General features: G+C 42.7%; 1 protein-coding gene and 1 long non-coding RNA gene across 2 annotated transcripts; both read left to right on the plus strand.

Moving 5' to 3' along the window:
• Positions 1-13,095: 13,095 nt before the first annotated feature.
• LOC306801193 lies at positions 13,096-17,969 on the plus strand. Its single transcript, XR_013774009.1, has 3 exons — positions 13,096-13,233; positions 13,718-13,786; positions 17,576-17,969. It is a non-coding gene; the product is annotated as an uncharacterized lncRNA (long non-coding RNA).
• A 22,876-nt stretch (positions 17,970-40,845) lies between these two features.
• On the plus strand, positions 40,846-48,914 carry PRSS23 (serine protease 23). Its single transcript, XM_079310144.1, has 2 exons — positions 40,846-40,996; positions 45,750-48,914. Exon 2 carries the CDS (start codon positions 45,763-45,765, stop codon positions 46,879-46,881), a length of 1,119 nt encoding a protein of 372 aa, XP_079166270.1. The 5' UTR covers positions 40,846-40,996; positions 45,750-45,762; the 3' UTR covers positions 46,882-48,914.
• The last annotated feature ends 23,175 nt before the right edge of the window (positions 48,915-72,089 follow it).

A 72,089-nucleotide genomic window follows, 5' to 3' on the forward strand; every position in this document is an offset into this window, starting at 1 on the left:
GAACCACCAGAATAATGAAGAGGAAATGGACTCCATCTTTTTCTCACAGGACAAACTATCACTCGCCCAAATTGCCAATGCAGTGTAATAAAAAACTGTATAACACAACAAAATGAATGAAGGACCTTTGAAACCCAAAATGATACAAAATGCTCCTGAGACATTAGATGTTGTTTAACTGCTGTAAACAGGAGGGGTAGTATAAGATAGATGAGCAGAGTCTAATCTCAAGCAAACAGAAAGATATCACCAGGGGCTGCTTTCTCCCATCCTAAGATAAGCACCTAAGAGGCTGGGAATCACCAGCTGGGAAGTGCCTGACTCCTCTCATCCTAAAGAATGGAGGTGTATCTTCAAGCTGCTGTCTAATATTTAAAAAGGTAAAACAAACTAGGATTGACCATTAGAATCCACCTGTAATGAGCTCAGTTTGTATGCCTTGTTCACTGCAGTTAAGAAATTATTCATAAACAGTTTACAAACAATTATTTTCCTCTCACTGAAGCTGGCTGCCTCCCTTACTGTGAGTTCACATCAGTATACCCTGGGAAAAGCTAAACTTTTCCTGCAGTGAGAGAAGGGTCTCTACTGACAGCTAACCTGTTCGATGCTGTATCTGTAGCAGAGACATCTTGATAACTGAAGGATTAAATCTGGGAAAGGAGGTCTACATGTGTGCTGGAAGGAGGGTGGAAGAGAAGATGAAATACAGAAACAAAATTGCTTTGGGGTACTGAATGTGCTGCAGCTTCTGGTATGACAGTCCGTGTAGCAACAGCCATGCCTAAAGTGCAGACGTATCCTTGCAGCCTGCCAGGCTTCTCCCCGTCCCAGCACAGGCAGATACATTCCCCTTCCCACTCACATTCTCTAAAACCTGGATGCTTGTTGACACTTGGCTGTATTTCAGAGCCTGTGTGAGTCACTGAGCAAGGGTTTATTACTCATGGCTGAGCAATGGCTCAGGAATGAGGAGCTCCGGGGTTCATGTGTCGGTGGTCACTGTGTATGTGATATTAAATAGGGCAGGTTTGCCTGGGAACCCTCCGAGTCATCCCTGGGAACCCTCCGAGTCATCCCTCTTTTCCTTTCATTTATTTATTTATTTTAGTTTTCAACAGGGTTCAGGGACAGGGTGTTCCTGCTTTCTGGGTTATTTTGTTACCCGAGGGTGAGGAAGAAGACAAACTGTGCAAGAAAATGGATTTTATTCATTGTGGGAAAGTCAGTGTATACGGGGGGGAAAAATGTGTTCCACATTCTCTCCACATGATGAATTTAAGACTCATGTGGAGATAGACCAAAAATACCCATGAAGCAGCTTTGGTTTTTGCATTTCATTTCCACAGGAGATTCCCAGAGTTGTTTGTTTGAAATAAACAACATAAAAGGAGACCCTCTGCCCACTCTCTGATGTGAAGCAATTAATGGCTGGATCAGCATTTCCACTCTTAATTATGCTTTTCATATGGTTTGTTTTAAAAATTTGCTTCAGTCATGAACTTACCATGTAATAATACTTTGCATTTATAAAAGTCTTTCATCTGAACAGCACAAAGTGCTTTGAAAATGTTAATCAGTTAGTAGTCACACTAGCATGAGAAATACAGGCTTTTTTCCCCAAGAGAAACTGAGGCATTTGGGGTGAGACACCCTGGTGACATTTTGTGTGGTGATATGAGTATCAGAAACACAGATTTCTGTTCATTAATTCTGATAATCACTTGAACCCATTACTCTTTTGATGTTCTACTTTTTCATTTTCATACCAAGAAGAAATTTTGAACAGTTGCTTCACTAAATTTTTTTCTACTTGGCTAGATGTAGGTTTAGGAAATCAGGTAATAATAAATAATAGATTGTAAAAAAAAAAATCTTGTACGGATAATCCTCATGAATGACTGTAAGACTTCACTGATGAAAACGACTGCTGTTGATCTGCAGTCATTTTATGGGTGTGTAGCATCAAATGTTAACAGCACACTCCATCTGCAGCAGAGCCTGCAACTGATAATGCACATGGGAAGAAAGACTGTAAATTATACTTATCTGGGGCAGAATTTGCCCTTGGTCTCATGATCACTGAGAGTCCGGATGGGGTTAAATGTAGGTAATTTAGGCAACTAATTTGCACTCTAAATTTCCAAAACTGAGTATAACAGTTCTTGTCCATTACAGGCTGGGTGTCCATTTCCAAAGGCACTATAAGCTTCCAAAGCCACTCCCTCTCTTCATTGACCATGCAGACCATGTGGGTTCTGAGGTTCTGACTTTTAAAAATTACTTCCTAGCTGAATGCAATTCAGGGTGCCACTTGGTTGCTTCCATTAGTCAGACTGGATGCTTGTCTCCTTATGATGTTCTGCAAAAATTGCAGTAGGATCTGCAATGCCTGAGTCTCTCCTTCTGATTTCAGTACTTGCTGCAGCATTTAGGACTGGATTAAGCATCTCTCAGCCCAGTTTTTGGACATGGTCTTCTCCATCAGAATTTGTAAGTTCACAACACAATACAGCCAAATTACATGTGAAAATCTTAATTTTACAGCACAAGAAACAACTCTAAAAGTATCATTTTTTTATTGCTCATTTTGCTGCTAAGAACAGCTGCTAAGATGTTCTGCACTGTGGCAGACAAGATTACCCAACCATACCCTGCATGATGTGACACCCAGCCTAAGCCTGTGGGTGCTCTGTTTATTGTGGGAATGACCAATGAAGAAATAAGTCAGAAATTACCCTTGTCTTTTACAACCTTGTTCCCTGATTTATGGAAGATTACAGAAAGTGGTTGTATCATGCAATCAGGAGAGAGGGCCTATTGAATTGGTCTATTGAATACTGAAACAATCAGTTTCAAGTCGAGTAGTTTCAAGCCAAGTAGTTACAAAAGAGTGAAGTGTATGAAGGAGGCATAAAATCAATTAAAGGCAGATGAGATGCCTCTCCTGACTATCTTCCCACCTGCAAGCTGGAACAGCTTGGCACAAAAAGTAGTGGCAGGTGTGGGAGAAGCTGGCAGACAAACTGGAGGAAGTAGAGCTGGAACTGGACTATTGAGTACCTAATAATCTCGTGAATCACAGAATTTACAAAATTAATGTGGACAGTAGCACTCTGATATCCCACTTGGTTTGTGACATTCAATCTTGATATCCTGTTTTGGAGCAAGACAATTACCTTAGCTGGGAAAATAGAACCCTGGAAAGAAAACTGTAGTGGGCTCCATTTGAGGTACTGCAGAGAGAAGCATTGAGGGAGGAGGTAAGTCCTCATTAGTCCTGTTAACTCTATTTCTCTTTCTGATCATGTTCTTCCACCAATTACAGCAATTGATCAAATTTCAGTAGTCAAGGACCACCATACCTGCTCTTCTCACAGTCCAACCTGCAATGCAGAGATTAATTACCCATGGTTTACACTTAATTGCCTAACTAAGGACAAAACCTATCAGCATATCAGTAAATTTCCATCCAGACAAATAAAATTCAACTTTCTTTTAACCATGAAATGCCAGGTTGGCAGGGACCTCAAGGGTCATCTGGTCCAACCTGTTCAAATCCCCTGAAGACTATAATACCAAAGTCTGCATATAAACTGGTTCCCTGACTTTTATCAGGAGAAAATGTATTTCAGCTTTAACTCTGGAGATGCAAGAGTAAGGAACTTGTGTGACTGCTAATAATCTATGCACCACAGGATGTTCTGGGAGGATTGCAGAGTCATGAATTACCCTAATGGCTCCTCAGAGGGAGTGACAGTCCTGCTCCACAGTGTACTGATCACCAAAGCAGCGGCCAAACAAAACAGCAGTGACACATCAAATGTACATTGAGCTTGGCTCCATTTCTCACAGTGCCTTGTTCCAGGGTTTGTAACAGAACAACATGAGGCATGAAGTGGTCGTGTTTGCATTAACTGTGTGCTCCTTCTGGGGAGCTCTCTGTAACTGTGGTATCAAAATCTTTCCAATCTTCTGATATGCAGTTCTTGCTCCAGGCTCCTGTGATTCCCATTTTTCAGAAGACTACCTGCACGATAACTGAACAGGGTATCTTTTAGGATCAGATGGGAAGAGTGTGTCAAAACAGAGGAGTTTCACCTGTCCATCATAGTGGCCTGAGATCAAAGCCATCTTTCAGTAGGTTTCAGTAGGTATAATCCTTTTTTCTGCCAAGCTGTAACAATACTGAGTAAGGTCTTCTGATCGCAAGTGCAGTAAATGCAAATAGAAATAATTCTTGTGGCACTAAACAAGAAACTGGAGAAGCAGCAGGCAGTAACAAGACATGGCTCTAAACTGATGTATTGCACTGAACATGGTGGCAGCAAAGGCACTGATGCAGGGATTGTAACAAGAAGGTACATCCCTGCTGCAGACAGAGCTTAGGCTTTCGTTTTGTGTGGAAGCTTGTTACGTTGCAGCTTCTCTCTTTTTTTCTTTCTGGATTAATCTAGGGCCATTGTTGGTGGTATAAAATGCTTTTAACAGATTGCATAGGGCATGGCCCACTGTGATCAAGGGCAGCACGTTCTGTCCCTGTCATTGAACAGTGTGCCTTTAATCCCCGGAGGTGAATGATGTTAAACGCTTTTACGATGTGGCAAATACTATGGCAATGTTCAGTATGGGTTATGAGAGAGCAGTTTTTACAGGCACGAATGCAAACATGTAAAACTGTTCTGAGTAAGGTCAGAACAATTCATGATACTTATTTTGGCTCAGGTTGAAGATCATCAGCAAAACCTGCATACAGAAAATAGTGTGCAAGACTAATAAAATCGAATAGTTTGTTATGATTTGGTGTGGAGCCCTTTCAGCTGCTCTTTCCTCATGACAGCAAACACTGGCCATTACCTGCCCATGTACATTCATTTAGCTTGAAGTGAACCACACCTCAGAAAAGACACAACAAGAAAGATTTAGAGGAACTTTCTACAAGGGCACATAGTGATAGGACAAGGGGGAATGGTTTTAAGGAGGGGTAGGGCAGGTTTAGATTAGATATTGGGAGGAAATTCTTTATTGTGAGGGTAGTGAGGTAATGGCACAGGTTGCCCAGGGAACTGTGGATGCCCCACCCTGGATGTGTTCAAGGCCAGGCTAGATGGGATTTTGAGAAACCTAGTGAAGTGAAAGCGTCCCTGCCCATGTGTAAAGACTTAGAGACCACAGTTGCCTGTCTCAAACACTGTGAAGGCCACAGAAGGCTTTGCCATGAGATAAGTACAGAAGGGAGCAACAGGATGGTGGAGGTGAGATCTGGTTATCACATCCTGGGTAAAGCATCCAGACAAAAATTTACTCTGTTATAAACTATATAAAGAAGTAACTGCTTGTACATATGTCACTGATCAGACAAAGATCATGCCAAGTTATAGGACAGGTGGCATCTGTGACCACCAACAACCAAAAAAGCCCCTGAGTATACCTGGAACCTGGACTGTAAGTGAAGCTGCCACAGCAGAAACCTGAAATAAGATAAAGGTGGTGCTGTTGTCTTGAGTGTTATCTCAGACCTAGGGGAAGGGTAACAAAGCTGGGGGAGAAGAACGTATCACTGATAAAGGACACAAAAAATGCAGAATTTATGGCCCACTTGGAAAGGCAACTCAGCTGAAATCAGCTCGGATGGGGTAAAAGGCAGTTCAGGCACGGGGAGATCGCAACCCCCAACTCACAGACCAGCAACCCAAGAAACTAACTGAACTCAAAAAAGAGAAAGATAGACCTAATTAGTGGAGTAATTAACATTAGAAGTGAGGGAATAATTTAACCAATAGAATAAGAGAATTTTGTAGCCAATGAGCATTAATTCCTTTGTTCGCTAAGGTGTATAAAAAGTGAAAAGTTTTGAATGACCTCAGGACCTCCACCACCAAGAAATTCAGGATGAAGAAGGATGAACAAGACAGGATGCTACTGCATCCATGGGTTGAGACTATCTGCTGCTTGATCCCTCTCTCTCTTTCCTCTCACTTTTCTATTTCTTTCTCTCTCTCTACCTCACATTTATTGTTAAATAAAATTGTATTATTGACTTTCATATATGTTGTTTGCACCTTAATTCAGGCAGAGGCATCTCTCAGTAGCTGGATCTTGACACAATGGCAGGGGGTTTGAAGCTAGATGATCTTTAACAGCCCAATCCAAAACCATTATATGATTCCATATGGGAAGGATGTTTGTGTAGACACTCAATGGTCTGTAAGAACCAAGCCAGATCTGGTGTTTTATCTCCACAGCCAGAAGAATTACATCGGAGTCACTTCTCTGTGTCAAAAGTTAGTTTCAAAACACAGTCTTGTTTATAAACTATTCCTTTTTAAGGCTAATTCCAGAACATTAGATGTCTCTGGGTAGTTTTAGCTATTATTTTATTTGTCTGATAAGAGTTCTGGTTGAATATTTGAGACTTATCCTGGGGAGCACACTAACAGGATATGGTTGCATCAACATCTGACTGGAAGGTTCACTCTCTGTGAACTTACAAAACCTCAGCTGTTTTGTGGAAAAGCCCTTTGCATGCTTGATCCCCTGGCGCCAGGGAACAAGCTCTGCATCACACCACACTGACCATGGAGTATGCTCCAGCAGCTACCAGGATGCTCTGTGAACCCACATCCCAATTAACCCATGCTCACAGGCCTAAGCACAAGACATTTAATCTGCAACATACAATAACAGGGACTCCTAGCAGGTAGAGAATGTTCTTGTCATGTGAGAGATTTTGGATGTTAGCAGTGGTGGGAGCAATGGCTTTGCCTGTGAGTGGGTTTTGAGACAAGCTTTATAGGAAGAGAAGATTCTTAAGAGTGCTGAAAACCTGAAAAGCAAGGAAATTTTTTCCCCCTCCAAATAACAAACAAAGCTGAGACCACAGAGTCTGCCCATCCTGAGTCCCTGGGATACTGGAGGGAGATGATGAGTGATTAGAAACAGCTGAAATACTGTTTTAAACTTCTATTAATTAATCCTGTAGCAATCCCACTGTCTTCAGAACTTCCTTTGAGAGGAAATTTTCTTTCCATTCTCTGAAGGCTGGAGACTATTTTCTCTTATTATTATATGTCAAAAAAACTTGTTTTGAAATGAATTTGTCAGACTGCTCTGAGTGATGCTGTACCTACCAAATAACTGCAAACGTGAAGAACCACCATAGAGCATTAAAGTACTCAGTCCACCTATAGGAAACAGCCTGTAGTGCATAAACATCCTCCCCGGGCAGGATTCCCATTGCCAGGTATCCAGCTTGGCAGAACACCAACATTCAGCTTCTAAAAACAAACCTGTGACAGCAGCAGGAGCCTGTCATGGGCTCCCTCCCACAACCAGCTTTAATCATCTTCCAAAGCTGGGGATGGAAAGCAGCCTTTAAAAAGGTGCTAAGAGGGAGAATTTTCCTAACTATCCTACAGGTTGAGTCTGCACCTCAGGATGTGTGTGTGGATCTCATCAGTATTATTGCACAGTTAGAACACCCAGGAATGCTAGTGCTGAAAACTCCCAACAATTTAAAATCCTCATCCACAACAAAAAGAGGCAGGAACACACAGGAAATAGGTGTTAATTGTGTTGTTCTTGCTCTGCCCACCACTGACTCATTCCTTCCATTTTGACAGGTTATATCTGGAAAAACAACTCTCAGTGATGGCTGGTGCTGCCTGCAATACTGGCAGAGATACAGCAAGAGATCACACCTGTTTTTATAGGTGTAAAAAGGCCAACATCGAGAAACAAGACTGAAGAAGACATTTTTGTTTGCTCTGCAAAGCTGTTTGAGAAGTGGGCACGTGTTCTTCTATCCTTTCTCCTGGATTACTTTGTCACTGGGACAGGTCCTTATCTTCCCAATATGGAGATAAAAACACAGGGGCAGTGTGAGTAACCTGGCCTTGCATCTGAGTTCTGCTTGCACTAAGCTTGCTTTGCTCTTGAGAGTGTCAGCATTATCTGTGCCATCTGGGAAAGCCAGAGGATTTCTCTGAGATTCTGACACAAATCTCACATGGGAATTATTTCCTAAAGCAGACCCACAACCTCATAATGGATCTATGCACAAAGAGGGAAAGAGTGCTGGGAAGAAATGCTGGGATCAGGAGTGGTGACTGAAAGATGCAACTGGTGAGGGAAGGGAAGGGAAGGGAAGGGAAGGGAAGGGAAGGGAAGGGAAGGGAAGGGAAGGGAAGGGAAGGGAAGGGAAGGGAAGGGAAGGGAAGGGAAGGGAAGGGAAGGGAAGGGAAGGGAAGGGAAGGGAAGGGAAGGGAAGGGAAGGGAAGGGAAGGGAAGGGAAGGGAAGGGGAAGGGAAGGGAAGGGAAGGGAAGGGAAGGGAAGGGAAGGGAAGGGAAGGGAAGGGAAGGGAAGGGAAGGGAAGGGAAGTTCCCAAGAAGCTTAAAAGAGTGAACCTCATCTATCAAAACACTTTGCTGCTGTCCTGCTCTGAGGATAACCTAACTCAAATGCCTGAGACAGGACTGGCAATTAAGTGTGGTGTGGTCCTCTGAAAGCTTATATAAAGCAGCCTGTGGGAGAAAGATGCTATCCCTTCCCATTGCAGTGGTTTTTCCATGACCATCTAGGAAGGTGTGACATAGCTGGACCTTGGACATGGCCTGAGGAGCCCCAGCAGCCACAGCCACCCCTGTTTGCTGGTTGCAGGTGCTGAGCTTCTCTCACTGGCTGAACAAGGCCTGAACGTCACAAATGTCCAAAAAGGCAGAAGTGTTAAACTGGTGTTATCTCACAGATTGAAACAAAAAGAAGCACAAACATAGAATCATGTAAATGCATGAGAATATTAACATTTAGAAGAAAATAAAAATGACCCAAAAAACTGAACATACTCAGTCCCAGCTCCCTCTGGAACAAGCTGCAGTGTGTTCACCTTTACCCGCAGGGAAGGGATGGGAGAACAAATACCAAATGCCAGATGTTTTATTGCATAATGTATTACTGGAAAATGGAATAAAGATGAATATATAGATCAGTGGCGAATAATACAAAATAAGTAATAACAAAATTCCCTCTCATGAAAGAAGGACAATAATTATCCATAGCAACCAGAGGAAACTCCATCCCTTGCCAGAGTTTCAGCTAGACTTGACAGAGTACACTCATCAGGGGTATGCCTGGGAAAATGATAAATCATATAATCTGGACCAGTTTACCATCTCTAAAAAAACATCATACTATAGAAAATTCTGATTTCAATTCACAAATGGGCTGTTTTTTTACTTGGTAAGATAACTTGGCAGAAGCTGACTGCCTTATTTATTCACTTGAAGATTTTCCTATGTTAGATAAGAATTAAGAAAATCTTCTTTAGCTCATTGTAGAAAAAAATATTTACTTCCATAGTGACTGCCCCTTTTCTTCCAAAGACTAGAACTCATTGTAAAACAGGCCTATGATTAATCTCTTGGTGTAAATCTACCCACATTTGCCCAGGCCACCAATCCTACCAGATGGAACCTGAACTCTGAGTCACAGAGTTCTGTGAAACCAACAGCTAACAGGGACTCTCCAATGTTTCAGAGGCTGCTTTCTCTGAGCCACATGTTCATTCATGCTGTGAAATTTTAAGTAACTATAGCATGAAGGCAACATCTGTTCTGAGAGATTTCAGGGTAAAGGGACCAGCAGGTACTGAGGCTGCATTTTAACAGATGCTTTCCTGGGTTCCTATGCCACCTAATTCTAAAGAGCAAGGTCCATGGCACACTTTAAATGCTAAGAAATTATTTACACAGAGGCAAACAGCTTGGTGCAGCATAGGCTGTCTTCCATCAGAACTGTCAAAAGTCACTGGTTGTTTTCCTCACTTCTACTTTTCTCCATATCTTGCTCCTCCTTCCTGTTTCTTGACTCCAGCATCACTGTTTGAATCCATCATGAAACCACACACTGAACCTGAGACTATTCCTAGAGAAATGCTTGTGATACCTACTGAGAAAGGACATGGCAACAACAGGATGGTGACAGATGCCTGGAAGAAGGCATGGAGAGGGAAAAAAAGACAGGTAAAGGTACAGAAAGTAAGTTTCTACATACTGTCTTGATGAATGCAGTAGAAACACCTTGAAGAGGAGTAGGGTATAGGAAGTGCTGATACAGAGAGCCAGTGTGAGCATGTGGAAAATGGCCTGTCAATTTGAGATGCATCTAGCAGCTTCATCCTATAGCTAGGGAAAGAGAAGGAAAAGGGAAGGACAGACTTAGATAGTGGTAATACTAAGGGCTTTATCATCTGGGCATCCTTGCACAGAGGTCAAAGTTCTTGATTTCATGCTGTAGAACAGCACTGAGGCATTGAACTTGGGGGTTGGAGAAAGAAAATGGGGTTGCCATTTCAGGCATCCCAACCAGAGAGCAGGAATGCAACAAGAGAGCTCTGTTACTACAGCTTGGTGAATCACTGCCCATCAGCTGTACACACCAACATAAAACGACTTCACCTTTCACAGCTGCCAGACAAAATGTGTGAGCTGACCCTGAGATGAAGATGGATCCCTTCCAAGGCACGGTGAGAGGAGTTTCAGCAAATACATGTTGATTGTTACCTGAGGTGCATCTTATTGGACAGATGGTAAAGTCACAGTATTGACATTGCTTTTATTCAGAAAGTCATTTAAATTACCATGGTTTTGGCACTCATGTCTGCAGTCAGTTGTTTCCCCATATGTTTCATGGACTCTCCTTATAAGACACGATGAAAACCTGCCCAAAATTATTTTTCCTTTCTTGGACCCTGTATTAAAAAGAAATATGAATATTATAAAACTTCCCTGGGAAAAAGAGAAAGGACTGAGTTTCATACCAATAGCTTCAGGTTGTTTTTTATTTTTTAATCCTAGCCCAGATGACAAGGCATCCCTCATGTACTATAAAATACTCCATGTAAATAAATCATTAGCCTCTTAGGTGGGGGAGGAGCTAGGGACTGCTAACCTTTCCCTTTAGGGTCTGTGCACTCAGTAGTTTAGGAACCTCCCTTTTTTTTTTTTGTGCTGCAGGCAGATGTTTGAGTTTAGCTAAGCCATTCCAGCAGATATTTCCCAAGATTCATGTGCCTTATGGATACCCTCCATCCCAGGCAAGCAGCCATTGGCATTGCTGGTGCATGATGAGATCACTCACCCACTTTGTCAGTAAAGGACCAGTAAAATGTAGGGGACAAAGCCAAGAAAGCAGCAAAGTGTCACTAGGCTTTTTTTTTAACGTGTTCATTCAGTTTATGATGCAGAGGTAGTTTTAAAAATCATCACTGCATTGTTCCTCAGTTTAGGGAAGCACCAAAGCTGCAGGATGCCCAGTAGTAATCTTTCTCATGGTTAATAAAACTTTGTGTTTACATGGCACTTTCTGGTGTGTAAAAGGCTCTATAATTCTTCTGTCTATCTAAGGAGTTTGATCCTTAGATATTCAAAAACCAGTGAGTTCCAGTACAAACTGGGCTGCTGAATAAAAAAGTAAGTGTGGTCAAATGCAATAGAGGCTGTGCCAACATTTCACACACAATCACACTCTCAGATACATGGGAAATGTAAGCAGTGTATCTGAGGCATATGTCTGCTTTAATAGTGGGTTTGTGTGCCCTGAACACTGTACACTTGAATGAACTTTCCCTCAGAGCAAAAGTGTAGTTTTCCATCTTATAATTTTTTCCCCATAAAAATATTTTAATGATTTAAGTCCCACAAGCCCAAGAGCTCCAGATGCATATTTTAGTTGTTTGTCATAAGAACTATCCAACATAAAAAATGACCACCCTTTCAGCCAGAATGAGTTTGCACAATGTTTAATGTTAAAGTGAAGTAGAAGAGCTTTTCACTGTAGTGAAATAAGTTCTTGTAAAAGTGTCATTTGTAAAACTTTAAAACCAGCAGTGGAAAAATAAGATTCTTTTTTTTTTCCATCTGAAATTCTTTAAAAGAAAATAGGTCTCTAGAAGGTAAACTCTTGCTCCTATCAAAAGCAGCAATAACCTTCCTATTGATTTCAGTGGTGCTTAAGTTTTAGAGAGAGATACATCTTTTAGCTTTTTTTACTTTTTGGTTTTTTGGAGTCTTGAATTGTCACCATCCTACTCTTTCGGGAAGAACTATGTACATACTATATTGACCAAACTCTCCTGCATGGGTAAATAAATAAAAGTCATAGATATTTTTCCTATACCATCCTAATAGATGAATGAGACAAAACAGTGATTTTCCAGACAGCCACACTGCTCACCTTCCTGTAACTGTTGCTAAATCAAGGCAAGGCATGGATCTATCAGTCTGGCTTCCTATTTCTTCTACTGGGTTCATCCATCCACTTTCTTGGGGCCTGGATTTGGATGCAACAGGGGAACCCAACAGAATTCCATGCATGGATGGAAAAGGATGCATGTTTCAGAGCAAACTGGATTTGCACTGATTTCAGGAGGCAAAATTCACTGTCATCTCCTGAGGAATAGGATTTGGATGTATGTCTTACACCTTTTCTCCCAAACATACCTATCTCTATCTCTTGGTGGAAAGTGCTTGCAGGGGCATGTGCCAGAGGGAACAGATCTGCTTCAAGTCAGATGTGGTTAATGGAACATCCACTTCTCATTGTATGAGACAGTGTCATCCATTTCCCAATTCTTTTTTCAAACTGCTTATTTGTCACTCTGGGTTAATGATTTTCCCATAAGCAATACTCTTTGTTTCTTGGAATTACTTGGGTGATGCCCACTTAATTGCCTTCTGCCCTTTTCCCCTTGGGGTGAACTCGGATATGGAGAGTGATTTACCTAAAAGAGAAAGTTCTTGCAGTCTTCAGTTAAATATTTACTGATGCCTTTTTTGGTGTGCCTCATCCTTGGTATTCCCAAGTCCTCTGAGACATCAGTGTCAATTACCACTGACTCTACAGACACTCCCCTCCTCAGGGAAGGTTACTCAATACTGTTCTGGACACATTTTCTGCTACTTAACTTGACTGAAAATATTTTTGTGTTTGTGTTACTAAGGTCAACAGAGACCTTGTGGACAATTTCCTCCTGTTCTGTATGTGCAAGTGTGGTTAGGATGCAGACATTTCAAACTGGGTTCAGAGTGGACTGCAGGACCAGGCTGAGGAGCCTTGTGGCACTCAAAGAGGTGTTCCCTGGCCTGTGAAAACACCTGTGTGCTGTCAGTTTGAAGAGTGCTGCTCAGGGTGGCAGCTGGCTGAGGCAATCCAAACCCTCCCATTTGGATACTCGGGTAAAAGCACCTCAGGTGAGAAGGTTTTTGTGCTTATCTCGAAGATGACTGATAGATTTAAGCCAAGTTGTTTTGAACAAGCCTTGAACATGCCTACAGGGATGGGAGGTATTTGGGAGGGACAGTGCTAAGCCTTCTTTGTGCATGTTTAATCTTAGGTTGCTGATAATGTTTAAAAAATGTGACAAAACCCTCATTGTACAGCGTGTGCTTTGACATAGCACCAAGTCCTCAGTGGAAATGTTGCTTCTTCCCCTAAAGGTGATCAGGCTACTATGGACATAACATGAGATTTCTTCAAAAGCTACCCAGTGATGCTTTTCCCAGTGTGCTTAACAGGTCCATGGAGATTGTTATTTAAAAGCCCCACTGGCTGCAGCTGTACTACTAAATGCAACAGGCCAGTGACTGCTGCCAGGCACCAAGCCAGAGGCATGTTATGATTCATACCCACCTGACTGAACATTTTTATCCCTAAAAACAGAGTGACCACACCCAGCCTACCTTTGGGAATGGTCCCAAGAATGTGCTGTTCTCTGCACTGTGCTAACAGGTATGTATTTTCTGCTGGCTGATGCTGATCCATGTCAAGGGGCCATAAAATAACAGAGAAAAGCATGGAGCAGTGTCAGAAGTGGTGTTGTGGCCCTGTTTAATTTAGTGGTCTAGACACAGCCATTAATACCAAGAGTTTAGCAGGATTCTTGGAAGGGCCAAAGCATTTATATGGCCAGTGAGAATATCCAGAGGAATGGGAAAAATATTTCCAAAGCCAAAAAAAGAAAAACCCCAACAAAAATCAGATTTTTGGAACTGATAAAGAATTAAGTTCTTCTGGGATCAGATTACACAGAGTTTCTGGTATCCTCCCTAGCAGCATCTGGTGCTGCAGGTTTTTGGGAAGAGGATGCTGAACATAACAGCCCTCTGTCCACTCTGCTATGTCAGTCCTGGTGCCAACTGCCACTCAATGTTACACTCATGCTAAAATCTATGGGGGAAATATGAAAATACCTCTCATGCCCTCTGATTTCCTTGGCTCACTCTCTGATATGAACAGGGAAAAGCCTGGAGCTGGAAGCTGACAGCTGGCTCCATCTGCATTAGGGGGCCTGAGTGCACCAGCCCTGCTGAGTGAAGCTGCTCTGCTTCACACCTGGGATGGTACAGTGAAACAAACGTGGATTTCATTTCCAAGGCAGTTTTACTGCCTAATATCTTTATACTTGTGAGAAGTATGGATCTTAGCTGGGTCTGTCATGATTTTTGCAATGCATTCTGCAACCGATCCCTCACTTAAATCTTTTCACTTGTTTTCTTATTTAAACCTATCTAAACAAAGACACTTAGTCTTCTTCATACACACATATCATAGCTTGCCTCCTGTATCCCTTCTCTTACCTCCAGGATTCAGCTTGGTACCTTGTTCCAAACGTGCCTGTGGTGTGATGAGTTGGGGAGTTTCGACTTCCAGTTGAGCTTCCTTTTGTGAAAGTCCACGAGAAGCAGCAATTGTAGAAGAAAGGGCTGAAGCAGCTGTGTAGAAATGACACCATGGGCAAACACAGTCACTCATTCTTACAGCAGCCAACCCACATGATTGCCCTGGCTGGAAATGCCAATAGATTATGGGAAGTTCAGAATAGCCACAAACATTAACTTCACCCTCTTTCCTGAGGGCAGAATCTGGGACACAAACATACCCATTATAGGAAACAATAAAGTGATACCTGAGTGAAGAACCAGTGTTGGCAACTCAGCTGGAGTCCCAGTAGTTTATGTAGCAAGATCCCAAGGGAATTGCATGCACAGATCAGTTTGGATGGCCATGGTATAGGCACAGTGCTTCTCTGGGAGTGAAGACACAGATTGTCTAGTCCCTATGAGAGACCCTGAGCCAGAATTACTCATGTCATTTCCTTCAGGTGAAGCTTTCCTTCATGTCACACTCACCTTGAGGTGAATGGCATTGCCTTTGATGGGGGATAGTTGGACTGCAGATATTTTATGTGCAGTGTCCATTTACCTAGAAGAAATATTGTCCTGGGTAATGTATCTTTGTGCCCCTTTCATCATGAAGGCATGTTTCAGGTATGACGTGAAATGTAAAGCCGCAGCCTGTATCTCATCTTGACTATGAATTCCCACCAAAAAAAGGCTTTGGAAATACAGAATCAGACCCAGGCAAAATCTCATTGCAGCTTCATCCTGTCCTTTCTTGTGGGTGATATTCCATCCATTACTAAGGCTCTGCACAAAGCATAGCCAACACTTAAACCCTCAGCAGGATGTTAAGTGGTGTCTAGGCTTTGTGCTGGGTCTCTGCACTAGCATGAATTTTTACCAGTGAGGAGAAGGATTGCTTTGTCCATATTGAAAAGTACACAGCCAGCCTTCTCTGTAGTATGCCATTTAATTTAGTTTTGATTTAATCCTTTGCACTGAGGGGATGCTGATTGCCCATAAAGAATAAAAGCTGCCACTCTGAGGCATATGCCTTTTGCTAGCCATGTGATCCAAATAGTTACATTCAAATCAAATCAAAGCACTTCAAGGGCCAAATGTAATGCAGTTTTTCTTACTTGGCATGTAAAGTTTTAGTTAATTTTTAAAAAAATATTTTAAGGCAAATTAGAAGCAGCACTCTAAATGCTGAGGATTAGGGACAGTAGCTTCATACATGCAAGTTCTCCCACATTGCTTACTACATATGATTTTCCACTAGCAGTTGCTTTTTGGATGCTGGGACATCAGATGTGGCCGTGTTTCCTTTGCATCACAGGTTTCTAGTGAACAACTCAAGGAATTGGGCTGTGAAACAGCTATCAAGTAAAAAGGGGAGCTGACAAGCCCTGAAAAACAAAATGTAAAAACAACGTTTTGGTTCAGTGGCTTGGTAAATATTCCAGGAACTACTCTTCTTTCTATGGTATTAGGGAGGAAATCCTCCCTCCTTTTGCCTGTCTCCTTGTGGAGGCTGATGTATCTGGTCCTCATTAGGGGGTGGTTATAGCAGTGGGATCAAACGAGCTCAGACTATGGTTGAGAGGCACTGCAGTCTCCTGGCTCAGGCAGGGGGTGGTGGCTCAGACTCCTGACTTGCATTCCTGGGTTTGACTCACAGTCAGGCTATGGACAAGTCCCAGGTACCCAGAATCCTTGTAACCTGTGTGTCAGGTACACACAGCACTCTGCAGCTGTGTGCACAGGCTGGGAGATGTATGAGGCTCTCTTGAGTTCCTTTGAAGTATTTTGTTTATACAGACTTACCTTGACAGCTTAGATGTTGCCCTATCCCTATTTCCTAACAAGTAGGATTGTCACATGGCTGCAGGATGGAAAGAGTTACCCCATGCCTCTCATAGCTGTGTTGTCCTAGCACATCCCAGCTAATTTCAGAAACTTATCTCCTACATCTAAGGGTGCACCTCCATCATCAATTAAACAAGCCGGGGGTGCTGCAGGGCACAGGATTTGCTGCTCTGCTGTCAGAAGGGCCCTTGACTGGTGTAGGGGAGGGCACCAGCCATGCTCAAACTGTGCCCTGTCACAGCCTGGGAACCTGCATGACCCAACACAGACACCTGGATTAGGAGAGCAGGAGGATTTACCTGTCTGGCAATTGTATAGTGCAGCCTGGCCTCAGGCCTGGAGCTTGGAGACATTTCACTTCCTAATACAGACCAAGGCCAGGACCTGGAAAGAAAAAGACACTTTCAGAGTCTGAGTCAGCCCAGACAGGGCCTGAATCACTCCTGAAAGTGTCTGTCTGTCTCTGCAGTGGAAGACTTAGGTGTTACCTTCTTCAGTAGCTGCCTCAGTTGAAGGTGTACAGTCATGGCAGAGGAATCTGGACAAGAAAGGGAAGCCAAGATGTACTGGATTAGACCAGAGGAGTGTATTTTCCCTTGTACTCTACCAAATGATAAAGTAATTAATTGATGATACTGGATTTAAGACATTCATCCTGGTATCACTAATAAATAATGGCCACTAATAAAAACATATAGAGCTTTGAAAGCAAATCTGGATGGTTTTGGAATATCAGAATGTGGTATCTGCATCCACCCAGCATCACAGACTGCTTTATAAGTTGCAATTAATTTCCATAACATCCTAGGATGACTCTGAGTAGCAGTGTGTGTCCCTGCTCAGTGAGTGTGTGGACTGAAGCACAGAGGGGTAAAAGCATGGTTTGTCGTTTCTTTCCCCCATATGGCTGTTCAGAGATGAAGCTGGAAGTGCAGCCCCTGGGACTTGGTTCCTACTCTTCCAAACCTGCCAGCCAAGGAAGTGTCTTGCTTTGTTTTAATGAAGCTCTGTTTGCCTTTTCATTTCACAGACTGTTAGCCCAGAATAATGGGAAGTGGATACCCTGATGGATGACAGGAAGCCTTTATAATTTGTCAAACTACAATTAATAGCTGGCAAGTTCAGGACAAGCTTTCTGTCAGTAAATACTATTTGGGCCAGATTCACTTAAAGATTTCTGTCCTTGTGCCTCCAAGTTGGCAAGGTCAGCTGCAGCTCAGGCTGGAATCTGAATCCCAGAAGCAATCCTGATCCTGCAGAGACCTCTTGGAAACTATATCCCAGGCCTCCAAGATCACGAGTCTTTTACATCTGGTGAGAATAAAGGCACAGAGACAGTAAGAAAAGGGCAAGGTCTGATTTATGTTTTTAAATGGAGTTTTGTCCTCCAGCTCTTCTCTGAGGTGAATTTTCTTGCCAGACATTATCAGCAGCAGTGGTTTGGCTCAGATTTTTGCTCTAGATTCTTTTGTCCTGTTGACTTTTGGATCAACTCTGCACTGGCTCTGTTTTGAAGATAGTTTTACCCATATTAATGTTTTACTTACACAAGTATTAAATCATAAGTTTAACATGGAAATGTTTTAGTCTCTGGGCAGTTCCTTTCCTTGATGATTTCACACTGTACATAAGTACAGCTTCACTTGGCAGGATTTCTTCTGTTTGGTGCTGGTCTCATGACACTCCATTATTACTGTGGCCTTAATTCAGAGGAAAACAATAAAAAAAACCCCACTATGGTGTTGTAGGCATTACTGTGGGTTCTTGTGAGTCAGAGTGGCCCAAAGTAGGGGTCTTGGGTGAAGCCTGCAACTAATTTATTTCACATTATATCCATGAGTGTCCACAGACAGTGCTTTGGGGCTGGGAACTTGGTGGTGAATCTACAGACTGTACGAGGAAGGAAAATGTCTCTTACTGGTGCCATATACCCTTACAACTAACAATAGAAACAGGAGAAAAAGAGAGATGGAAGATGTACCAGGACAGTTATCCTCATGAAGACTGTCTTAGCTCTCCATGTTGGTACTACTTTGGGCACACTTTCCAGGGAACACAGTGACAAGAGTCTTGTGGCTCCCACTGCCCTAAGTTGCCTGCAAGATCCCACATATGCTGAGTTGGAAGGGAACCATCAGGATCATTGAGTCCCACTCTTAACCCTGCACAGGACATCCCCAAGAGTCACACCATGTGCTTGACAGCATTGTCCAAATGCTCACTAAACTCTGTCAGGCTGGTGCTGTGACCACTTCCTTGGGGAACCTGTTCCAGTGCCCACACAACTTATGGGTGAAGAACCTTTTCCTAATATCCAGCCTAAACCTCTCCTAACACAACTTCAGGCCATTTCCTTGGGTCCTGTCACTGTCACCACAGAGCAGAGCAGAGATCAGTGCCTGCCCCTCCTCTTGCCCTCCTAAGGCAGCTGTGACTGCAGTGAGGTCTCCCCTCCATCACCTCCAGGTTGAACAGACCAAGTGCCCTCACCTGCTTCTCACGTGGTTTCCCTTCAAGGTCCTCATCATCCTCATTGTCCTCCTTTGGACACTCTCTAATGGCTTAATGTCTTTCGCATATTGTGGTGCCCTAAACTGTACACAGGACTGGAGGTGAGGCTAGACTAGTGCAGAGCAGAGGGGCATAATCCCCTCTCTCATTCTCAAAGAAAAGAGATCCTTTTATGATATTTCTTCATTCCTATTGTTGTCTTCACCAGCCTTTGTAGAAGATTAATATATAGCAGAGTCAAAAACATCTTTTCAATGTTTGAGAGTCTTGGCAGAACAGTGAAAATAAGAGCTAAGACCTCTTCAAATTGTCTCTGTTCTCATTTAATCTGTGTTTTGTTGGTTGGTTGCTTGGTTGGTTGGGAGATTTTTGTGGGAATGGTTTTTAGAAAAAGATTGACTCATTTCATCTGTATGTCTAGCACACCCATCAACCAACAACTCTGCCTTTGCTCCTGCAGGTGAGGTTGACATCAACTCACATTGCTTCAACTCCATCTCCTGCTGTGTCTCCACTGGGACACATTTTGAAGGAAATGCTGTTGTGCTTAGTGACAAAAAGGCAAAGCAGCCTAGGAGTGAAAAGAGGAGGTCCACACATTAATTTCAGGTTGCCAGCTTGCTTTTCTGTCTCCTTCTAAAGCCCCAGCAGACAGTTCTGCCTTTGTACAGAGCCATCCTCCCTAGCATGTGAGCTCTACAGACCCTTCTACCCTCTCTGTACAGCACATCCTACCTGCCCATTCACATCCACAGCAGCCTTATGTGCACATAAAGCACATCAGGTACCTGGGGCTGCTGATCACCTCCTGAGGCACAAACACAGTGCAAGTGCCTGATGCCTACCTTGTTCAGGTGAACTGGGGGACACCCCAAGCACCCAGAGCTGTGGTTCCTCTCTTGGCACTCTCCAGAGCAGTGAGTAAGCTGCTCATGGCCTGTGGAGCTGCAGCCATCTGGGCTCACCAAGCCCCCTTCCTCTTGTTTCAAATTCTATCAGATATGCTGGGGATTTTCGAAAAGCTTGCAATTTATTGTGTGGCATTCTCAAAGCATTTTCTAAGTCTAATACTTAAAGCATGCTCTGCTTAGCACTGGAATACTGTCAGCTGGATTGGTGCTGGGCAGAGCAGATGCTCAGACAGTGCTGGTATTGCTGCTAAGGTCACAGAGGGATGGATGAGTGTCCTACTGCTGCTGGCAAAGCATTGAGGATAAGCACATTGTACTTAGACTGGGATTTGTCTAAGGCTCAGAACTGAACAGCTTTGCCTTGCAAAAATATTTCAGGGTCTTCAGGGAGCACGGGTGGTTTGGTCTCCAGATTTATGTCCCCTGTTCTCCTGGCAGTACGTGGGCCATAATACTCAGCAGGATGTTTTCCTGCTGCTTAGTCCAATAAAAGTCACTCCCTGAGATGACTGGGAAGATCTTTTGGAGCCTGTCTGCTCCTCCCTGACTTCTCCTGCTGCTGCTTACAAGAGAGATCCCAGCCTGAGGGTCACTCTAGCATCTCTGCCCTGTTTCATAAAACAGCTACCAACAGTATGAGTAAGGCAGGATCCCATGTGACTGTATAACCACTGCTTTCCATGGGAAGATATTTCTCACATTAAAAACCCCAGTGAGTGGGAGGGGGGAATCTGCATCAGTGGTTTGGCTTGTGACTCTGGAAAAGATAAGTGATGCAAATTAAACTACTGGACCCTCTTACCTTTCCTTGGCATGGGAAAATTTTTCTTTCTAACTCTCAACTACCAAAGGCACTGCAAATGGTTATCTACTAGAAGGTGCTGTAGTTCTGAGTCTCTCACTCTATTTTGTATTTTATTAAATGCAAAAACTCCGAAACTTTGGCTTTGTTGTGGCCATAAATAAAGAAGCTGGTCAGAATCATTCCTCCAAGAGGGTTCCCCAAAAAATGAGGAGGAAGATGACTCAGTGAAATGAAAGGGATGGTAACTGTAGCTGTGTACATTGTTCCTCACTCCAAGCAGCTTATTGAGACAGCTTGCCAGCCTTGCTCATCAATGTTAATGTATTCCATTTTCCTCTCCATGACAGTGAGAGTTTAAGTTCAAATTTATCAGAGCAGCAAACAGAGACAGAATCTCTATTGACTGATTTTGGCTCTAAGTGCATTTTCTGATTTCCAACCAAATTTTTCATGGAGGTTCAGATTATTTTTTGAAACCATCATGTCTTCCTGCTTTTATGAGAATACAGCTGGATTCTACAGAATGGGTGTGAGCCCCTGCCCCTAATGTTTTAGTCTATATTGAAATAAGGGATTAACTAAAAATGATTAGATCTATCTGAAACCTCAAATTTCCATTCCACATGAAATGCCAACGTTTTAATGTCAGTCCTACTATGGTGAGAACAAAGAATACTATTATGGCTTTAGCTTTGGGGAGTATTAATACAATGTAATATAGAACAAAATATGTTTGGAGACAACAGCTTGTTGTGAAATAAAAAAATCAGTCAAAGAAGTCAATCCAAAATACCATCAAAGTCAGCACTGTTACAGAGGAAGTTTTGAATGTAGATGAAATAGGAAAAAACTATGTCAGAATATTTTCAGGCAGTCACAGATGCTTTATAGCTGCATTATTCGGTACAATCCACCAAATAGGTGGATAGGAACTTTCCACAGTGACATGTTTCCAGGGACAGTGCAAAATGGCTTTCAGTAGGAAAGTCTTCTGCTTTGAGGAGACTCAGCAGTGATGTCTGGGATGGAGGAATAAGCTGTCCTTTTGCAGAGAGGGTTTACCTGGGGAGCTGTGGAGGCAGCTGCTCTCCCTGTTAGCACCGCCCACAGCTCTGGGTGACACAAGCTGTGTGTGTGTCTCCTCTTGCTCTTAGCCAAGTATGTAGGTCCAGCCTTATGTTGCAGCACGTTCACGAGACACATACATAGGGCATGGGATTAGCTGAGTTGCCAGGTTTGGGATCACCTGTTTGCACCAGAGGGATATTTTCAGGCTGCCTGACCCAGAAAAGATAACTTGTCCCTGAGCCATGGAGCATGAGCAATGCTGACATTTTAGAAAGGTTGGCACAAACCCCTGCCTAGCCACTGGCTTCTTGTCCTTGAGACATTCAAGTTCACATGTGATTTTGATTAGATTGCTGTATCCCAGTAGCTCTTCTTTGCCTCCCAAGGTTCTAGCTGCTCACTGCACTGCACTGGACCCCTACAGACTGTCAAATTGCACCTCTCAGCTGCAGGTAACTTGGTCCAAATTCCCTTATGGTATTGTGCATCCTTCCTATTTTGTACAGATTTTTTTCTTCATTCAAAGATCTGGAACCTACAGTGGGAAGATCAGAGATGGAAAAAATAAAGTATCAGCACAGTTACCTATACATAGCTTGCTTTAAAATTTTCTTATTGCCATTCCCTTTCTTCTGCTGGCAGACAGGAGCAGTGTCCAGTCCCATAACTCCACAGAACATTTGAACTTGTCTGTGTTCAGCTTCTCAGAAAAATCTCTTATGGAAAAATTTTCTTCTGACCACAGAGTAATCACTAAGAGAAAAAGGCTGTGCCAATCTGCAGTCATTCCCAGCTCAGCACCAAAGGAGCTCTTCCTTGGAAATCACTGGAAAACATAAGTGCAGAATTAAGGTGGCAGCTATCTTCCATTCAAGTCTTCTAACTTCCAGAATGCTATTTGTGACAGGGTCTAGCAGGCTTGGCATCCAAATAAAGAGGAGACTGTAGGAACTATCCAGAGCAGCTGAGTATGAAACTATGTACTTCCTATCCACTGCATTGAAACCACAATCTAATAAAACAATTGACTGCTTTTATCCTTGGACACAAGTTTTCATCTGCTGTAAGTATAATTGAATAGGCAAAGTGACTGGTCTGAGTAGTTCCTGAAAGGCCTTAAGAAAAATGTTAAATATGAACTGTCAAAATTTCACAAGGCATGTCTTTATTATGGCTCTGACTGTAGTATTCCTTCAAATATTGGTTTGCAAAGCTGCTTTCAACATGGATGTTTATTCCAGGTTACTATTTGCTGTAACAACAGAAAATGCTACTGCCTGCAGCTGGGCATGGGAATGACTGTGGGATTCTGGGCAGCAGGGGCAAAAGCTCCCTCTTCTGATGGCTCCAGAGCTCAGGCCAGAAGGCCAGAGGAGACATGAAGGACTAGGGGAGAAAAAATGTCATCAGGCATTTCAAGGGAAGTCCAGTTAAGGGTAAAGCAATGTGGAGATGTTAGTGCAGCTCTTTATCCCACCACTCTGTCTTAGTACCATCTATCCATCCATCCCTTTACAAGACCCACAGCTTTAAATTCTTGTTGTGACTGCACCCTAACAGACTTTTGGGCTTCTAATATTTCAAGGTACCAAAATGTTTACTTCTGGATCACAAAACCTGTCCTACTTCTACTCTTAGCATTTAGCCAAATGCAGATTCTTAGGTTGCCCTATTTTCCTCTAGAAACCAAATGCTTGCAAGAGATAACTGACTGTGAGATTACAAAATGAGAACTAAATCCTGATCAGTATTCCCAGACACAAGTGATTTTTCAACTGAGGATGTCAGATACTTGTCTTCTTGGCAGTGTCTTCCTAATTCCAGTTTTATCATTAAGTTTGGCAAGTGACCAAGAGGGAAAAATGTTTTCCAGTAGAATGCAGTGGGAATAAACTGTGACAAGAGAAAATGGGCAATGTAGGCTGGGCTCCTGACAAGAGATCTGTGATGCTAAGGAATAATCCTCCAAGGAAAATGCATCATGGGGAATTGTAGAGGAATTTACTTTGTAAAGAACCTCTGGAGATATCTAGTCATCCTGCACATTAGAGCTCTCTTTGACATTGAACTCAATCTTCTTCCCATCTTCTCTGTATTTCCTGAAGAGTGAAATGTTTGCTATAGCTCCACCTGAGTACTTGTGTGCACTCCAGCCATGCAAACATCCCACCATACCTCTGTAATTCCAGTCATGGCATAGCTTCACAGCTGCACAGTACTCCAGTTCTCCTATTTATTTCCCAGGTGGTGTATTAGCATTCAGGAACTCCTCAGCATCTCCTCTGCTTCTGGGGAACATAAGGGCCTCCCCAGTGCCCTGCTTCCTCTGTGATTTCATCTCCATCCACAGCTGAACCCACTTTAGTCTTCTTCAGTGGGTTAGAAAAGACCCAGAGGAGCTTTTTCATAGAGCCAGACAATGGCACATGGAGCTTTCCCCTTTTGTCAGGCATTCAAACCAGGTCCAAGGCAGCAGCAACCAGAGTTACTGACAGCTGGCAATTTGGAGACACAGGCTTGTAATATAAATTCATCTTCCAACAGCACCACTTTTTAACATATTTATCAGACAGCTCAGCAGAAAGGCCAGAAACTGAGTGAGTGAGGAAGACCTGGGGGTCCCCTTGCCTCAGCACAGGCACTGCTGCATGCTAAAGGAGCAGGGTACTGATGCACAAAAGGTTCACCACTGACCTCCAAGGCAAAGCACAGAGCTTGTTTTCTACACTCAGAGTCTCTCTTCAATTCCCACACTTCATCATCTCTGTCAAACTGACGTTAATTAACCACCATGAGGAAACAAACAGCTCCTCAGATAAATTTCCAAGAGAGAAACAGTTTAACCTCAAAAGCTGCTGTTTTCCAGCTCCACATTTCTTTTGCTTTCTGTTCCTCAGACACTTCCAAGAAATCATAAAATAAGTTCCAAAAATTTATTATCTCCTTGAGCACATTAGGGACAAATTAAAAGTTCTGTCCTTCACTGAGTGACACAGGGGGTTTTACTACAGAATCTGACAGTCTCCTGAAACTACTATGAGGAATATGGAATATGGAAGAATATGAACTTCAAAAGTGAGTTAAGTCCTGAAGTTAGGAATGTAGCTGAGAAACCCAATTAAATTAGAATAATATTACCTACTGAAAGGAGGTCCTGGGATGCTGACTCTATTCTAGGTTGTGCCAGTTACACAGTGTGCAAAATTAGACATATAGACTATTTTTCCTATCGGTATTGCAAATAGGGTAAGAAAGTATCTCTTTTTTCAGTTTTATAATGTATAGCACAGTGCAGTTCCAAACAGAGTTAAAACTTGTGGATTCCAGAGAAATCCAAATAATCCATGAACCAACATAATGCAATACTGTTCCTAATCAGACAGAGCTCCCATTTATTCCAATGAGGATATTGCCTGCAGGATCAGGCTGGCAGGTCCTAACCAGGGCTCAGTCAGTTGTCAGCTTTCCTTGACGAGTGGAGTGCAGGGGATTCAACCCCATCCCAGCCTCCTGCCTCTGAGCACAGAAGCCCCATGCTCACACTGAGAGTGAGAGCACTCTGATTTCAGCCTGTTTCCCGTCTCTGTCAGCAGCTGTGCCTGCCCTGCTGCCGTCCCTCATTGTAAGCCTAATAAGTACATAAAGGCTGAGGAATGGGGATCCCGGCGGGCTCACAGCAACCACCCTCCCTCCAGGGGCTTGTTTGCCCGGGCAGACAGGCTGGGTAAACAATTAGCCCCAGCTCCAGCATTCAGGCCCTGTAGGAGAATTGGGTGCTTGGCACTGGCTGCTCTGCATGACATTCAAAATTTGGCTTTTCTCCAATCAAATATTTAAACATTTGCGACCGTTTGTCCAGACCCAAAGCCTCGGTTAGGAATTTCTGCTCAGTTCTATTTTTGTAAACGGAGATTTGGTGATTATTTACTAGGAACTTTGAAAAAAAAAAAAAAGTACTTAACTTTACAGCAAAGAGAGTTTGTTTGAAAGTCATATAATGGAACAGGTCAGCACTACCAGCATATACTTCCAACACTATAAGCAGTATACACTTAGATATAGTATAACTTGGAGTGTTGCTGTCACAGACCCTTCTATGTTCATTGCTGGTAGCAAACAGCTGGCTTTTAATGAAACATAATAGAGAATTTGTTATTTTAAAACTGCCTTTCCGTTTATAATCATGCCTGTTGCAGTACAATGGAGAATTGTATCCTTATTCCTTCATGCTGGCAATGCAGGAAATATTTAAACAAGTGAAGTATTTGTTTTCAAATACATTAATGATATGTCTCCAAACCAGTAAAGTTAGTGTACACTGAGTTATGCATGCAGGTAGTACCTTTTGTATCAGGATTTTGTGCTTATTATAATCCATGCCTTTTATAGTTTCAGATTGATATAGTAAAAGATACACACTATTTTCTAAGTTAATATCCTGCACATCCCAAACTCTTACATTTTACCCTAATTAGTTTTATCCAATCCATCTCTTCAATGTGAGTAAGGAATTTGAATAAATTCCCAAGGAAATTAACATTCTGAATGCCACAGATCTGTCAAGCCAGCTTTGACATGGTAAATAAATAAATATAATATGGTAAACAACATATGAAAATTTGCAGGATTGGTATTTGTCCCAGTCTGGGGTTTCTCCTTTGCCCCGAGATCACCCCAGAGGGACACGAAGGGTGGTTCAAAACCTGGTTTTCCCCGAAGCTGCCGAAGAGAGACTGCTGGAGACGGTTTTCTCTTTTTCCAAGGACAGTTTATTATTTCTTATCTTTGGGACACTTTGCCTGGCCAGCAGCGGTCTGCTCAGCCTGGCATCCATGGTGGAATCTCTTTGGTCAAGGCAGGGCTTATCTTATATAGTTAGTACTACGTATTACATGTTTACAAATTTTACCAATACAATACAATTTTATTAAATGGTCCAGCCCTGACCCCAACCAATCCAAGAGGCCAACGTGTCACCCAACATGGATGACATGGAGAAGAAGGAGGAAAAGGTGTCCACCCCCCAAATTCTCCATCTTGGCCACGTGTCTCTTATCATAAACATTCAAGAAAACCTATTTATCTATGTTCTAACATTCTAATTTACACTCTACTCATCATTATTTTCTGTGTCTCTTCTTTCAATGTGGGCAGGTTCTCCCAAGGAGCCAAATCTAGCCCCTGCAGCTCCTGGGCAGCACTCAGGAGTCTCTGAGGGGTTTGCCAGGGAGGTTTGTGCACCCCCAAAGGAGCCAGGAAAAAACCCTGGACTCCCACATCTCCCCCCTCTGTTTGCACTAAAAAGACTTCTTTTATGGTTTTGTTTAGAGCCTTTTTTACAGCTTTGTTTAAGGCGTGCTGAGTGCATGGGATGATGCATGGCAAAGCAATGAGAATAGTAACAAGCTCTACTAATATATAAAATTTTACTTTTAAAATTTTTTTTTACAAAGGTAAAAGATTAAAAAGGTCAAACAGACCATCTAGGCACAATAACTGTGCTAGAACTTGGAAGGATGGTTTGTTTGAGACTACAATATAATTGCTATATACATTTTAATTTGGAGTAACATTTATTGTTTGGTTTTTTTTTACCCTTAAAACATTACATACAATTCTAAAATTTATTGTTGAACTAAAAATTTTTAATTTTTTTAGTTTGAAAACAGCTACAGGGACAAATTGAACTTACACATGCTATTTATTTACAGGAGTTGTCACAACTCACATTACTTATGAAGGGATGCCCTTTGGAATGGACTATTTTTTTACTGTCAATTTTACTAGACATGTTGAAAATGGCTTTTTTGCTTGGAATGCTTTAAACAAATTGTTTTTAACTCCACTGTTTATACTAAACTTTTTTAAACACTTTTTTTTGGCTGCATCACTGGTAAATTTTTTTTTTTACTTAATACAGTTGACAAAAAATAAGATACAACAGCATATAAACAATTATTTTTTACTGTTAGTCTTTAAGTTTTTTAAATTTTGTTTGAAGAGAAGTTTACATTTTTTTTTTTGATGTTTGCCAACACTTTTTTTGGAATTTTGGCGGCTTGTTGTACTGGATTATTGTGAGGAGGGTCTTTTGCTAATTTTGCTATGGTGAGGTTAGCATGAGCACCACCTTGGTATTTTTTTTGCAGTTTTTTTAAAGCTTTTTTTTATTTGCGCTTTCATATAAGTTTTTGTGTGTTAGTAAGTATTAATGACACAAGAGATTTCATGTCACATGAAGTTAAGTTATATTCATTGAGAATACCTTTTAAAAACTGTTTAAAATATGAAGATTTTAGTTTATAATTTTTAATTGCTTTAATAAAATTTTTAACTAAATTATGATTTAATTTTTGCCATTTTTGGTTTTGTCTTTGTGGGTCATAATTTATTGGCATGGCTATTTTACCAGTTTCAATTGCAGGACATTTTTTGCTTTTTGTTAAGTCCATTTGAATATTTGTTTAATTAACTAAAGTATTTTGAGCTGCTGTTGCAGGTTTGTGTGTTTCTGTAGGAATTTGTCTGTTTAAAGGTATTACTTGTTGAGATTGAGGCTAAGCTGCTGCCTTATTTATTTTTTGATTTATTGGTATTGTAGAAATTTGTGGTTTTTTGGCAGTGGCAATGGTTTTTTGTTTACATTTGTCAGAGAATAACATTTACTTGCTAGATGTTTTCCTTTGCGACATTTAGGGTAAAGTTTTGGTAGCTTGGAAGTCTTTTTGGATTGAGGACAATTTTTCTTAAAATGTTTAAAAATTTTACAGTTGTAGCATTGTCTTTTAGATGGATTTTTTTTTTTCTTAAAATTTGCAAAATTTTTTTATGTTGTTCTTGAAGAACTTTTGTTATTTGCTCTTTGACAACTGAAGCTATATGTTGTGGTGTTCTAATTTTGCTGCAGGCTTTAACTATCTTTGTTCTCTTTTTGTGGAGACACAAACAGAACTTTTTTTTCAAATGCTTACTTTGTAAGCTTTTTAACTTTTTTTGTTTTTATATTTTTGATTAAAACTGGAAAATTTTTCCTTAATTATTATTTTAAGTATTATCTAATAAAGAAAACAAACTTAAAGTTTACAATTTTTTGCAAGTAAACATAATACAATAATTAACAATACTTTAAATAACAGGCATACATTTACAAGATTAGATAATTATTAATTTAAAAAAAACAAACTGTGTTATCACCTTAGGGTTTGCAGACAGCTGACAAACTTTGATTCAATGAGGAATTAGATGGTCATTTTTGGAAAATGAACACTAAATTTACTTTAAAGTCAGCTTTAGCTGTTATATTGATAAGTTAAATTGTCAATTTAAACGATTGGAATATTATTTTGATGCAGAAAACACTTGGGTTTACACAATTTTTCTTTTAGTTAGAATTAAGGCTTGGCTAGAGCCTAAACTTTAATTGGAAGAGAACTTTTTGACATTTTTTTATTAAAGAAATAAACTACAACTCTTAACAACAAAGTTACAATTAAACATTTTAAAAAGAAATTAAACTTTTTTAGCAACTCATTTTTTTTTAAATTTATTTTTAGAGTAAGATACTTTGAACATGGCAAGACACTGCAGTGCTTTTATGATAACAACTTAGGAAAACTATAACATTAAAATTTTTTTTTTTGAGAATGAAGCTTAAATAATTTTTTGGAATTTTGCAAAATATTTAAAACTATAAGATATTAAAGTGTCAGGTCACAAAAGACCTGCTAAAATAAAAGAGAGAATTAATAAAAGGAAAATAAAGAAACATTAAGTTCACAATTTAGCTGATTATTTTCATACATTTGATTTAAGGACATATTTGGAGGCTTTTTAAAACTTACTTAAAGTATTGAAAGATTTTAAATTAAACAATGAAACAGAAAACAAAATTGTTTTGTGATATAGAATTTATACAATTTTATTACAGTGTTTTTAAAATTAAATACAGAAACTAAATTTAAATTTTAAAATTAAACTTAAAATTTATTGATTTATATTGACAATATTGCAAATACTTATAAATTGGCTTTTTTAAAACCATTAACTATAGGAAAATTAAAACTTAATGTTGACATTTAAATAAATGTCTACTCATATTTGACTAATAACAAATTACTAAATATAGGTGATATATATTTAAATAAAATACAAAATACTTTATTATACTTTTAATTATTAAAATACTTAATACTATTAAAATACCTTTACTATTTTTAAAGTTTTAGCTATTTTTTTAAGAAAAATGCAAAAACAAACACTTTTAGTTTAACATACAAGAACTGAAAATAAAACTGACTTTCTTGTTTTGTTCTCTTGTTTTGTTTGTTCTTTACAGTATAGATAAAAAGCAGCTTTTGGCTTTTTTTAATTTCCCATTCCCTTCTTATTTGCAGCACTGGGTTTGTGCAGGCACAGGGGGAGCAGCGGGGGTGCTGCTGGAGCCTTTGGAGCAGGGTGGCTGTGCCTCCCCCCCTCTTTCGGTGAGCTTGGGCTGTGACCTCACGCTGCTGTGCCTGGGTTTGCTCTGTTTGGCTCTGTTTGGGCAGCTGCCTGCAATTGCTTTAAAGTTGTTAATTTTTTTACCTTTGACTTAAAAAGCATAAATTTTTTTTCCTATTAGAATTTGCTAGTTTTAATGTGGACAACTTAGGTTTTTTTGAGACAGGGCATTTATTTCCTCCTTTAGCATTTTTGACAGCTGGAGACAGGTTTGTCTGTGTTTTTTTACAATTTTTGCTTTTTTGCGTCCCGGCCATTGCTGCAGGTTGCCCCTCCCTGGGCATCCTTTGCAGCTAAATGCACTGAACCTGCGCTTTTTTTCTGTTTTTGTTTCGGTCAGTGTGAAGGCTGCTGCTTCCTTCCCCCTTTGGGCTGAGAGCTGCCCGCATGGTCCTGTCCTTTTGCGTTCCAGTCCCTGCAGGTTGCTTCTCCCTGGACATCCCTGCGGCACTGAGCCCGCATTTTTCCGTGGTTCCGTCCCCCTCCCCTCTGTTTTCCACGCCTGGGGAGTTGCCTGTAGCGCCCTCCCGCCTTTTGGGGTTAGGGTTTCTGAAGGGGTGAAATAGCAAAAATGTATGTCCTGCAACTTACTTGGAAATATTTTTAACTTAATTTTTTCCTTGGCCTTGCTGATGGCAAGGCCCTTGCTGAACTACCTGCTGCTGGCAAGGTAGTCATAAACTTTCCTCCCCTAGCTCATAGCTAGGTGAGAATCCTTTCCTAGTCTCTGAGGAACTTTAATTGCTTTTTCTGCCTGCTGATAGCAAGGCAGCCGTAAACTTCCCACCCCCTGCTTATGGCTAGGTGGGAATCCTATGATGCGTCTGATTTTGAACCATCTTACCCAAAAGCAATCTGTCCAAAATTGATTCGGAGGTTCTTGAAACCGACCAGCAGTGCACAGGAGTGAGGCTTCCCGGGACACCTCCTCTCCGACTTGCGTCTGGAACTTGGCTTTTCTTGGCAGAGGGCCATAAATTTCCTCCAAAATCTTTTTCAACAGCGTGCCTTTTTTGAAGCTTTGTCTTTTGGGGGTCTGTACCTGCCTTTGCAGGCTACAAGGATCCACCAGGGTTCGTGCCAAATGTTTCTGCTTGGGGGGGTTTCTTCCATTTTTGTGCGTCTTTTTGAGCTTGCCCTTCTGGGGGTCCGCACCCACCTTTGTGGGCGGCGGTGCATCCAGAGACGTCAGATGTCACTGCCCAGCCAGGGGGATGCCAGATGTCAATGCCCACCCAGGGACGCCAGGTGTCCCAGTCTGGGGTTTCTCCTTTGCCCCGAGATCACCCCAGAGGGACACGAAGGGTGGTTCAAAACCTGGTTTTCCCCGAAGCTGCCGAAGAGAGACTGCTGGAGACGGTTTTCTCTTTTTCCAAGGACAGTTTATTATTTCTTATCTCTGGGACACTTTGCCTGGCCAGCAGCGGTCTGCTCAGCCTGGCATCCATGGTGGAATCTCTTTGGTCAAGGCAGGGCTTATCTTATATAGTTAGTACTACGTATTACATGTTTACAAAATTTTACCAATACAATACAATTTTATTAAATGGTCCAGCCCTGACCCCAACCAATCCAAGAGGCCAACGTGTCACCCAACATGGATGACATGGAGAAGAAGGAGGAAAAGGTGTCCACCCCCCAAATTCTCCATCTTGGCCACGTGTCTCTTATCATAAACATTCAAGAAAACCTATTTATCTATGTTCTAACATTCTAATTTACACTCTACTCATCATTATTTTCTGTGTCTCTTCTTTCAATGTGGGCAGGTTCTCCCAAGGAGCCAAATCTAGCCCCTGCAGCTCCTGGGCAGCACTCAGGAGTCTCTGAGGGGTTTGCCAGGGAGGTTTGTGCACCCCCAAAGGAGCCAGGAAAAAACCCTGGACTCCCACAGGTATTTTTTATTAGATGTTGGAAGCAAGAGAAAAAAAAGGTTGCTTGTTTTCCCTGGCAGGTCAACCATGAGCTGGAAGTGTGTGCTTGCTGCCTGGAAAGCCAAATGTATCCTGGGCTGCATCAGAAGCTGTGTGGCTGGCAGGTCAAGGTAGGTGATCCTGCCCCTCTGCTTTGCCCTCATGGGACCCCACCTGCAGTGCTGCATCAGCTCTGGGCTCCTCAGCACAAGACATGGACCTGCTGGAGAGCCACAGAAAGGATCAGAGGGAGGGAACACCTCTCCTGGGAGGAAAGGCTGAGAGAGGGGGTTGTTTAGCCTCGAGAAGAGAAGGCTCTGGTGTGACCTCATTGTGACCTTCCCGGGAAGGAAAGGGACCTGCAAGAAAGCTGAGGAGGGACTTTTTACAAGGGCATGTAGTGACAGGACAAGGGGGAATGGCTTTAAAATGAAAGAGAGAATGTTTAGATTAGATATAAGGAGGAGATTCTTTACTGTGAAGGTGCGAGTTGCTGGCACAGCTTGGCCAGAGAAATTGTGAATGCCCCATTCCTGGAAGTGTTCAAGGCCAGGCTGGATGTAACAACCTGGTCTAGTGGAAGATGACCCTGCCCATGTTTTTTTTCTAATCATTTTGTGATTCTATTACTGTTTTTCACTTGTGTTTGAGAGCAGAATCAAACCACTCTTGCACATAATCACTGAACATGGTGTTAATTGTTTTCTTCAGCCATAGACACACAAAATGCTTAGAAAAATCCCAGAGGAAATAGGAAAGATGACTGTGCAAGTCTTAACCTGAACATGTTCTTGTTCAAGAAGTCACAACCTGTTCAGAGGCAGAGGATGGTCCTTGCTGGATATTCTGCAAGAGAGAGTGTTTATTGCACTTGAAAGGGAAATATAAGTTTCAGCTTCATTATATGGACTCCAGATCAAGAGAGTGGCATAAAAACTTCTCTGGGATCAGGCTGAGGCATTAAGCTGGTAGGAAAGGAGCAGAGAGAAACTAGAGGAAAAGCACTCATAAGCACAGATTTAAAACACCATGAAAGGAATCAGCAAAGCAACCAAGAGACTTGCAAGGAAGAAAATACCTAATTTAGTTAAGCTAATACTCAGTCTGGAAAATAAGCAAAAAGAATTTGCCTGGTCACTAATAAACATGAATTTGACCCAACAGATATTACCAAATTTAGTGGCAAGATTTCTGTGACCAGACAGTTTAAATCACTTGCTATAAGTAAAACAGCAAGTAGTGATCTCAAAATAGCACAAATTGTACCTCAAAAAAAGGCATCAGCTCTTTCCTCACAGGTAAGGGTTTCATTGATCTCAAAGATTTTTGAATTACAGGATAAGTATCTACTTAAAACATCTCTCTACACTGTATAGAGAAAGTGACTTAGGCTGATTGATCTATTCTGGATTTCCCACAGTGACAGTGGGACTATGTAAAATTACATACATCAGTTACCTAGACTGAAAATCAACACAGAAATTATATGTTAGCCGTGCCATGTAACAAAGGCATAGTTCCAGGAATTAAATATTGTTGTTCACAGCTGTTTCTAAAATTAGAATTTTTAAAATCAGGAGTTCCCAGAAACCTTTCAAGATCTCTTGATCATCACTGTCAGTTTTCAATTAGTTCTAAAACAGAAGGAAAACTGTAACAGTTTGGCAGAAAGTGAGGTTGATATGAGTATTTGAATAAGACATATGGAATGACCATGATAACTGTGGGCCTTTTAAACTTAATTTCAATCTCAGATCACATAATCAGATTGACAATATATTTCACAAAAGATCGAAGTAACATAATTAAGATTTATGGAAACAGATTTTGCCAAAGTATAATTCAGTTTTTGAGTTAAGTGCAGGTTTCAGAATAAAACACACACATATATATATATGTATATATATATACACTGATATAGTACACTAGGACTTTTAGGGCCTTTGACCTTAAGATATTTTGCAAAGCAGCTGAAGTATAAATAGAAATAACTAGACAATGATGAACTAAAGGCTGTAATGTACACCTACACTGTGATAATTTTTAGCTCAAGACTGACTGTTCTTTAAAATATCTTTCTAGCTCAAACAAGATGAGCAGCCAGAGGCAGAGAACTCCTTGGGTAATGCAGGAAGTCAGGCTGGGTCTCAGTGCTTCATCCCAGCTATAAAACCCTCTTTGTGTGGGTGATTTGACTATCAAGTGAAACACCCAAATGTTTTCAGTCACCTAAGGTACTGCTGGAGAGGGTGTTTCCTCATTGCCCAGGCTCCCCTACTCCAATCAGTAGTTATATGGGATCTTCCTACTAATAAACCAGGGCGAGGGCAGTTTATGGACCTTTATTTCTCCTGAGAGCAGCTAAGCTGCCATTCCAGGTGTACCTGTGTGGATGTTTTTGTTGGGTGTGCTGCTCACTCCTTTTCTGTCCCAGCAAGTCTCCTGCCAAGGTGGCCACACAATGTTGCCACAGAGCTGTTCAGGATGCCTCTCAGCTTGTCTTAGGGTGTATTTTCAATGAGAATTAGAAAGTAATGTGAAATTTTAATTGATGTTTACAGGTTTGATGCATGACTCAGCTCCTGGTGCAAACCTGGTCCCAGTCTCAGGTTCATAGTGTCTTTATCTGATTTGCTTTGCATGAGGCTATATACATGTAACTAAAAACTAAATGTTTCCACTTAAAGCTCTCTCCTGGGTTCAAAAGGAAGTCCAGGTTAAATGAAAGAGCATAGGCTGGATGCATATATTTGATGTTTTGGAGACAGAGAGGAAATATAACAGACCACCAGTAAGTACCAGGTTCATTGGAGCAGCACAGGGTTATTTTTATTTATTCATCTTTGAGCTTTGAAATGCATTCAAAGGCAAACTGTGTCACAAATAAGTTATAAGTCTTGCTATAAATATTTCTCATGGGACATGTCTCTGCAAGACAAATCATCAAATGGTCTGCCTATCTTCTAGGCTTTGATCTGTAGATTGGAGTAATTAGTGCTGGGAAAGATCTATTGGATTGCCTAAACTGCTACATGATATTCAGGTTAGTCTCTCCTTCCTGATGTTTTGCCTCACACAGTTTATATATCCAGGGGGCAGAAATCCCCTGGGATACTATTTCACAACCAATTTGCATAGCCAGCAATTTTTCTAGTGAGGTTTAGCCCAAACACATCTTTTCTAAACTCACTGCATTAAACTCTTGTCATTATGTCCCTTAGTGCCATGTGAAATAATTCCTCCTCAGTGTCCTACATACTCTGCACTGCAAGTGCAGACTGTTAGATTCATCCTATCATAAACTATGCAAGTTTTCTTTATTCACATTTAATTTACTTTTCACCCCCTTATTTATCTCTAATCTGTCTATGTCTCACATGGAGCTACATAGCCAGACCTAAATACAGTCCTGCAGCTGCAGTCACAGCTGAGAAGCATAAAATTGCAGTTAGTACCTTGCAAATGAAAGATGTCATCTGTCACATGGGAAAGAAAAGGATCATAGGTTAGTGAAACAGGTTGCTTCCTTGGGAGAAAAACCATCATTCTCTCTTTATAGTTGGATACACCAGATTTGGAAAACAACTCAAGTTCATATTGATGTGAACAAGAGCCTCCCAAGAACAATTCTCTGGGGAGGAGCATGTCCACTCCACACAAACTGTCTAGGCTGCCTCTATTGATGCCCAAGAGAAAATAATTCCAGACAGCAATTCCATAATAACATCAGCATCTAACTTGGGTGGGCTGGATTGCCTCCTCTCCTCTTCTTAAAGACAGCCTTCCCTAGGCCATGAACATAATTTTTAGATGGTTAAAACTAGCCAAGGCTGATCTTGCTAACTTGTTCTCAGGCTAATTATAATTGACCTCTCCTGGCTCTGCTATGATTCCTACTGATGTTTGAGAACAGAAGCCCCTTACAGATGGCCCCATGTGCTGGTTTTGATGGTTAAATATCCCTCCTGCTTGTCTTGGGCCCTCATGTTCACTTTCCTTACAGCACTGATCCATGGGACATTATATTGACTCACAGAAATTCTACCAGCAAAAGCTTATTTGACCAAGAAATTGAGACAGAACCACTCAAAAAAACCAGTCCAAATCCCTGCTTAGTTTTCCTTTTCCTTTGCCCCTCTAAGATGGAGAGATAGACCTGAATTTGCTGTCCCCACAGGGCCTACATCCACTGCAGGATGATGATGCAGTATATTGAATATGGGATTCTCTTAAAACAAGCTGGGCATGAGGTGAGTGTTATCTCCAACAGGAGCTGAAAAAAATGTCTGCTAATATCCTCATCGACCTTGTGAATACACAGTAGCTTCATACAGAACTTAGAAAATCTTGCAGCTCACTATTCTTAAATGAGCACATTGTGGATTCAAAACCACCAGACAGAGCAGTGACACCACTGGCAGAATCTAAACCCAGCAGATAGACACAGGCTGGCATGAAAACAAAACCAGTAGTGATGAATCCAATCCAATTTTGCATAATACTGAGGATCCCCTTTTTCAGGAAATTCCTGAAGTTCTCAGAGAGTGCAGTTGCAGTGGATGTTTTATTTTTAAGGTGTCATTTTGGGATTACTTCACTGTAGTGATATGCTGTTTATTCAAATGGTGAAGATGCAGTGTCTTAAAAGAATCTCAGTCTTGCTGGAGCAAATCCAGATGCCTGCTTTGTTTCAACAAGTTTTCACTATCATGAAATTAAAGAGGTACTGTTAGTTTAAATATCACTCATCAGAAGTGTTTTCAATAATATGAATGGTAGGAATTCTCAATAGTTAAGAGTGTATATAATAGATATAGCTGTGAATTTTGAAACAAGCTGAATTCAAAATATTAATCCTATTTTTCTTCTTTCTATGCACCTCATAGTTTGATCAAAACTATCTACATCATATAGTCTATTTAGAGAATCCCATGCCACGTCTTACAGACATGGATAATCCCATTAAGCCTTTAAGTTGAAAATTCTGGTGGGGAGGGAAAACAGCTGCAAAACAATTCCTAAACCAACTGTATTTTCAATCCATGTGCTTCCCATGTAATAGTAGATCAGTCTTCCCATAGATTTAGAAACTTTCTGTAAAAGTTGAGTTTTCTCAGGCAAAGTCTTTTTTATTTGCAGTTATATCTGCAGGTGGACCTGTGCAGTAGAGACTTTCCCCTGTCTGAGTGAGTTGCAACTAGATGCACAAATATCCCTATCCATCCAGGAAGAAGATGGATACACTGAGTAAATCCAGGTAACTGCAGGCACCAAAAAGTTAGATTTAACCTGTCATGATAGACAGCAGAACAAAATGAGTGCATTTAAGGAAGGATTGTCTGGCCTAGCTTATATCCCATTTTAAGATTGTTTGCCCTCTGAGGTAGCCCCTTAAGACCTGCAAAAGAAACCTAGAGTGGCCATGACTAGCTTTTAGTTGTCTTTATTCATCAGTGGAATTCCCTGCAAGGCTAGGGCCTTCCTCCATGCTGCTCCACAGTGTCACTCGCTGATGACAAGATTTTTGCCAACACAGGAAGGACATTGTATACATTCAGCTGTCAGTTTTCCCACTTGGCAATCTTTTCCATAAACTAAACAACTCAGATTCCCAGTCCTGACGTGCTTCCTTTCAGAGCTGACAGTAAAAGCATTTTGCTTCTGGGAACTTGGAATAAGTACGTCCCCCACCACCCTTGCATCCTGTCTTGAAGAACCTGAGGAAGAGTTCCTTCTCTCCTCGTGGTATCATCTTGTGGTGCAACATATCTGAGGCAAATGTCTGGCCTTCCCCTTCCCATCAGCACAGCACCCAATCATGGGAGAGTCACCATTACCATTAATTGCCATTATAACACTTCATTGAGATGGGACATGCTCTCACACTTGTTGCACAGATTTGGAAACTGTGGCAATAGAGCCTTCCTGAAATCCTGAACTGAAGTAGGAGTGGGGATGAGGCAAGTACTTGCTTCTTCAAAGTCCAAGTCTGCATCATTCTTGACAGACAAAAATAGGCTGCTTTTAAGGGGACAGGGAGTGTCTTCACCTTTGACTTTCTGACAGTTAAAAAGCGTTTCAGGAAACAGGGCATCAGTGAGGAGTGGTCTGTGTCCCAGGGAAAGCAGAGGGGGCAGGCTGGAGAGCTGCCACTGCAGTGGGGAACTCCAAGGACTTTTCTTTTGCGTTGCATCAGCAGTCAGCAATGGAGAGACTCATTTGAGCCAACTGTGGGTTGTCATTCTTCCTTCCACACTCAGTGGCCTCTGAAATCACTTCATTGTCTGCAGCGGAATCTGGCACAGGACCATAATGCCAGGTTACTTCACTTCCCTGCAGAATAAAAGATTTCTTCAACCATGAGAAATTATCTCCTGACAGTGCCATTCATTAGGGCTCCCACCTGTAGACTGTTTCATTTTCAGCTTACTCACAGGGTGCTGAAAAGTCAGCGTGTGTGTTATCACTTGACAATATAGTACAGCTAATACCTCTTCACCCTTACGTGTGTTGCCACTTTCTGCTCTTTGCCTCAACAATGGCTCACAGTAACATTCAGGTCTTTCACTTCACTCCTTTTAAAAAAAAAACTTGTGCAGCCCAATTTCATCAGAGCTCTTGTTTCTTAAGAGTTATACACATAGGGGAAAAAGAAATCTCTATTTGGTTTCATTTTCTCTTTTGAATTAGAAAGTTAAAACAAAATTTTGTCCATAGATGCTCAATAGAACAGGACAGTAGTAGTTTCTAAAGACAGGCCAGACAACCTGTCTTTTGTGAGCTAATGTTTTTTATGTATACACAAAAATAAATAGAAATCAGAAGGTTTTATGACAACAAAAGGTCTCATAACTAAATTTCAAACCAAACATTCTTCTCCAGTCCTTTTGTCATGAAAGTTTCACCCAATGCTTTCTTTAAGGTTTCATTCTCAGGAGGCGGCTTGTAGAGACTAAGCCTTGTGGTTCTTATTTATCCATCTGTGTTGCACACAGAGACACATTTCATGGAATCACATCATCATAGGATGGTTTGGGTTGGAAGTGATCTCAGAGATCTTCTAGTTCCAAATGCCCTGCCACAGGCAAGGACAATTTCCACTGCTGCTTCTTCAGGCACAGAAGGTTTGCAGTCCTGTATTGTATTGTGGACAGCCCAGGGCATCCCAAACCCCTACAATTAAGTGAGGCGAGTCCCCCTGTATACATCTTAGCATCTCTGGATCTCTGTCCCCAGTCTGCTGTAAAAACTTCTATCAGCATCATATCATTGAGGATCGTGTCTATTTGAATTTGTGCCTAGAAGGTCCTGGAGCACATATGGCAGCTGTGACACAAGAGACTGCATGTCCATGGCAAGCAAGAACCCACCTGGACCACTGCTGCAGCCCTGAGACCCACTCTAACCAAACCTCACAACATTTTCACCCCTACAAGGCATGGGGCAACCCTTTCATCCATGCAAATCAGCAGATGTGTGTGTACAGGGCAAAGCTTCTGAGGACACATCTTGCTGGGATCTGATTAGACACAGAGTCACATCAGGAAGGGATCTATGGTTAGTATGGTTTGTAAGGGCAACAGTGGGTTGAAAAGGCCAGTAGAAGACTGCAAATAAATTGACTCCTATGAAACTTGTGTTTCCTTTCTGGAATAATGGCGATCAGCTAGGAATTTTGAAAAAGCTTTTTATTGTGGAGTTAAAACATTGCAGGATTTTTGCCTTCTTGGCTTTGGCTTCCTCTTTTCTTGCCAGATATCATTATAAGGATTCAAGAAGGATGAGTAATTAAAACCCATTCAAACAATGTGTCGGACAATTAAATTTAAATGTCCGCTTGACGAGGCAGCATGGGTGAGTGACCGCAGAGCTCCTGGAGCTGATGCCCTGCGGGGGCAGGAAGGACCGCGGGGGTTCTCCCCACTCCCAGGGACCCTGTGAAAAGGGAACACAGACACTGCGGACACACAGCCGCTTGCCCTCGGGGCTGCACAGGCGCCACGGGCTGCACCCCAAAATCTGGCACCGCTACGGCAGCCCGTGAGCTGCCCGTAGTGCCAGAACACCGCGAATAAAAAGCAAGGATGGGAAAACCTCCTGTATTTTAACTCGAGAAATAAATGACAAAGAGCAGTAAAAGATTCAAAAGGGAGGAGGTGACGCCGCACGGGAGGCTCTGGGGTGAAGGGACGGTCCGGGCCCGGCAGGGAGGGGCGGCGGCGCTGCGGGATCCAGCGGCGGGATCCAGCGGCGGGATCCAGCGGCGGGATCCAGCGGCGGAATCGCTGCGGGCTCCAGCGGCGGCATCCAACGGCGAGATCCAGCGGTGGAACCTAGAGGCGGGAGTGCTGTGGGATCCAAAGACGGGATCTACTTGCGGGACCCAGCGGCGGAACCCAGCGACGGGATCGCTGCGGGGCGGCGGCGGGATCCACTCGCGGAATCCACTCGCGGAACCCACTCGCGGAATCCACTTGCGGGATCCACTCGCGGGATCCAGCGGCGAGATCCACCTGCGGGCGGTGCCGCTCCGCCCCGCCCCGCCCCGGCCCGCCCCGCTCCGAGCCCGCCCCGCTCCGAGCCCGCCGAGGGCCGAGGGCCGGCGCCCGGCGGGAGGGGAGGGACGGGACGGGACGGGAGGCGCTCCCGAGCCCCGCGGAGGCGGCGGGAGAGATGGGACCGGCCCCGGCCCCGCCACCTGCCTGAGCCGCCGCCGGAGCCGCCGCCGGAGCCGCGGGGAGCCGGTAGGTAGCGGGCCCCGCCGCGGGGTGCGGGTCGCCCCGGGGGGACAAAGGGGCGGCGGGAGGATGGCGAGCGCCGGGCTCGCCCTGCGCCGCCCCGGCGGTGCCTCCTCACCTGCCGGCGGGGCGCCGGGCGGTGGGAGCGGCTGTCCCGGCCCGGGGCGAGCGCTCCGTGCCGCGGGGTTTAATGTTTAACCCCGCTCGCATCCAGCGGAGCGCTCCGAGCGCCGCCTCCCAGCCGCGCCGGCCACACAAGGGCGAGCGCGGTGCTCCCCGCCGGTCCCGCTGCGGCTCCGCCGCTGCCGGTGACCAGCGCTGAAAGGACGGCGGGTGAGGGAACAGCTGGGATAAAATTCGCCTCTGCTGCTTCTTCATGCTTTGGAGGCGTCTGAAGGTAGCGCTCCGCTGCGGTCCTGTGCTCGGATTCATCGCTGTGTCTGAGTACATCAGTATTTTTGGGGTGGCGTTTTAAGACATACGTGACACGAGCTCTTCAGAGAAGCGGCTGCTGGAGCCTGGGGAAGTTGTTTTTTGCCTCCTGCCCCGAGCAAGGTCCGAGGGGTTGGTAAGGTCTCACCGGGACCCAGCTTGTGCAGCTGCCCCGTCACTCAGGTGGTTTGGAAGCGCAGGGGATGCAGGTTCTTCCTACAGCTTACCCCGTTACTCACTGACCGTGCCTGTCTGCTTGCAACGCAGCTTGCTCTTGTACCGAGATTCCGAAGCTGCTTGACATGTAGGGAAAGAAGAAAAGGAGGGTGAAAGGAGGCAGATCTAGGAATTGGACTAAATGGAAACACGTCCTGTGTTCCCTTTCCTCTGTGTGTGCACTGACACACGTGCCAAAACAGCTGCTGTGCCCGGTGTGTATGTTAATGGACACACCCGTGGCCTGCCACTATCAAAGTTAGTTCCAGGTTTTCCAAGGCATCTCTTCTTACAGCCCTCAGTCGAGCAGGTAAGGCAGTGTAACCCTTGCACGACCCTCAGCATCTCAGGCAGGCTAATAAAGTTGTTAGGTTATAATGGCAGGAAGGCTTCTGTAGTTATTAAAGTGCAACTCCATTATTTTTGCTGTGTTTTAACAAGTTCTGTGACCAGGAAAAGCAGCAGAGGTATTTTGGCACGGCACTGACAGTGATTTAGTTCTCCTTTATGATTTGGTTTGAGGCAGATTTTTCTCTCTCGCTGTCTTGGTTTTCTCTCTTCGTTTTTTTTTTTTTTTTTTTTTTTTTTTTTGGTATGTTAATCTTTCTGGCTTCCAGCACTGTGGAAAAACTTTCTTCATTTCAAAATGTAATGGAGATTGGTTCATGGGCTTTCATACTAGATGAGCCATGATTTATTGTTATTTAACCATCTATTACAAGAACCACCCCTGAAGTAGTGAACTCTTGCAGAAAAATTACTTGCTTATTAGAAAATTACTCATGTCCATCCTGAACAAGGCAGTTTTCTTTCAGCAGCATCTATCTTGGGGCACGGATGCCCATAGCAAGCAGGAAAATGTGTCTGTAAAGTGTTTTAGCAGCGTGGGGAGCCCCGGGGTAGCTGTCACTGTTTCCATTCTCTAAACAATTTTAATGCCATTAGTGAGTGTGATTGTGTACAAACCGCTTCTAGGGGGTTCCTAGGCTGGATGTCAGAGCAGGGCTTTGTGCTGAGTCAAAGGGTGGATTGAGTTTATGACACAGTTTAAATAGAAACAGAAGAGCAGAGCTACAGTAGAGCAGCACATTGTAATTCATTCAGTGCTGCTCTGTGATAGCCGTGCAGGGAAGTGCTCGCTTCTTACCAGTTTGTTCAACCTGAGAGCACCTCTCAGGGTCACCCATGAGTGAGTAGCTGAGGACAGAGAGTTTTAACCCTGGGGTTTTTTGCAGCTTTTTGGTTGTGTTTCAAATGAGAAGAGAAAAGTGAAAGGAAATGAGAGCCTTACTGAAAAGTCTCTGTTTAAATGTAGACTGCTTTTGCAATTCCTTCATTTTTGAGAGGATCTGCAGAGAAAGAGGTACTTTGCACTGATTTGCATCCTATTATACATAAGCCATATTTATTCTATTTATTGCTGCCCAGATTTGATTTAGTACCAGTTATGTCTCCAGATGGGTTATAACTATGAAGACTTAAGTAAATGAGCACTGTTTAGCTTCTACAATCAGGTGTAGAGACACAACTGTATTTTATTGCCGGGTTTAAATAACATTTTAAATAGTAGAGAAGTTCTGTAGCTGATGAAAAGGCTTTTTTATCCCCTAGAGCTGCAATGTGATCACAGCACAGAGGCAGCAGGGGAGGGGGTGGAGGCTTGCTCAGAGATGTAAAGTGGGCTGAGTACCACTGTACACAGCACGGCACAGACACAAATACCATCTCCTGGAGCCTTTTCCCTGGGACCAGCTCAGTCCTGTCTCCTGCCTTGTTCTCTTCATAGGGCGGCTGCCCTCTGCTGTCTAAAGCTGCCCTTCCAAGTGGTGATGGGGAGATGAGGGACAGCAGGTTGCAGGGTGAGGTAATCTCTCTTCTCAGCCCAGATGATAATCTCGGAGGAAGCAGAGGAGCTGTTTGGCACACAGTGCCTCCATCAGGTCGCCGTGCTGACAGGCACAGGGGAATCTGGCTGCTTGTGCAAATAACAACTGACAGGATGCTTCTGTTTTTCCCCTGCCAGCTAAATAAACCAGCCAAAGGCCAGTGGCATGAGTGGTGCCATTTAGAGTGATTCCATCTGTCCAGAAAGAAACATGTGCTCTTAATGATGGGATCAGCTACCTGGTGCACAACTTCACTGTGGTTTAGTCTGCAGGCAGCTTCTAGGAGTGAAACCAGTAAGCACTGCTGCATGCAGCCCTCACTGACACAAGCAGGACAGCTAGCAGTTGCCTTATGCCAGTGTGTATTGTCTTTGTGGGGATGGAGCAGTATCATTTGACCCTGTTACCTTCTTTTATTCCTGTCTACTTAATCACTGTCCTACAACAATGTATCAGCAGGTGTTTCCTGTGCCATCCTTGGAGCAATTTGAAGCTCTCTCATTTCATAGCTGGTAAAATGCAGTCACATTCAATATTACAATTTGCTGTGGAAGGAGTCAGAGAAGCTGGTGGTTTTCCTTGAATACCAAGTATTTTCTGATTTTGGGGCATCCAAAATGATGCAATTCTGATTAATGTTTAAAATAGCTTATATTTGTCACCATGAGTCATCTCTTAGGTATAAAGCATCACATTTGGGACTAACCTAGGAAAAAAGTATGTTTCTTTAAAGATGTCCTATTTGTTAATGGAAAACTTGCCAGCAGAATGTGTGGTCACTTCTGAAAGAGTCAGTACCTGCCTCTGTGGGTTTCAGTAGCATCAGTTCTGTTCATCTACATCTGTTTTTTGGGTTTAAAGTCTTTTGATATCTTGCATGAGTCAATTGATATTTTAAACATTGTGTGCTTTAATGATAGCCTGTGTTCCCAAAGAGGATGGTGCCAAAAATCTAAGAATCTAGGCCCAGTATTTTGAGTTGAACACCACTGGACATCAGCAGCCTGTAGCTTTCAAAGTATTTTTTTGGTGCAACTTAGGGATGGGTTATTCCTACACAAAATGTTGGAGAGAAGGATTTTTCTTTTTTATTCTTAGATAGCTGTGGTCATTTCCTGTGTGATTTGCTTTGGTTTACTCATCTGAGGCATTTCAGGAATGATCCCGGAGTTGTGATCAGTGTAACCTCAGCAGGGTTTTAAATATGTGTAAGCTCAACATAATTGTGAACTTTCCTTTGAATAATCTTTGTGTGAGGGAGATCCTGCCTGCCTTCTTGCCCAGGGCACAGAGCCTCCTGCAGAGATTCAGCTGTATGGCTAATTTTCAAATAAACTGAAGTTAAGCATTTTTTTGACACAGTACTAGTGCATGCTGTTCTCTGCAGTCTCAGGCACTCTGCCTGCGGTTCATAAACACATTTACAGTCGCATTTGCCTCCTTGTGCTCAGAGGGAGTTGGTTTGCATCTCTAATTAATTGAGTTTATAAAGCAATAAGCCAGTGTGTTAACTGAAAATTCCCTCAAGAATTGTAATCTCCCTTCATTAGCTGCCTATGTGTAATCATATCACCCTTTCTCATGTAAGCCTCGGGGAGAGCAGTGCCACGTGGTGCAGAACCTTTGTCTTGTGTGAGTTGCAAGGGGAGTGAGTCTCCTCTGTGGTCACATTCTGCAGCCCAGCCCCTGTCAGGTCACCTTCTTTGTCCCACCCTGCCTGTCCTTACCATCAGCCTGCTGTCTCTGGCTGGGACAGCAAATGATGTGAAGAGATTTAAAGGACATCTTTTAGCGAAGTCAGAGAGTAGGGGAGAGCTTTCAGAGAGTGTTCTAATCTAGCTGAAGACAGACACATTTACTCTTTGCAGGAGCTCTGTTTACTGGATGAATGGATTTAAACAGAATCTGATTTTTTTTTTTTTTTTTAAACTGTGTGAAGACAAGTACTATAATTTCCCACTGATGTCAGCTGGGAGTTGGTGGCTCAGCACACCTAAGGGTTAAATGTCCTGTATTTCAGGGACACTTGGGACACTTGTTTCAAGACTCAGGCTAAGGCATTAGTTTGACACTGAGAAATCAGAGCTACTTAATCTAAGTTAACTGCATTCAAATCGCTTGACCCTTATTACATTTATACTGGGTTAGCAAGCCACTACTTAGCAAGGTAGGATAATCTTGCAACGAGTTTGGGTGAATAACTGTATTGCTTTTGCTTTCCACAGACCAACATTCAGAATGGCAGCCTTGTCCACTTTAATCCTCCTTTTGTGTGCTGCTAAAGATGTGATTCCTTCCAGTCCTCACTGGAAGCCAACTTGGCCGTCTTACAGAGTTCCCGTTATCCTGCCGCAGTCTACCCTGAACTTGGACAAGCCGCAGTTTGATGCTGAAGCCAGACTGGAAGTGGTATCTCCGTGTGGCCCAGCATGCCACAAGAGTTCTCCGCTGCCAACTTACGAAGAGGTGAAGAACTACCTGTCCTACGAAACCTTGTACGCCAACGGCAGCCTCACTGAGACAGAAGTGGGCATATACATTCTGAGCAGCGGCACCGAGGGGTCTCGAGGCAGATCTCGAACTAAGAGGCAGATCTATGGCTATGACAGCAGGTTTAGCATTTTTGGGAAAGACTTCTTGTTGAACTACCCATTCTCCACATCGGTGAAGCTCTCAACAGGTTGCACGGGGACGCTGGTGGCTGAGAAGCATGTTCTTACTGCCGCTCATTGTATCCATGACGGAAAGAGCTACGTGAAAGGAGCTCAGAAACTGCGGGTGGGGTTCCTAAAGCCCAAACACAAAGATGGCAGCAAAGGGTCCAATATCACCAACTCGGCAATGCCTGAGAAAATGAAATTCCAGTGGATCCGAGTGAAACGGACGCATGTCCCCAAAGGATGGATCAAAGGCAATGCCAATGACATTGGCATGGATTATGACTATGCCCTGCTGGAGCTGAAGAAGCCACACAAAAGAAAGTTTATGAAGATAGGCGTGAGCCCACCAGCGAGGCACCTACCTGGAGGGAGGATTCACTTCTCTGGCTACGACAATGACCGTCCGGGAAACCTGGTTTACCGTTTCTGTGATGTCAAAGATGAAACGTATGACCTGTTGTACCAGCAGTGCGATGCCCAACCGGGTGCGAGTGGATCTGGGGTATATGTGAGGATGTGGAAGAGGCAGAACCACAAATGGGAGAGAAAAATTATTGGTATATTTTCAGGCCATCAGTGGGTGGACATGAATGGCACCCCGCAGGATTTCAATGTAGCTGTTCGCATTACACCCCTCAAATACGCACAGATCTGTTACTGGATCAAAGGCAACTACCTTGACTGCAGGGAAGGATAAAGACAATGAAACTCCTTGAAAGCACTTAATGACTGGTTTTAGTTACTCGTCTGAGGAAAGTCTAGACTTGTGCTGCAAATGCGTGTGATCATGTAACATCTGGAGGTGATATGTAGCTTTTCAAGCCAGCCACCTTGTTCTTAGGACAGGGACTGCGTGGTGCTATCATTACAGTCTCAAACTGGGGAGAAAGTCTGTTGGGTGGGGAAGGAGCAGGTGGACTTGCTGAATTTGCAGCTGAGCAACTGAAGATTAATTAGGGGCGGATCAGTAAACAGTATGAAAACAGAACCGTCTCCAAAGAATCTTGTAAAAGGGACGCTGTTGACTATCTCATGCCTACAATGTTTGTTTTAATAAATCCTAGGATTAGTAGAAATGCTTTGATCTGAACTTTTAAAAGAAAATATTTCTATGCTGTTGGGGGCTGAAGAGGGGCATTTAATGGTGTTTGCAACCCAAACATTACAGCTTTGTGTTCCTGCATGAGAAAAGGGAGTGTGAAAAGGGCAAGGCATGCGCCGTGGGAGATGAATGCCACACAAATAGCGTGAAGGATAAATAACCACATAACACTTCTAACTTCCTTTCAGCCTGAGTGATTTGAGACTTTATTAGTAACATAGTTAAGAAAAATGCTTTTTGAGCAAACAGACCTTGATGTTGCAAAGGTTTCACTGTGAAGATGATGTCGGTCATAGGATCAGTGCCGTTACATCCTGCTTTGGGAAACACAGATTGCACATGGGATTAAATCTTTATAGGAGCTGGGACCTATGAAGGAGCAGGATCCCTATGAATATACTAGAGAGTGTGGGGAACGGGGCTTTTCTGTTTATGACCTACTTAGGTCTTTTTAAGGAAAATCTCATGTCATATTTTCAGAGGGGAAGCCTGTCTTCAGTCTTGTTGTCTATCTAAATTGCTACCTGCAGAGCAGGTAAAGGAGAGAGCAGGATAAAGGTTCTACCGAGTTTCCCCCCTATTTGTTGAAAATCCTTGCAATTCTACCTAATAATACACCACGCAGAGGGACCCTAGACTTATAAGTGTCTCTCAGCCATATCCCTTTGACAGTGTAATTTGGGCATCTTGAGTAATGTTTCTTGTGTTTTTGGAATAGGAATCCTCTTCCCCACCTAGCTGTTGAGTTACAAGTAATTCTTGGCAAGTGCACAGTTCAGGATCTCTGCAGCTGGAATAGAACCACTTTGTAGGAAGCAACCTGAGTTTGCTGGGAAGTGATCCTTTGCTGTCTCTTACAGATAACAGTGATATTTTTGCTATAGAAGAATTAGAGTTGAAGACAAGAACTCACTTTTTGAGATAAAAACAGTGCAGCCAAATACTGTAGCTCAGCAAACAGCATTCATTGGAAGTCAACATGGTCTCTACAAACAGCCTTTCTTAGATGGATTGTGCCACTGTATTCCAGTAACATGGTTGAGGACAGGCTGCCATGCCAAGATTTTTTTTTTTTTTAAATAGGAGGATAGACACTGGCTCCGGTTCCTCTTCCATCCATCACTCACTGACTCCTGAAGCTTCCCAAGTTGCCCATGGTGCTTGGTGTTGTGGGGCAAATGCAAGTCCCTGGTGAGAAATATCAAAGCTGGGAAGAAGTGAATCCAAGCAGAGCTTCCCTGTGCTATACCAAGACAAGGAAAATGTTAATTCAGCTAAGCCTTTTTTACACTCTACTAATTACTACGGCATTTGTAAACATATGCCTGATGGTGCTTTATCTTTGTGGTGGCTTTGGCTCTAGTTCTGACAAACATTTTTGCTGGAGCTGCCTATGATTATTGTTTTTATAGAAGCAGTGTACAAAAATGTGGACTCTCATGTGGGTTTTTGGTGCACTCAGATACAAGCAGTTACTAATGCTTTGAAATATGAATAATCACCATATGTATCTGATGGTCTTTTTCTGACTTTTTGTTTTAATTTCCTTTACTCTATGGCTGTTATCTGGAGCACTTTTGTTTGAATGTATCACAGTGAATAAAGAAAAGTTATGGAATTTCAATGCAGACATTCTTGTATTTGTGCTGTATTGGGTTGCACTTTCATTTTAGCTACTTATTTGTAAAGACATTCAGATACAGATTTATTAAAATCCTTGGTGCTGTTTATTTTCCTTCCATTTTCTTCTGCTCCCATCGGTTGGAAGTTTTGTTTTGGTGTATTGTTTTTGGGTTTTTTGGTAGGCTTAATTGCTTTATACATTGGATGCTAAAAATCAACCTTAGATTTTGTGTGACTCTTGCAGTCCCAAAGCCAGTCATGAGCTCTGATTAGTTAGAGCTGAAAATAACCTATTAGACTGAAAAGCCACATTGTTTTTATGAACTTCAGGGTAAATAAACTATGGAGGAATGTGAACTAGTCAGTATAAGGTCATAATTGAGGTCAGTCCATCTTCTTTTTCTTTTAGTTGATGCAGTATAAAAAAAAGTTCCTTTGAGGCCAACAGTGAGACCCACAGATGCAGAAAGTTTTTCATTTTGAAATTGCTGCCCATACAACTTTCCTGACCTCCAGCAGTGCACACTATGTCATGTGGGCTTGAGAATATCAATCCTGATTTATTGGACATATTTCCCATCCTCCAATCCCGTGTTCTCAACTGCTTTTTCAGATTGTAGGCTAAGAACTTCACAGAATCACAGAACCATTTAGGCTGGAAGAGATCTTTAAGATCTTCAAGACCAACTGTAAAGCTAACACTGCCAGGTCCACCACTAAGCACATCCTGAAGTGCCACATTTTTATGTCTTTGAAAAAACTCAAGGGGTGGTGACTCCACCACTTCCCTGGGTGGCCTGTTCCAGTGTTTGACAACCCTTTTTTCCAAAATATATCAATTTGTTATAAAACAAGAAAGTTTTCCTAATATCCAGTCTAAACATCTACTGGTACAACTTTATGCCATTTCCTCTAGAGCAATGTGAGCATGATGGGTTTTTTGTTTTTGTTTGGTTTGGTTTTCTTGTTTGTTTGGTTGGTTTGGGATTTTTTTGTGTGTTTGGGGGGGTTTTTTTGTTGTTTTTTGGGATTTTTTCTAAGAATATATGCAACAACTTCAGTGTAATCAGGTGTGGGAGAGTCTGTTCCCACTGCACACCCTGTGCAAACATTCCAGTTTTGGAAAGAAAAGGAAATCTCAGATAACACGGGCAGAACTGTGGTGCTGAAGTTCAGCACTGTTTCACCTGTGCCCACCAGAGTTGGTGGTAATTTTGCCAGTGTAATCATGTGCAGCAAGGTTGGGCATGCTAGAGGTTTGAAAATTGCACCTGAGGATATTTGCTTTGATGCTTCAAAGTAGGCTCTTTTAAAACCAGAACTTCAAAATATGAGAAAGATAGCTGTGCATCCAAAATAAGGCTCATCAAGAAAACACAAGTAACTAAATTATATACAGGCATGCCACTTGAAATTTCATTGTCCAGCCAATGACTGCCTATGACCTGCAGAACTGAATGAAGTGGCTCATTATTCTTGTATGTAAAGGCAAGACAGTAGATGGGTACAGAGGCTCTGTTTTGACTGTGATTGAAAAGGATTAAATCTGCTCCTGGAAGTGTAAAAGGCTGACATATGAAAATTTTTACTTAATTTGCCATAAATCCCTTGGAGAACATTGCTGGAGATGAAAAGTGAGGTCTCAAGAAAACACAGACCCTGCTGAGCTCTTCCCCAGCATACAATGAATTTAGCCTATTGAAGACTGCAGAATATCATCCAGTTTCCTTCTCAGAAAAAGCATTTTCCTTGCATCTGTAATTGTTTTGCAGCTGAATTCCCAGGCCTGCCTGTTTAGAGGGCAGCCCTCATCTTAAAGTTGCAGGCTGAACCCCAAGCCTGTATAATACATGCTTGAAATTCTTTTACGTGTTTCCACTTAATCTGCCATTTGTTAGCAGGTTTTGGTAGCATGCCAATGCAATATGCACAGGCCTTGGGAAGAGAAGCTTTCAATGAGTGCATGAAGTGTCTTGGGTGGGTAAAAGCTTCTTTGCTTTTCTGGAAGAAAAGGGAGGTGTGGATGGAGAAGAGTAGCAGAGAGTGAAAGGGCAGCATGATTTGTGTCACAGGAGAAGGATTCCTGGAGGATCAGTTTCGTGGATGTGCATGTGTGTAGGGTTTTTATAAATAATACTGTTAGTTTCCATTCCTAGTTCTACCACATAGGGAAGAAAAACTTAGGAGCTGAAGTAATTTAAGTCTCTTCAAAAGAGCACATTAATGCCAGCTCTGAAGCCAGTGTGCAGATGAGAAGTTTAGGCTGTGACTGTCTAATAGATACACAAGAGCAAAGTGACAGTGACATAAGTGTTGGGAACCTGATCTCCTCCTCCCAGATGATGTTTTTCCTGTCTTACAATGTGGCTATTAGGTTGCACGTGCTTTGTGCCTCCTGGCAAAACTAGTGTGGGCTTTGATAGGTAAATTATTATACAAGGGAAGAGAAATACCTTAACATGCTCCAGACACTATTATCAACACTGATTATTCCCAGGATAAAATTATCGGTGATGCTTTGGGTGTGGATTGATTTTTAACTAAGTGGGCATAGGTTGAGCCATGAAGCAGGCTTATACTGTTTGTTTTTTATCTAAAGATCTCTAACAGCAATTATGTGTTGTGGCTTAAGGGGGGCATGGTGAATGTTCCTCTGCAAACTTTTTATGGACAATTTTTATTCTTTTTACAATAAATTCATTTTAAAAGATTTGTGCACAAGCAGATGTCTACAAGAAGTTAAACACTTCTATTAGTTAACCAAGCAAATAATCATGATATAAAATAGTCCATTTAGATAGATGTAATATGTAATATCTGTGATATTTTTAAATGACATTTGCTCATTTGCACTCATTTCAGTTTTGGAAATTGCCATTTATGCTGATTTCATGAAGAGAGAATATTTTTCTAGCAAGCCTGACCAACTTGAATACAAAAAGCAAGTACAAGCAGTATTGTCTTGTGATAAGAGTAAGAAGATTGTTAGTTAGTGTTGGAGTGACAGCAGTAATAAGGTAAATAGGTTTTTTCCAACTTATCCTAAACAACTTTTTATAACAGCTTTATGCCACATTATCATAGATTTGGTGATTTCCACAGGTTGCAAACATGAAAAAGTTATTTTAATGATGATTTAGGTACTGGTTGATGCCAAGTTGGACATGATTCAGCAGTGCCCTGGCAGCCAGGAGAGCCAACCCTGTCCTGGGGACATCAGGCACAGCATGGCCAGCTGGGCAAGGGAGGGACTGTCCTGCTCTGCTCTGACCTGGGGCAGCCTCCAGTGCTGGGGGCAGTTCTGGGTGCCACAGGATAAAAGACATTAAACTATTAGACAGTGTCCAAAGGGGGGAAATAAGAATGGTGAAGGTTCTTGAGGGGAAGCTGAATGAGGAGTGGCTGGGGTCACCGTGTCTGTTCAGCCTGGAGGAGGCTGAGGGGAGACCTCACTGCAGTTACAGCTGCCTTAGGAGGGGCAGAGGAGGGGCAGGCACTGATCTCTGTTCTGTGGTGACAGTGACAGGACCCAAGCAAACTCAGCATGAAGCTGAGGGAGGTTTAGGTTGAATATCAGGAAAAGGTTCTTGCCCCAGAGGGTGTTTGGGCACTGGTAGAGGCTCCCCAGGGCAGTGATCACAGCACCAGCCTCACAGAGCTCAAGAAGTGTTTGGACAATGCTCTCAGGCACATGGTGTGACTCTTGGGTGTCCTGTGCAGGAACAGGAGTTGGACTCAGTGATCCTTGGGGGTCCCTTCCAACTCAGCATATTCTGTGGTTCTGTGATTTTTTGCATCCTTTTATCTTTGAAGCCAGATATATTTACTGCTATGGACAGGTCAGAAGAACAGAAAAATGTTCACATTTGCAAAAATTTGGTAAAGGCTTCTCTAACATAAAGTCCTGCTTCTGAGCTGGAGTTGAGGATGTCAAAGTGAATTGGGATTGTTCACCCTGGAAAAGAGAAGGCTTTCAGGTGACCTTATTTGGGCCTTCCAGGATCTGAAGGGAGCCTACAAAAAAGATGGAGAGACACTACAAGATAGGGCAAGGAGGGATGGCTTCAAACTGAAAGAGAATGGGTTTAGATTAGGTATTAAGAAAATAATCTTTACTATGGAGGTGGTGGGAAACTGGAAGCCAGAGAAATTGTGAATGTCTCATCCCTAGAAGTGTTCAAGGCCAGGTGCAACCTGAGATAGTGGAAGGTGTCCCTGCCCATGGCAGAGGGTGGGAACCATATGGTCTTTAAAGTCCCTTTCAACCCAAACCATTTTATGATTCTATAGCTGTCATCATACAGAAAGGGGTAGGTTTAAATGGGGTAGCTTAGATGAGTTTAAAACTGAACTAGCTAGAAAATGGTTTCTTTCAGCTGTTTTCCCAGATTTTCTATCCTTTTTCTATCCTTCATTCTTGGGAAATAAATTTCCTGTGATAGAAAATAATGGACTTTCTTAAAAGTGAGGGGATCAGGTGCACTTAAGAAAGCTTGTGCTTTCCTGCTGCAAAGAGTGTGCCTACCCAACAACTTGGCTGTTCAGACTTTTCTGGGACACTTGGTTTGTTCTTGACCAAAAATTTGCACGTGGGTCAAAGAATCCTTTCTAATAAAAACTCTTTTAAAGTCAGGATGTTTCAAGAAAGTATTTTTATGAATAGAAGTTCATAGAAACCAAACCTATTTTTCTAACGAATTTCCAGTCATACCCTGCTTCAGGTAATTTCTGGTTCCCATGGGAATGAGGATGATCCCTGCTCAGAAGGTGATATTATGTCTTATCAACAGCATACAACAAAGTTCTCCTGTCCAAAAGTAATGTTTTCCCTGAATTAACTGCAGGTTTTTTCACTCTGAATGGAGCATACAGGGGCTGGTTTCACAGCTGGTGGGGCAAGGAGCACATGAGAAGATCACTGCAGCAAAGGGTCAGCCAACCCTGGGACTGGAGCCCCCAGAAGCAGGTGGGGGCACAGGGCTTTTCTGGCCTCTGCCATGTCACAAAAGCTCCAGTGAGCCAGGGAGCGTGGGGAGGAAGGGAATGTCACCCTGGGCTCCATCCTGCACCCACCACACGCTGCTGTGCTGGCCGGGGGCAAAGGGATCTGCCACACTCAAATGTCACCAGCCGTGTGGGAGCACTCCTCTCCCGCCAGCCCTTCTGAGGCATCATTGTCAAGGGGCAATGAAAGGGCAGGAAAGACTTTTCCAGAAAGTGTGGGTGGCAGAAAAGCAGCCCTTCATGCTGGGAACACATCAGATGTGTGAAAAACTCTGCAATGTCTTTTCCCTGAAGAAAAGAGCTAGGCTGAGTGTCTCTGCAGGTGGAAGGAGGGCAGCTTTGGTCAGCAGGACCCTCCCCACGCCCAGAAGTGTCTCTGGCAACAGCTGGGCAGGAGAGGGATTGCCAAACTCTCACCTTTATGGATGAACTAGTCAATACCTGCCATTTGCCTCCAGTGGGAAGTAATTATTTAACAGGAAGAATAAAAAAAATGAAGATAATAACCTGACAGAAGCTGTGTTAGGTACAGCATACCAATTAAATAGCTGTTTACAAACAGGTACCCAGGAATACTCTTGTTTTTCCTAAGTACCTGTGGCTGCTGCTGTTGTTGGCAGCACTGAGAACCTTAACTGCATGGGCTGGGCTCAAGCTTGTGGGTACTGTGGAGACATCTGCTTTAGAAATTCCCATTTCCCAGGCTTCACCACAAAAACAGACTTTCTGTCTCCTTGTTTCCACCAGACCTCACTCAGGAAACACAATCCCCTTTTAAGTACATGATCTTAAGCTTTGTCTAATGAAATGTCTTTAGGGTATTTCTCAGTAATCGGCTCCCTGAGTTCTTCCTGTGAGACATTCTGCTGCTCTTCCCAGCTTTGTGTCATCAGCAAATTTCATTAATGTGCTCCTTCTTCTTGTACAGTGCTGCTGGTGAGTATATTTAGTTCAGATTGCCTGAGAGTGATGCTTGAGAAGCTGTGCTTGTATCTTCTTTCTACCCTGACGCTTCCCCTTTCAGCACCTTTTGTCTCTGCTTCTGCCAGAATTTTTTGTTAATAGTTCCCTATATGGCACCATTTTAATTGCTTTGCTGAAATCTAGTTAGATGAGGTCCACCAAAACCAATTATTATAAATTAAATTATTGCTTGAACAATGCTAAGAATCTGCAATAAATGATGTGCAATATAGATGGCCTATTTCATCATGCTCACTTAAATGTTCAAGAGAAAGAAATCACAGGAACTAAGATTACAGTTTTGGGGCATAGATTTAGTGTAATGCTATCAAAACAACTGGAGGTCATATGGGACAAAATTTCAAAATAATCTAGGTTTCAAGCCTATGAGAATGTTGTACACATTAATTTTTTTAAATTCGAATCTAGAATGTGAACACTGTATTGGTTCTCTTTCCTCATAGAGCTGATTGTTTAAAAAAACCACATGTACAGCCTAAGGACACAAAGGGGATTTTTTTATTTCATTGATGCCTTATTTCCTTATTTGCATTGTTACTATCTGAGCAGATGCAAGATCTTTAGCATCATCATGATGATAAAACAGCTCATTCTTTTGATGTCAGATAAAACACAATTTTCATGTGATTACGAAGCCAAGAATCATAAAATCTGTTGTCATGATATCTTCCCCTGTAGTTGAAAGGGCTGTGAGACATCTGGAAATGGAAGAATCTTTTCCTTTGCTTCCATAAAAAAACGGTGTTGCCTTCTTTTACCTCTCAGTTTTGATTCTTGCAATCTGGAAGGATTTCACAAACAGCCTGTGAAGTCAGTTTATGGAAGGCTTTATAAAAATCCTCAGTTTGGGGTATGAAATGTTTTGTTCATTTGAGTGGAAGAGCTGAATCAGGAATCAAAGTTAGGATAATGTTAGGCACTGTGTTACACAATCCTGTGCTGTTTCAGAGCTGCTGCTGATGAGAGGGTCACAGTCCCTGCATCACCACCTTGCCTCTGCCACAGCCTCAGTGGGTTCTCCAGCACACAGGGGTGACCCAGCATGAGCCAGGGGCTGCCAGGATCCCTTTTACCCAACAGGGAGCAGCCTGGGTAGTTCTGGCTTCTTGGCACTGAGCTGGGATTTGTTTTTTCCACATCATCCTAAGTGCAACAGTCAGAGTCGTGTACCCATGTGCAAAAACCCTATTTGATCACTCTTAGTTTTGCCTAAGGTACTTCCATGGCAAATATTTGGTTTGGGATTTGTTTTGCTCATGTCTGTTTTCAGCTGCTCCCAAATTCCCATAATACTTTTTCTTGAGATGCATTAAGAATTGCACCTTAGGACTTACATGCAGGGAGAGTTGTTGTTGCATTGATCCCAAGCACTGGCACGTTCACTAATAATCCAAGGGCATTATTTTTTTCAGGAATCCAGTTGCGGAGGAAAAGCCACAGGAAACCATATGCCCAGCAGCACACACTTCCTTCTGTGAAAGATCTGTAATTTGAAGGTGAAATGAAAACAGGCTGCAGGATTTAATGAACTATTTCACACAAACTCTCTGAATTAATACATATGGTGGCTTCAGGTCTCACAATTTTCACAGGAGACCAAGTACCATTGCTGCTATAGTTTTTAATAAACATGGAATTCAAAATCTGCTAATTCTGAGTTCTGCACATATTTTTGCTGCTTAGTGCATGACATGTGCCTGCTAAATATTCTTACCAAGGCAGGACATGGTATTTTACAGGGCATGTCAAAGAGAAAACATAGCTTGCTTTGATCTTGGAGGTTCTTGCACGACTTGCCCCTGAAGGTTTACATTTGCTCTTCATATCCTATATGCAGTTTGTTTGGCTTTCAGTAAAAATGACAGGCAGAATTAATAACAGGTCTAATATCTCATCGGGAGATGCATTCCAAAAATTTCTATCTACACAGTGAGTGTTTGAAAGCTTATATGGGATCCTTGTCAATAAAATTCTTCAGCTTCACTCAAAGAGAAACTTTTCATTAGTCTGGGAAAATGCTTTCCTCATTACAAAGCCTTGCTTTTATGAATCCAGAAGGATATTGAAGGCAACTGTTAATTTCTGAAGAATAAGCCTTTCACACTACTGCAGCCCAAGACTGCCTTTTGTTTCTTAAAAAAAATATTTAAAAAATATTCTTTGTGGCAAGGGATGGAACTATATTATAATGCTCTGGGACACACTGGAGAAAGCACATGGGAGTGTTTAATTAAGAAGATTTGTCAATGTATGTGAATCTTGACTTAAAGCTGCATGGGCCAAGACAATGCTCACATTTCTGAACTTTGGAAGCATTCAGAGATTGCAAACTTGGACAGTTCTGCAGGGGTCTGTGTGGTACCCACACTGCCAGCAGCACACATGGGGCATTGTTTAATGCATACACAGGCACTCCTCCATGAGTAGGAACTGCATCACTAGATGGTTGGGCATTTTGAGGAGGGACCAGCTATGTGACCAGAGACAGGAGTTATCTCTGTCCTTACACTTCTCAGACACCTCCTGACAACAAAGGAATGGTAGAACTTAGGACTCTCAGATTCCGATCTCTGCCCTAATGAACAGAAATTCCTCTGCATATTTTCTGCCAAGTTTTATCTTGTCTGCTGCACTCTCCATTCTTCCTCATCACTACCATCTGGTGCTGGAGACATTCCACTTTGTGTTGTCTGAACTGGTTATCAGAGAGTTAATGAGTACCTGGATAACACAGAAGGGAGACATGCTCCGTCCTTCCCGCACATCCTGTTACTCAGTGGGATTTCCCCCTCTCCTTGGCTTTATTTGTGATGCAGTAAAAATAGATCAGCAGAGTTCCACGCAGTATTGTGAGCAGGGTTTACTTTTAATCAAGCTATGTGGTCTTTTTACAAAATCAGTGACAAAGCTGCAATTAAATACCTTTGAAGTCCTTCATAGCCTCCAACCTCAAATGCTTCAGCAAAACAGATCCATTAAAGCTTTTAGCTAAAAGATAAAGAAGGTGAGCAATAGGAGCTTGGGAACAAAGCTGGCTCTGTTTCCTCTGGAGTGTTGAACAACTCTTCAAATACCAATGGGCATGAGCAAACCCAGCCTGGGAAGGAAGATAAGAACGTGTTTGGATGCCATCCATTCTCAAGATTCTCACAAACAAAATCATAGTTTTGTGTCAAACACGGTGTCAAGGCCAAGACTGACTGTACATCAAAAATGGAATTATCTACCAGCTGCTGTTTGGTCAGAGCACCAGCAAGTTGAAAATGATCTCTTAAACTGCATGGGATTTATAAAATAAGGGATCTAACTTCTAGATAATGTCTATTCACAAAATGATAGGTGAGATTCAGCCCTTTCTCTTGGCTGGTGACTGTCCAAACACCTAGAGCTTTTCATAGCAAAGTTAAAGTTAAGAGGTATCTACAAAAGTGCTAGACCATGAGGCAAATAAGAGCTGGCCCCTGCCTGGAGACAGCCTGTCTACCATGGGGAGGAGCTCTTCTATAAACCAGTAGAAGTCCATCCAGACAGAAGAAAAGAAAGAATTAGAGATTAATCATGAGGTCATGGTTCATGGGTTTGCTGTGAATATGCCACACCAGAACCCTTCTCCAGCCTGGCACTATTTCAGTGGGAAATACTCCTGCCTCTCCAATGTGAAACACTAACCAAAGTTATTGCTGGAGGCTCCTTGGAGAAGAGAGTGAATTCAAAGCCTTTGTCTTAGGCTCACTCACTGGGTTTCTCCGTCCAGGCCCCATCTCCTACCACAACCTGTGTACTACCTTTTTCTCCTCTTTATGCTCATCCCTTTGCCTGGGCTGGTTCCTGTCATCAGTGATCTGGGCTGGCTCCTCATTACTCCATAAAGATAGAAAAGGAGGATATCCTGGCAACACATTCCCTTCTTCAGTCTCTATCTCACCACTGTATTGACTGAAATTCTTCATCCTTCACTATCTGTCCCAAACCAGATCCCCCAGGTCACAGTCTCCTATGGAAATTTAGATTCTCATCTTCTCTGTCACTTCTTCTTCCTAATCCAAAATTTCCAGCTGCTCTGTAATTGTATCCCTTTCCCTATTCCTATCTTAAACACTTCCATGCTGCATCAAAATGCTTCTTTCTCAGTGCTCCTGGGAGACTTGGGTCACCCAGAGCAGTGCAGATCCCAGCCCTTGGTTCTAGCACCACCCCCAGTTTTTAGAAAACTATTGAGAGATTATAACTGATGCAAACATGTTTCTACACCCAAAATGTCACCTTTCCTTTTCAACCTGTACAACAACCTCTTTCATCTCCTCATTTCACTATAAAAATGAGTGAAGTTTCCAAGAACATGTCAGCAGAAGGCTGAATATCAGAAACATCACCATCTTAAAGTTTGAGTTGGCCAAGATCTTAGCACCTTTAACAGGATCTTCTAAAAGAAAGTAGAAGGAAATCCAGGCAGAGTCAGTGAGCTCTGAGACTTGTAGTGGAGGGCTGAAAAGAATTACAGAGCAGAAAATTTGAGACAGGAGCTCAAGAGTTCTAGAGCTGCTCAAAGTGTTTTGAAGGCAATGCCAGGATGACCTGCAGATGGAGTTGGAAGAGTAGAGAAGGCAGCAAAAAGGGTGTGAAGGATGGACTGGACATCTGCCTACACATTATGGGAACTGTGGTTCAGTTCCAGATAGAAGTGGATGGGAGACCCTCTTCTACTTCCCCAGTGAAAATTAAATTCACTGCTACAGAAGGGGAATTTCTCTGGTACAGAAGGGGGGAAAATTGTCATGGAGGAAAAATGACATGAAGAGAAGAGAAGAGAAGAGAAGAGAAGAGAAGAGAAGAGAAGAGAAGAGAAGAGAAGAGAAGAGAAGAGAAGAGAAGAGAAGAGAAGAGAAGAGAAGAGAAGAGAAGAGAAGAGAAGAGAAGAGAAGAGAAGAGAAGAGAAGAGAAGAGAAGAGAGAAGAGAAGAGAAGAGAAGAGAAGAGAAGAGAAGAGAAGAGAAGAGAAGAGAAGAGAAGAGAAGAGAAGAGAAGAGAAGAGAAGAGAAGAGAAGAGAAGAGAAGAGAAGAGAAGAGAAGAGAAGAGAAGAGAAGAGAAGAGAAGAGAAGAGAAGAGAAGAGAAGAGAGAGAAGAGAAGAGAAGAGAAGAGAAGAGAAGAGAAGAGAAGAGAAGAGAAGAGAAGAGAAGAGAAGAGAAGAGAAGAGAAGAGAAGAGAAGAGAAGAGAAGAGAAGAGAGAGAGAAGAGAAGAGAAGAGAAAAGACAAAATGTTTTGGTTTTTTTCCCCTGGAAAGTATGATGTTTTAGTTGATTTTAAAGAGAAATTTACTAAACTAAAATTAATAACTGAATCATATCACTACAAATAAATCCTATAGGCCATTTTCACCCCATTATACAACTTACAGTAAATGATGACAATTCAAACATTTGTAGAGTTTTCTGACAAGATTCAAATGTAAGTATCTGAAGCAAAATAATCAGGACAGATGTGATTTTAGACAGATTTGGTATGTTGCAAATTTCAGACACAGGATTAAGTTTTAAATGATAGGCAGTTTAGTTTTGAGCAAGAATTCTAGCATAGAGGAAACACTGAGATTCAGTCTTTGGGAGATGTTTATGCTCTGTTGAAGAGAAGAACTCAAACCATATTGGCCTATTTGTAAAATTTAGTTGTAACTGAAATAGAAGCTAAAACCAAACCACTTCTCCTTTTATACCAGACCCAGAAGGAAGATAATGCCTGGAATTCAGACCTAGATTTACTTCCCCTCTCTGTGTAACCATGAACAGATTTAAAAGACATTTCAACATTCAACTCCAATGAAATAAGGAGAATTAGTTTGGGCTTTCGTTTCTCTGGATGCAATTTGGGCTGAGTAAGTGCAGATGTCTATGATGTGATAAACACTTCTTCACAGTCAATAGAGAGGAGAAGTCATTTTGTAGGTCATGATTTGTTTCTGTACAGTTCGTGTTTAAAATAGGTCAGATGAATCACTGAATAATATTGTTTCTGTCTTTTGTCTCTAAAAGGAGCTGAGGGCTCTTAGCTCAGTTACAGAAGCACGGAACCTTCCTGTTTTGGAAAGGTAGCTGACAGCTAAAACTGTTAAATTTGGAAGGTGCTCAGACACTGGTCTAGCAACATCAAAATACTATAGATAGATTTGAAAGGTCAGCCTGGAACACACTTTGTTTCCTGTTGAAATTCAAAGGGACTCAACTCAGATGTGATCTCCACAACACATTGTTAGTACTTCTGCCCATTTCTGCCAATTGTTTTGATTTTCTGGGATCCAGTGGAAGCCATTGATGTGAGGGAGGATTGGGAAGTCCTGAAAGGCAAGTGCAAGACCAAGCAGACCTGTGATGGGCCCCTGCACAGTCACTCCTTTTCTTCTGCCACTTGAGTTACAGTGCCACAGGCTAAACCTATTTTAATAACTCACATTTAATAATTTTAATAACTAGCTGACAGTGAATGAAAAAAGGCTCCTGCATCTCAGCTGGCCCTCGTGGTGTATCTGGAAAGAAAGGTGCTGGCTCATTCAGGGACCTTCTGAGCTGCAGCTAATTGCACAGAGTTACAAAGAAGAATACTTTCCTTTTCCTTCCTGCTCCTGCCCCTCTCACCTCCCTCACAGCTTCTCTGGAGCCTCTTCTCTGGCTTGGGATACTGTCCTTGCCCCCTGTCTGTTCCCCTTGCTATCTGGAGACATTCACTTTCCTTCAGGCAAAGAATAATTTTCCACACACTTGCTCTGGTCACTAAAAATATGATGTGAACTTGAGTAACAGGACCAGAGCTGTCTTCACAAGCACATTCAATGATTTTGTCTTCTAAGCAGGAGATTTGTTTCCCACTGCCTTGGTTGATCCTAGTTCCTACCTCACCATGTGCTCTGATGGCAGCTCCCAAGAATTTTCCCTCTTTGAAGGCACTCACTTTTTTGTTCTGTCCTTTATCCAGTGGTTTGGGGAATTCTAAAAGCTCATAGAGTTTTTTTATTGGGTGAACTGCACAATGTACCAGCAGACCTGACAGTGCCTTTAACTCTTACAGTTGGTGGATTATTTTTTTGTTTGTTTTTTTTTTTTCAACACAAGACTTACAAGAGTATTATAAGTCTCTCCTGGTATCATGTCCTTAGCAGCAGTCTAACATCAGAGACAGTAATGGCAAAAATTATTTATTTCACCATCTTGTTCATCCCTCTGCTATTGCACAATTATTCCCTGGGGAGCACTTCAGGCTCTCATCCAAGGAGTTTTTATGTTTAGTTTCAATCTCAAAAGCAGCTCTGCGAGCATGATAGTGCAAGGCTCATTGTCAGCCTTTCAGCCATTTCAAAAATTAATTTGCCAAAAGTACAAATAAAAGGTTATTTTATTTCCCCTTCCAGGCAGTCAGACCCATAAACCGTTTGAAACATCAAAGCCAAACTGCATTTCTTCTGGCTCTAACTTCATTAGCCAGAAAGCATCTGCAACTGGCAATGAATCTGCAGCTGTGTTGATGGTTTGCAATGCAGAATTAAAAATCCCTTCACTTTCTCATAGCTGTGTTAGTGCTTCATAGCAGGCAAAAGGGGGAGGGAAATATATTGTAATTAATATGGGTAATAATTTTAGAAGGGTGATCTTTATTGAGTGATGTTTGGATATATCAATATTCAATATCAATTTCAAGGAACACAGTTTTTAAAAGGCTGCTTGAGTCCAACAGTCACTTTTGGTAAGATATAAATCATAATTAATTCAGAACAAGTTTGATTATATGTACTGACTTCATTGGTGGTAAGAAAGAGCAGGGACAGGTGATCAGCACAACTCAGTAAGGCAGCAGGCAGATTTCTTCTCTTGAGCTACCATGGGGTAAGAAACTACTTTTTCTTGTCTGAGGAAATACCATTTACTGGTTTGAATTTTGCCTTCTAAATAATGCAAATGATATGAGGCACCTACAGGGGCATAGGTAGGTCCCAAATCCTCATTTTGTTGAATGCAGAAAAAAATGCACAATGCAGAGACCTGCCCTAACCTTGGAGTACAAGATATTCTATGGGATAGTCACTCACACTCAGTCACTGGGCTGGTATGAGGAGTAGCTCATGCTTCTTGTCTGTATTTTCTAGATGTGTAGTGACAAAGCTCACATGGCCAGAAATAGTAAAAACTACTGCAGATGCAATGTGGTTTTCAGACCCTTAAGACAGATTAACCCAGAGATAACTAAATGCCATGTGGAGGCTTTCCCATTGCTTTGATCAAAGAACAGGGGGATTTTATTGCTTAATTAAAACCTACAGGTCTGTTATTCCCCTCATCCACCCATCATCACACACAGTTCAGCTGAAAAGACACTGAGCCTGGAAGATTCCCTACTTTCCCTTTTTCCATCACTTGCACCCAGAGCTTGCTGCTATGGGGTTGGTTTGCTCAGAGGTTTTTAAGCTGGGAAAGTCCCTTGTTAAGGCTCAGCTTCTGGAGCATGGTTGGCATGATGAAGAATGGCAGGGCTGAGCATTTTGTACAAGGCTGGAACTCTAGCTTCTGTGGTGGGATTGCCCAGAGAGTTGACAATCCCATGAGCTGGTTTGCTGCCAGGCAGATGGTGGAGGCAGTTTGGGGGTCCTGTATCCTTGGGATACCTGTGTAGAATTTGGTGTTGTGGCTCAGGCTTTGCAGGGCAGAGGGAGAGGAGGACCAGGTGGGCTGTGGGAGTGCTGTCTCAGGGGTGATGCTCAGGCTGTGGGCTGCAGGCAGCTCCTGCCCACCTGTGAGCTCAGTGCTGCTCGGGTCCTGAGCCTGCACCAGAACACTGAAAAACAATTTTGTTTTAAAACAGCCTGTGTCCCTTGGAATGTACTCCCTCCTTCTGGGCTGAGCATTTGCAAAATGTTACTTAATAGAGCCATAATATAAAATCCCAGCTCCAGACGCATGTGGCTCTGGGTCCAAAAATAATCAAAATCTGAGGCTGGAACCACATGCCAGTTTTGCAACTGGCTCTGTGACAGCACTTGAACTATAACCACAGAATCAATCAGCTCAGCTCTTTGGGAGGTTGAAATCCAGGCCAGATTTTGAAGTCTGGGACCTCTCTTTAGTAATTTACAGCATACAAAAAGAAATTCCATAATAAGCCTGGTTTAGCTTCCCTAAAACCTTTGGGTCAACAAAGAAGCACTTCCACATGTTCAGATCTATTGAGTCCCTCTTCTCTCTTTACAGTGAAATCTTTGCACAAGCATGAAGAGAGACAAGCCACTATTTTTCAAACTTTTTGCATGGATTTTAAGCTAGTCCCCTTTCTTCTGCCCAAGGAGGGATGGGTCCAAAGGAGGGGGGTTTGGGTGGGCAAAGTGGCAGCTCTATGCACTGAGTGCAGTGACACAGTGGAGTGAGTGACATTTCTTTTCTGATCTCATTGACAAGCTGTTTCATTCTGGGTTTGTTTTTGCAGCAGTGGATCTCTCCCCTCGCCTGGGACTTCTGGGACCTTTGTCCTGCAAATATTTCAGAACCATAAAAAGCTTGAAAAACAAGAGTGACTGCAGGATATTAAATGCTTGTTGCTTTTAAATAAGCAGATGGTACTTTTACCAAATGCTATCACTTTGGCCATATTTTTCTTGTGCTGTCATTTTTTGATGACTTGTTTTTACTGTAGAAAAGGTCTGTGAAGCAGCTGCCAGCAAAGCAGTGGTAACTGGATAGCATCTGTACATTTGAAAACTTGTTAAATGATATGTGAGGGAAGTCTATTAAAGCATGTTTGTCTGGAGTTCAAAGTTATTTCACGCAGGGAATTGTTCTGTTGCAGCCTCCATCTGCCTTTTTTATTCAAACACAAAGTTAAATTATTGTTAAAAGGAGCACTGGAGATGTTTTTGGAACAAATATCATGAGCTATCACGAGTGATGTGGTGGCTGTGCAGTGAGGCACAGACCTGCCTGGGCTGTAGATCTCAGCTCGTGGAGAACAGGGTCCTTTGAAGCTGCTCATGAAGTGAAGCAGCAATGAGAATGTGTATCTGTGTGGGATAAAAGTGATGAGAAGGACCAGCTTTTGGAGGTCAAAAAGGCTCCATGTGGAAATGCAAAGGATGCCATGTGGAATGTATCATTACAGATATTCTTAGCTACTACCAGTTTTCAGCACCACGTGTCCATTGCCTGGAGGTAAGAGCTGGGAAGTCCTTCTGGAGCTCCTTCGAGAGGTCATAAATCTTCCTGATGGGAAGAACAACTACTAAGAGTTTCCCATCCATCTTTTGATTGCCACTAGCCCTTTCTTAATTTTTATCAGAACGCAGGCAATCTTTAATAATGCTTTGCTATTAAGATAAACTTTCAGGTGATGATCTACCTGCACATCATACAAAGACAGTACCAGTCTGAGTTACACAGATATTTTGTAAGCTAAGACTGACAGCATGCCTAAGAAATGACCTGTTAAAGTCTTGACTAATTGCTGGATACCTTAGGCCTTAAGTGATATATTCAGATTTTTCCAATCTGAATCTGAGATTGATAAGAATGACCACGTCTTTTTGTCTGAGATGAGCTAGAAGAAGCCGTGGGAGTGTATGGATGTGTGTATATGAAGCTGGTTTTTGGTTTGCTTTTTAAAAAGTTGTGTATACCATACAATTTACCATGACCTAATTCTCTACTTTTTACCTAATTATGTCTATGCATAAACCTACTCTTTTACTTAACTCCTTTCTTCAGAATTTAAAACTGGATGGGGTATTGAGTTGGTTGGCCTGGGAACTGAATCCCTCTTTGTCCAGAGAACAGTAGATGCCTTGGAGGTGCTCTTGAAGGTCGGTTTTGATCTGACTTGCAGGGAGGAGATTGTGCTTGCTGCCTTGCTCTTAGGAAAGCTGCCCACTTGCCATGGCTGGGAAGGCCAGTGAAGCAGAGTGTGGAAAGCACTGTGGGATGACTGCAGGAGCTGTCATTAGCTACTCATGGGATCCTCATGTGGGCTATTGTGTTGGGTTGATATGGCCAAAAATGTGCATTCTATCACCATCTGTTGAAGCTGGGTGGGGCAGTGATTCCTTATCTCTGTGGCACACACCATCTGCTAATGGGCCATCTTTAAAACCAGGTGGGGCAATCATCTTTATCTTTTTCGCAACCCATCCTCCCTCCAGGAAGATATCATCTGCTGCTGGCCCATGTGTGACTGATAAAATTACATCATGCCACTGGGAGAGGAGCCAAGCCTTTCCTATCTGGATAAAAAACTGAGATTTTGAACAGCAAGTTACCATCTTTCCACTGGATCCCAGAGGAAAGCTGGACCTTTCCACATCATCCCTGGACCTTCAGAGGAAGACTGCACCCTTCCACAGGAGCACTGCTTCAGCTGAACAACATCTGCCACTGCAGGGGGACTGCAACCACCATTTAATGGGACTGCTACCAACACCCTGACTGACTGACGGGGTGTCAGGTTATATTCTGACTCTGTCAGTGTTTTGAGATTGTTCTTTATAATACTGCATTTCTATTTTAATTTTCCTAGCAAAGAACTGTTATTCCTAATTTCCCTACCTTTGCCTGAGAGCCCCTTAATTTCAAAATTATAATAATAATAATTTGGAGGAAGGGAGTTTACATTCTCCATTTCAAAGCGAAGCTCCTGCCTTTATTGGCAGATGCCAGTCCTTCAAAGCTGGACAGCTATGCATGGCACTGGAGTGACTGCCCAGGAGCAGTAGGAGTGGGGCTGCTACACAAGGGAGGAAAAGTTGGGAGTGAGGTGACCTCAGCACAGGACATGCATTCCCTGTCAGGGTGCACTCACCAGCAGGCCAGGAGCAGTGACCACTTTTGTTGAGCACCAGGTGGCCATTGGACAAAGTCTGGGATCTCTGCAGGCAGCCTGCCCAGGAGCAGCAGGACATGGAGCCAGAGACAGGACTGGACACAAGGCTGCTCACAGCAGAGAGGGCAGGTCAGTCAGGTCAATCAGCTCAGGGCTGTGAGTGGTCTGAGAGCCCTGGCACTGCCTGGCACAAGCTCACCCATCAGCAAGAGGCTGCTGGAGGCAGACACTGCTCTGCAGGAAGGCTCTGCAGTGGGGCTGCCGTGTAAACCTCCCCCTGACCTTCACACCTGCTCTGCTCCTGTGACTTCCAGCCCTGTCATCTCACCCTGAAATCTCAAAAGCCCTGAGTCAGCGTCCTCGAAAGTAATTTGGATTCTTTCCACTGAGCTCAGTTTTGTTGGAGCCAGCCCGTTACTGGGACAGGCTTTTCCTGGTCTCCCAGCACTGCTGACGAGCGTGCTGCTTTTTTCATCCACAAGAAAGGCCATCAGTGGAGAGAGGGCAGGTGGCAGCCAGGAACGTCTGCTTGCAAATGGCTGGAAGGACTTCAATTATTAGAAATTAAAACCTCACCATGGAGGCATGGAAACAATTCTATCTGCAAGTGCAGTAGGGTCTGTTAGCCAGAAGGTACTGCTCTGCTTTTGATTAATTCTTGCTCTTTAATTAATCCTTTCAGTTTGTTATCCTTCTTGGAACTTTCCTGGGATAAAAAAATGACAACTCTAGGCAATCAAGTATGTTTCTGCCTGGCTTAACCTGCATATGTTTGCACTTGGCTTTCCCTGGCTGCAGGGAGAGCAGTAAAAGCCTCAAGTCATCCATGCACTGCCTGCATGTCAGGGACTGCCCGGGGCTGGCCATGCCCCAAAGGAAATGCTCTGCTTGATGGGAAAGATCCACAAGCTCTGCTTGGGGCTTCCCATGAGGAACAGGCTGACCTGTGGACTGGAGCTGCACCCCATATTTGTAAAGGAGAGGGTTTGAGTTTCTAGAGCACCAGTTCCCTTTTCTGCTGGGGTCTTTGGCTCAGGAAAGTCCCCTCTCTATCCTTGAGCTCGATAAGTAGAAGGAACGGGTTTTCTTTAACAGGAAAAAGCCACTTGGCTCTATTTGTCATTCTTCATTAACCTTATCTCAGTCCCTCTTTATCCTCCTTTCTCCTGTGTTGCCTGGTCAATGTAGCTCTTAATACTTCCTCTCTTGATAAAGATGTCTTGTTCAAAGTGTATTTATATCATTAGTTCCAACTGCCTTACATGGCAATGCGACCCTTTGTCATCGACTTGGTTGTTGTTTTCTCAGGCTCAGTCTGGGGGGTCAGGGTTATAAAAGTGCCCTGTACATGTGGTGAGGCCCATCCCTTCCCAGGAAGCATCTCCAGGCTCAGCAGATCATCCCTGTGGGATCACTTGAGGTCAGGGAGGCTGGGCTGCATGAGGAGAAAGCAGTGCCTGGTGCTCAGCTCTCCAACCCTGGCTCCTTAGGAAGCTGGGCTCCAGGAACGGCAGTGCAAAAAGCACAGCTGAGGAGACCTGACCACCAGTTGCTACCCCCAGTACTGTAATCTTCTTTCACTTTTCAGGACTTTGCCTGGCTGTGCTGTGTTGAGCACACTTGTGACAGTGTTTGGCGTCCTTTGCAGTGATGGTGACACCGAGTGCTCTGGCTGTTTTCAATTACTGGGACAGCCTTGCTCAAGTGTCACGCTTGCAACATCGCTGCTGCCTCTTGTCAGCATTCCTCACCCCTTCAGATGTTTAACTCTGAGAACTTTGGGGCTGGTTTTCCTTCTCTTTCTGTCCTTTGTTATATAGTTTAGATATGGTAGTGAGCTTTGTGAACATAAGATCCAGCGTCACCCTGCAGAGATTCAAAGCTTCACGTAACAAGAGCATGGGGCCAGACTTATGATACAATTTTCTATGGAAAATAGATTATGAAAATTTAGAAATTAAAATCAAGAAGAAAGAAAGGAAAAAGAATTAAAGCCTGAAGAATTCTTAAAAATATTGGGAAGCTCAGGTCAGTTCTAAGATGGGCCAGGGGAGTCTACAAGAAAGGTGGGGCAAAAGTTATGTATGTTTGCTTTCCAAGACTGGCTTACATGGAAACAGCATGATACAAAATAGTTTTTGGTCAGGAATCTCAATACCCATCCCACCAGCTCAGTGCAAAGTAGATACTCCAGGCTGTCAGTGTTGGTCCTGACTCCATATCACCTTGTCTGAAGTTCCCACTTGGGTTTCAAGCCTGTTACCCTCAGTACAAGGTATGGTGAGGTAAATCTTGCAGTTTGAGGACAGGTTGTGTGTTGTCCATGTGAGCATAAACTTCTGTCATTTTGCTTTGGACCAGAATGCTCATCTTGGGTTTGGGTCAGGGTACTTTGAGAATCTCAGCTTCCTTGCTGTGAGGAAACAGATGTGCAGGGGCAGAAGTGTGGTGTGCATTGAAGAGTGACCTCTGTATGGAGTTGTATCTGCTGAGCCACAACTGCTTTAGACATGGCTCGAGACATCTTGAGTACAGTTACACAGATTTCAATATATTTTAACATCTGGTGGGGGATTCAGTTGCATGCTGAAGCACATGAGTGACAGTGTGTACTGGCCTGAGTGCCTATGATCATTTTATACTCAATAGAAATCCAGGTAATACACACCATGGAGCCTTCCAAACAATGTGTTGTACCCTGAGTCACCTGGTAGTTAGTCAGCTGAGTAATTTCCAGACTCTATTCACTATAACTTTATTTGAGGCACCATCCATATTTTCTGTAATGACAGTATAGCCCCTAATTCATCAACAAGTGTTTGAACTCCACCCCAGTTTCCTTTGCAGTGCACACCTCCAATACCTGTTAAACTGTAGGAAATTTTGTAGATGTCAAAATTGATTAATGATATTATTTTTTACCAAAGCCCCCTAAAACAAAATTACCTTCTAGGCACCTGAGTTCAAGAATCTTGACCACTGTTGTTATTCTCAGATTTCACCCTCAGTTAGGTTTGTCTGGTTCTGGATATGGAATAGAAACCTAATACCAAAATATTTCCCCAAGCTTTGCAGGCTTCTCCGTGAATACCATAATGTGTGACTCATGCTCTTTGGCAAGGATAAGAAGCTGGATTTAAAATATAGTTTTGCACTTCTTTTGATTTCCAAATAAAACTTAATGGAAAAATATTATTTATCCCTGCATGTGTTAAGCGATACAGTGACTTGGTTGCAATAAAAAACTGTTTAATTTGCTATATCCAAAAGAACCCTCTCAATATTTTTACCAAGCATTTTTGAGTCTGAAAAATCTGACTAGGTTTCTTGTTACAGCAACCTTTTCTGATTAGCCCTGGCAGGGGAATACTTCTCTGCTGTCCTAGTGTCCTAAAACCAGGCTAGTGCTACCTGAGAGGGTGTTTGGGGTGCATCTCACCGGAGATTGGCAGGAGTTATAAAGCTTCTGACCTTTCAAACACCAAAGCAAAATCAGAAATCTCCGCTTGTAGGTATTCACAGCTTTAAATCTCAGGCTGTGTCTTTAACCTTGTCTTTAATTAGACACGCAGTAACATCGGAGCAGAAATAACCCGGTGTGTCAGCGCAGCCTCCAGCAGCACACACAGACACTGTTTGGCAGCCTGGCTTCCTCCAGCACTCACATTCCTTCTGTGTGCTCTCACAGCACTTCACCCGGGGCTCCAGCGTGGAATAGAGAAAATCTGAAAGAAGTTCATGAGGAAAAACGCAGCTTGGTAAAGCTGGAGCTGGCAGAGTCAGAAAGATAAAGAGATGAATGTTTCATCTATATGAAATATTTCCTAAACCCGTGTCAGACAATGCTGGGTTGCTCACACTCCAGAAAATGAGATTTGCTTGCTTTTCACTCCTGTGCCCTGTTGCCATCCCAGTCAGTGCCTATAAGTGACCTTAGAGATGTCACTTAAACACTCTCTCAGTTCTTTCAAACTACAGAATTATCCCTCCTCCTGCTCTTTGCTTTTCCCTCTAGGTTACACCAGCCGGGCACACCAGCTCAGCACTATGATAACCTGGTCACACAGCCTTGGGCTCAAGGCTGGCCTCCATCTCACCTGCCCTGAGCCCTGGCAAGGGAGTTCAGGTCTGCCTGAGGTCTCCCAGGCAGATTTATCCACAGTGGCCTAGCCTGAAGACTGGAAGTCATTAATCTGTGGCACTGTGCAGGCTAATTTGTCCTTCTTTGCAGGAGGAAAATGGAGTGTGAAAAGAAGGCTTTTTGTCCAGCTTTACTGAGCAGGACATTCACCTATGAAATACTTCACTCTCTTCAACATTAATCTCCTTGCTATTATGGGGATTGCCTCCTACTATAAGGACTTTGAACAGTGCTTATCTCAGGGGAATGCTAATCTGAATTACTCTGTGTAGATGCTACTCTAAGAGTGACAATTATAGTACAAAGCTTTGCACAGAATAATAGCTCAAATTGCTTTCCATATTTAATGCGTTTTTCATTTCCTAGTGTTTAGGGAAGTTCAGGTTTTTTTCTAGTGGCTGGTTTTAGCTTTACATAGGAAGTTCAGTATGTGACATTGTTCCAAAGGAAGGACTGTTTAAATCCGTGCAAATGGTGAAGGGAAATAAAAAGCCTTTTTCATTTGTCTTCAAATGGGGAATATTCATCAAAAGTAAACTGAAAATATTTTAATCCAGACATGACCTTGCAGCTGAGACAAAAACAACAATTGTTTACAGTGACGGGGGCTGAGTCACCTTTTGAGAGAACTAATCTGGACAGGAAGGGTTTGCCTAATTTCCTAAAGGTGCTCAGGGAATCAATTAGTCCAAAAGAATCTAATAGCTAGGCTCCAGTCACGAGAAAAAAATGCTTCTTTTTTTTTTGTCTTGAGCTTTATCCTAGCATTTTTGTTATTCCCAAAGTAGCACCCATATCTCAGGAAACAAAAATGGTCTTGACCACTGCTACCAGAAACTCCCGGGGAGCTTCTATGCTCATGGAGACCTGAAACCTGGAGAAAGCAAGCTGAGTTGGACTTGTCTGTATATTCAGATTCAAACAGGGAGTCAGTGGGAGATATGGAGCACTGAGACCTCATCCACAGGGAAATAAGGGAATTTCTTAGCTTGCCAGAGACTATATAATTGTAGAGCTGTAGAAAGACCATCTAGTCTCAACTCCCCTGCCATGGACAGGGACACCTCCCACTAGAGCAGGTTGCTCAAATCCCCATCCAGCCTGGACTTGCACACTGCCAGGACTGGGACATCCACTGCTTCTCTGGGCTACACATTCCAGTGCCTCACCACCCTCTGAGTAAGGCATTTCTGACTAACATCTAATTTAAA

Source organism: Erithacus rubecula, assembly GCF_903797595.1.
Source record: "Erithacus rubecula genome assembly, chromosome: 1".
NCBI lineage: Eukaryota > Metazoa > Chordata > Aves > Passeriformes > Muscicapidae > Erithacus > Erithacus rubecula.

What these genes read in the sequence shown, in the direction of transcription:
- PRSS23 (XM_079310144.1), top strand. Translation starts at nt 45,763, where the DNA reads ATGGCAGCCTTGTCCACTTTAATCCTCCTTTTGTGTGCTGCTAAAGAT.